The sequence below is a fragment of the Prionailurus bengalensis genome, chromosome D3 (genome assembly GCF_016509475.1).
Source record: "Prionailurus bengalensis isolate Pbe53 chromosome D3, Fcat_Pben_1.1_paternal_pri, whole genome shotgun sequence".
In the NCBI taxonomy this organism is placed as follows: domain Eukaryota; kingdom Metazoa; phylum Chordata; class Mammalia; order Carnivora; family Felidae; genus Prionailurus; species Prionailurus bengalensis.
Genome location: NC_057356.1, coordinates 53,582,506 through 53,645,649, shown reverse-complemented (window position 1 = coordinate 53,645,649; position 63,144 = coordinate 53,582,506). Strand labels below are relative to the sequence as shown.

Sequence of the window (63,144 nt, the reverse complement as noted above, 5' to 3'; positions counted from 1 at the left end):
CAGTTAAGAAGAAACTATAGTAGGCAAATGACAAAATGGGGAGGAGTTTTTGGCTAGAATTATGAGGAAATATCTGGTGAGAAACGACATTTGAGCAGAGAGTTTGAATGATTTAGAGGCAGACACACCAAACTCCAGAGAAAGAGCCTTCAAACAACAGGAATAGAAAGTACCATGGCACAGGGACCACCTTAACCTTGGTGTGTTTAGTGAACCTAGAGACCAGTGTGGCTGGGGTGTCAGGATCAAGGAGAAGAAGAGTGTAGTAAAGTGAAATTGGAGAGGTAGGTAGGGGCCAGATCATGAAAGTCTTTTGAAGAGAATGGGAAGGCATTTGGGTTTTATTCTAGAAGATGATTTCGATTACAATTGTAATCCCAGAGATGGTGAGAAATGGATGGATTTAAATACATTTTGATAAGTTGCTGATGAATTGATCAGAATTTCAGACATTCTAATTCTGTACCCCTGGGAAGGGCCCAGAAAAATGCAGTTAACAAGTAACACAAGTGGCTCTGATGAAGTATACTGAGAAAATATATTTGTAAGGAACTGAGAACACACCTGACATTTCTTTTAATGAAAAGGAAAAAGTGATTTAAAAAATGAAATTATTTTTTTATGTTTGAGAAACTATAAGAGCTTTCATTTGGTAAAATGATCCCAAACTTTGAGTAAAATTAAGCAAAAATTACCATAGCAAAATGAGTATCAGTTCATGTTTCTAAAAAGCTGGTCTCGTTTTAACTTTTTGCCTCTCTTTTCCATATGTATTTTTTTTTTAAGTAAACTCTGCCCCCAAGGTGGGTCTCAAACTCATGACCCTGAGATCAAGAGTGGCATACTCTACTGACTGAACCAACAAGGTGCCCCTCCACATGTTGTTTTGTTTGTTTGTTTGTTTTATTAGTTTATTTTGAAAGAGTGAGAGAGGGAGAACACAGGAAGGGCAGAGAGAGAGTGATGGAGAGAGAATCCGAAGCAGGCTCTGCACTGTCAGCACAGAGCCTGATGTGGGACATGAACCTCTGAGATCATGACCTGAGCTGAAATGGAGAGTCAGAGGCTTCACCAGCTGAGCCACCCAGTGCCCTTTTCCACAAGTATTTTTAATACCTTTTCCCTGTGGACCTCCCGATGTCTGCCTCCCGGCTTGTGCTTCTGTGGTTAGCATTCCAATATCCAGTTCTCTTCTACCTAAGGCAATTGCATTTCCCCAATGCCTTGATATCACATATGGCCATGACTTGCTTTGGCAAATGCAATGTGAGTGCAAATGACCTGTGTAATCAACTCTTGAGCCCACTGTGATGAGGGATGACTGGGGAAGCCCATGGTAATACACAAATGCCATGAGACCAAAACAGCCTGGGATTCTGAGACTGGAGAACAGCTAAGAGAATAGGCAGGATCCACAGTTGACTGAGTGAGCACTGGGCTCTGGGGTTGTTTGTAATTGCAGCATGACCTTATCTACCTTGATCAATCTCTTCCTGGGGGAGTTCCTGGGGGTTCACCTTCATTGGGCTCTCACACGGCTGCTCTGTGGCAATGATTAGCTTTAATCAAGACCCACCTGTGGCCTTCTCTGGAACCTCCAAGATTAAAATACCAGATGATTTTCCAGTAATAAGCTAGAAACTTAAATATATCTTAGCCTCAAAGATCTCAGACATAGGTGTCCCTCTGCCATATATTGTCATCTTCAGTAAAGACAATCTAGATGATAAAGGTAAGTCTTCTCAACCCATTCTGGACTGCTTCTATCTTTTAGGATGCACTCAGTAAACAGTCATCAGAGGTCACGTCAATAGCACCTGTGTTCTGTCCTGTACCTCTTGTGGAAAACCCAAAAAACTTTCGTCTGTTTGAATATATTCACATCTGAAGTACACATGATTGTTACATAGTATGTATTTAGCATAAATACATAGTATGTATTCAGCAAGGAGTAGGATTTATAGAGTTCATTTACATCTTACCTTTTAAATTTCAATGAGGCCCTTTGGAAACAGAACCAGTAATAACTCCATGATGCTCAGCATTACCTTGGCCTAAATCTGGGTTTCTAAACCTCAGCACTATGACCTTTTGGACAGGGTAATTCTTTGCTGTGGAGAGTTGACCTATACATTGTAGACGTTGAACAGCATCCCTGGTCTCTCTCTAGGTAGCCACATCCCTGGCCAACAGCACACCTGAGCTATGACAACCAAAAATGTCCCTAGGCATTGCTAAATGTCTCCCGGGAGGTAAAATGACCTAACTACTGGCCTAAAGGAAGGTATATGTTTGCGATAGATATTCCTGAACAATGACAATTTAAAAAGCTAATCAAGTTTGTGTAAAAATTTATCAATATCCGTATTTAAGAACAGACACAGTAGGGGTGCCTGGGTGGCTCAGTCAGTTGACTGCCTTGATGTTGGCTCAGGTCACGATCTCGCAGTTCGTGAGATCGAGCCCCACATCGAGCCCTGCATCAGCCTCCTCGTTGCAGGTACTGGGCCTTTTGGGATTCTCTCTCTCTGCCCCTTCCCTGCTCTCTCTCCCTCTCTCTCTCTCTCTCTCTCTCTCAAAATAAATAAACATTAAAAAAAAAAAAAGCAGACACAGTAGATATTCTAGTGAAAGCAATGGTCCTGCCATTCTTTATTTCTAACAATAATACATATTTACAGAAGGAAAAGAATTGTACATTTTAAATTCTGATCACTATACAGATTTGTTGTTGCAGTTGAGTAATAAAGGAATGCATTTCTCAGTGACTTTTTAAAAATCCCTAAAATCAATGTTTAAAGGTACAAATGATACTATAAACATTGAATAACTGGAGTACACTCACTTCGAAATGAAAGACACCTAACACCAGGTAAAGAAACAAAGCAGATCTCTCTTAGGAGATCTGATCTGAAACTCTCTTTATCCTAGATTCACAATCCAATTTTTCAAGCTACAATTTAGAAACTTGGGTTAAAAAGCCCACAAAGGAAAATCTCCGTAGGTTTGTGTTGGGTTAGAAGAATTTGATCTTTAAAGAGTAACACGTGAACCAGTTTTTCCTTTATAAGGCCTTGAAAAAATTGCATCTTGAAGCACTATAGAGAAAGTAAAATATTTTGTTAATAGTCAACAGCTTCAAATACTGGTTCTCATCCCACCCCCCCACCCCCAACCCCCTGGTTTGATTGAGAAATAATGGACATACATCACTGTATACTTATGTTTAAGATGTACAGTATGACAGTTTGATTTACGGTTTTCATTTTTTTGAAACAATGAATTGTCAATTCCTTTTTATAAACGGTTAAAGGCACAGTGAAACAATGAGTATTTGCACTTCACCATGTTAGACCTCAAGATAATTAACTCAGAAGGCAAAGTAATTCAGGCGGCCAGGACCTCGTTTGTCCTGTAGGTGGCAAAATTATCCTAAGAGGAATCCAGGGACAGGATGCAGAATTGCTGTGCTGAAGTTAATAGTGGTAAAGGATTTAAAGCTTGCCTTAAAATATGGTTTTCAACGTTTTGAAGTTTTTTTGTTTTACAGATTTAAAGATGCCTTTTGTGTTGCTCTGAATTAATAAAGCTTTATTTTTCTGGATAATCAGTACTAATGCTCAGAAATAAATTATTACTATTATTATTATTATTTTTTTTTTTTAGGGACTAGATTTTCAGTCTGGTTATCTTTGAAAACTGCCTCTCTTTTTGTACTTGTCGTCTAGCAGGTTTTGCTTTATTGGATGGTCCATCCAAATTGCAGGACAAGAGCTTGTGAAACTAAAAACCTCTTCCTACTTGTTTGCAGCTGTAAAAAGCAAGCTTGAAGCCAGTATCTAAAAGAGAGGAAATAAGGCCCTCTAGATTTCATCCGGTTTTATGTTTTTCTAATTACCTCACAGAGGATGGCAGAGTAGTAAGCAAGACTTTAAAGAGGGAATGGATAATTATAAAACATTTGGGGCAGCGTGATTATGACTACATTTATGTGTAAGAAACAAAGTTTATAATGATTACAATTAAAAAGCTAAGTATAGCCAAATATTTTATCCTCGGTTGTTATCACTAGTCTTCATAGCTTCCTTTTCTTCCTTTCAATACAGAAACATCATTCTATGTCCTGGATTCATCATTAAAGATCCAGATATGAAAAAACAGAGTCATCAGGTAACCACCAGTGACAAGCACTATATATATAGTTATTTGAAGAAGTAAGACTAAATGGGGGATAGAAGGGAGACAGTATAGTATGTTATACCAATATGTTCTGGAAATGCTGACATAGTATGACTTTTAAAAATAGAGAATGGGTAGAGCAAATGAAAAAATTTTAATTGTTTCAGTTACCATATTGGTGATGGTGGTTTTAGCATTGTTATTCTGAGGCTGCTGCATGTGTAAGGTAAATAAAGGAAGTGAATAATTGTGGGATAGTCTAACTCTATCATGCCCTGTGTTCTTGAAAACCAAGATTCTCGGTGTAGAAAATGGAGATATAGTAGTAACAGGAAGGATTAAGTAAAATCCCTGTAGTACTCAACTTGACTTGGAAATTTTACAATAAACTCAGAAAGTGTCTTATCTTGTGAAAAAAAATAGGTATTTCCTAGCTCTCTCCTACAAAGCATGGCTAAGCTACTAGCAATGAGCATGCATAGAGTCCTGATTATGATTTTGAAATGCCATTTCTCACTGAAAGTAACCAAGCTTTTTAGAGAGATGGCTGATTCCAGGTCTGGGGCAAATAACACACAAGTTGAGCCTGGATCTTCTGAGATAGCAAGGAAACTATTAAAGATGGCTAGTGTAGTGTCAAAATGACTCAGCACCAACTTGGGGTGGCTCCCAATAGCCAGATATGGGACAATTTGAACTTCAATAAGGTAATATTTGAAATGGGTTGAGGCCTATCAAACATGTTTGAATTCATGAGTTCATAACACTGAAAAAAAAAAAAAAGAAAGAAAAAGTGATCTCTGGAAGAAATAGGAAACAAGTTTATTATCTTGAAAATTAGTAAATAAAGGGAAAATACAAACATTTACTTTCCCTTTCCTATACAAATCTGACCATTGGTCAACCAAATAGTAGATGTGGGGAAACATCTCTTTATAAAAATGTTCCAACTAATAAATGAAAGAGAAATGATAGGGTTAGAATATCCTCCAACTCACAATAAATCAATGGATCAAGGCATTGGGTATCAATTTCAGCTGACATCACGAAAAGAGAGAACCAGACATTGTGTGCCCTCTGATGAAAGAACACACCATGACCTATAATCTTGCCAAAAAGGATTAAACCTGAGTCTATTATATTTGGATCCATGTGTCAATATTCAGAGGAAAGAGGAACATGCTGAATTGCACCATGAGTATGCAAACAGCAAAATACAGGCTGTGGATAACTCTATCCAGACCAAGTTCTTAACTAATAATACATTTTAAGGAAAAGAAAAAACCTACAGATTAAAAATACACACTTAGGTATTGATATCACCGTAGTGGTTACTCCCGTGGAAGACAGCTAATAACTGTGAGTGGATACACAGAGGACATCCAGAGTGGCTGGCAGAGTTCTAAAACTGTTTCCTACATTTTCTGTTTGGTTTTCAGTATTTATATTTTATTTTATTTTTTCTAAAAGATAAAAGTAAAAAAAAAAAAATCAAAGCCCATAGGATTTTCCACTAAAAATTATGAATATGAACACTTCTATAAATATCAGCTAAAGGTCCTTAAGAAATTACCTATATTATAGAAATATTTCTAAATAATAAGCTACAAATATTTGAAAAATATAATACTAAATTCTTATTGTGCATAGTTATAAAAAGTCAAAGGATTAAGTATACATTGTTAACACATTTACTTTGTTTACAGTATTATGTTTTATAATTTGGTTAAGCGGACTTTGTTGACTTCCAAGATTTTCCTTTCCTACTTTGATACAAGGCTACCCATATTATTCTGTTAGAGATTAGATAAGCACTAGAGAAGATTTCAGGTTTCCTTGAATGTCCATACTTGGTTTCATTCTCCATCTTTTTACATAGAACAAATATAAGTTATCTTGCCCAACTATGATGATAGTTATTAATCTATAGCATTACACATAGTATCATCCAATTTGCAAATAAAGATCGTTCACCCACATATCCTGCCTCATGTTCTCTTCTATACCTTGGTGGCTGATGGAGACTATTTTTTGTTAAGTGTCTAAGAAAGTCAAGAATGTAAAACAGATTTAAACCATCCCAATGAAAGCAGTTTTAAAATGCAATATAACAATAAACATAGACAAACATATAACTGTGTTGTACATTTTTGCCCATCGAACATTGACAATTTCCCTCCAATTGTTCGAGCAGCATCTTAACAAATGGTGCAATTGAATGGTCTCCTCTCCTTTCCTTTGAATAAAATTATGTGGTGTTTGAGTGATTCACATATTCCAGAAGTGACCGGTCTAAAACCCTTCGGATAAGAGCTTCCTCAATTATATTAAAATCCTACAATAAAGAAAAATAATTAGAAACATAGAATCAGAGATGATAGTTTTCAGCAACTGGAGGATAAAGGTCAAGGCAATGCCTCATTTTGCAGGAAAGTAGAGCTCTGAATTTAGTGACCTGTCCCACGTTTCCACAGGAACTCTCATAAACTTATCCCAGAACTTTTGCTTTGGGGCTAGTACATTTTTCTAGTTCTTCTTAATGCATAACAATTAACTTGTTATTGTCATAGTAGAATAGCCTTGATTTGGAGTTTACACTAGTAATCTTTAGTCAACATTATAAATCATGGTCAGGGTGCTATGTTCCAAGTAAACTTCTAATATGGAGTAAAGTCAAGACATTCCCCTAGAATTAACCAATCCCACGACTTCTACTGAATATCTATCTCTGAAAAATATATTGAACACAAAACTCTTTCTCCTTGCCTCCCGATGGTCAAAATGGCTTTCGAACCTTTAAGTTATTATGTGCTGTAAATAAAACAAAAACTATTAAGAGCCCTATCCTGTGCAACTCATCTCCTCTTCTATAATAATAATAATAATAATAATAATAATAATAAGGTAAAGTCTCTATTGGAAATCTATTCTAAAACATAAAAGCATAAATGCAAATCAACAAAATCCAAAGGAAAGCCACAAGGCCTAGGTGAGAACAAGATCTGGACAAATCCTGGTTTTTTCTTAGGCAATTTATTAACTTTTGAGCTTCAGATGTTTCATAGCTAGTGACGACAGTAACACAATACTCACTTCATAGAAGCTGCTGCAAGGAATAAAATGAGATAATATGCCTAAAGTGCTTAGTATAGTACTTGGTAGCTTGGGAAACCAAAAAGTCAAAACAAACAATACTGCTTCTACCTTATTTCCACATCCAAGAATATGGTTTTGAGGGGGTTGAAAGTACTCTCATCAAAGTCGCTTCCTCCTGACCAGCCCTGAATCATACATTGAAAATTTTCGAGAAGAATGGAGTGACTATGAATAGCCAGAACAGATATGAAATCAACCTAGTTTTTAAAACACCTAGCAGAGCTAAGGGAAAGAGGAAGCCCTATGTGTTGTAAAACACGAGAACATATAGACCGGAACCAGCCTCTGTTGAGGCCCTGTGAGCTTCAGCAGCCAGAAAAGACATTATTTGAGCGCTGGAGCTGAGAACATGAAGCCTCTGTTGTGTAGCCTGTTCAATTCTTCAAGTGGTCCTAGTACCCCCATTTATCCTCTCCCCATCTCCAACTTGCCTAACGCCCTTGCCCAAACTGTGCATATCACTTTACATGCACTATCAAATTTAAGCCTCTCAAGAGCTTATGGGACAAAGTGGTTTTACTCTCCTCACTTATCAAATGAACAGACAGGCTCAGTGGTTAAATACCTTGCCCAAGGTCACAGAGCTGTGACCGAGTTGTTACGTAAACCCAGGTCAGAACCCAAGCTCCTTGTGTTGTAACCGCAGTGGGCAGATCAGAAAGCAGGGAAAAAATTTTCAAGTGACAGTCTTCAACAATTATTGAATTCTATCTTGAAATTGCATTTAAAAAATTGCATAAAAAGAAAGCAGTAAAAAAAAAAAAATCATCTGAAAATTGTATGCAAAGTTAAATTTAGCCCTTAATATTTCATGTATTTAGATAGAGGAAACAATAAAATATACTATTTCAGAACATGGCTATGAGGGATTTCCTCCCATAATAGGCAATACCCCCTTTGCTGAAAGGGACTCAGGGGATAACACATTACCCTCACATGGCAACACATGGAGCAAAGTAGAACAAAGGCTACATTAACTTTTGGCTTGTTGTTCTCATTCCTGATCATGGGAAATACGGTCATAAGTTAGAACTATTCATACTACATCTAACTTTTCTTCCATCTTAAAAAAAAAAAAAAATCTTGGGTGGGGGAGAGGGAATTGGATGAAGGTGGTTGAAAGGTACAAACTTTCACTTATAAGATAAATAAATACTGGGGATGTAATGCACAACATGAAGGCTATAGTTACCACCAATATATGGTATATTTGGAAGCTAAAAGTTCTCATCACAAAGAAAAATTTTTTATTTTGCATCTATATGAGATGATGGATGTTAAGTAAAATTATTGGTGGTAATCATTTCACAATACATAAACAAGTCATTATACTGTATACCTTAAACTTACACAGTGCTGTAAGTCAATTACTAATAATACTGAAAGAAAAAAATTCTTTTTTAATTTTTTAAATTTTTATTTTTTTTGAGAGTATGCATGAGCGCATGTGAGCAGGGAGGGGCAAAGGAAGAGTGACAGTGACAATGTTAACAGGCCCTACACCCACCACAGACCCCGATATGGGACTTGATCCCACGACCATGAGATCATGACCTGAGACAAAATCAAGAGTCAGATGCTCAACTGACTGAGCCACCCAGGTGCCCCCCGAAAAATTCTTAATACAATGAGATTAGCCATGAGTTGGTAATTACTGATGGGTAGTTATTGATGACATGTGGGAGTTCATGGTGCTGTTCTGGCTACCTTTGTACATGTTTATAATTTTTCCTAATAAAAACTTTTCAGTTTTGTAAAAGTCCAATAAACATGACTTTTGTGTTTTATGGAATTTAAATAAAACATGACCTGTGTGTCTTACTACACTGATAACACCATATCTGTTATTAGCCATTCAATGTAGTATCAACTGCATGCAGAATAAACTCTGAGCCATTTCATTACTCATGTGATTTAATTTCATCTCAGGTACATAAGTTTTCAACTTCATAAATATTAAAACTAGACACACAGAGGGACTAGAGTAAAAATTAAAATAATTTGAAAGTGAACTCTAGTACCTTATACAAGGAGCAATTATCTCAATCACAAAGAAAATAATTTTGTCTAAGGCAGATAACTTATATTAATAGTCAAGTTTATAAAACACTGTATTTTATAATTTCCTACTTAATGCTATTACTTAACTTCAGGTCTATACACATTTTTTCCACCATAATTTTCTTTGCTTGAATTTAAAAAGGTAAGGTTAACACACACCACATAGAAACAATGTAAAAGTAAGAAAATATACTTACTATGAAATCATCATAAAACAAAGTGTGATTGACTTGCAAATGTCTTATTAAACTGCCACTGAAGCTGCCTGGATTTTCATTAGGTAGTAATCGGCAGAGTGGACAGAACTGGAAATGAAGGAAACCAACAGTTCAAGAAAGAATTAAAAATAATCATTAGTGTCAGAATTTTTACAAAATTAAAAAAAAACTATTCAGCAAAGTGAATTTTAACTTTATGAATCTATTGACCATTCCTCACCATCATATTTTATTTTTTATCTATCTATCATCTATCTATCTATCTATCTATCTATATTTTGAGAGACAGTGAGCATGTGCATGTGCACTCAAGCAGGGGAGAGGCAAAGGGAGAGGGAGAGAGAGAATTTTAAGCAGGCTTCACTCCCAGTGCAGAGCCTGCCACAGGGCTCGATTCCACGATCATGAGTTCATTACCTAAGCTGAAATCACGGGTCAGACGCTTAACCCACTTAACCAACCGACTGAGCCACCCAGGCACCCCCTCAGCATAATATTTTAAAACTGCATAAATATTAATAATACTAAGTAAAATTGCATTTATTTCTTCATATGCACTTCTGTACATATTTATCAACTTATTATTTAAACAATACTGCAGTTAGCAGATCAATTAATTGCCTAGCTCTTGAAATATATAAGATTTTTTTGGTATGCAGATATTTTGTTATTACAAATGATGTAATCTATAGTGTTCACCTTTTGGGAATTATTCTCATAGAACAACATAGAACAATTCTCATAGAACAATGGAGATTAGCAGGTCAACAACTATGAACATTTGTAGTTCCTAATATCTATTGCCCTAAAGTTTTTTATTTCCACCAGCAATATAGATTACAACCCACTAGCATCAATTAGTATTTACACATATTTTCCTAATTTAATAGCAGTAATGGCTTTAAAAAATAACCTTCTTCATTTTCAAACATTTATAAACTCATGAGAAATTCCAAAGATAATTCCAGAGATCTTATGACCCCATCACTTAGCTTCCCCAATGGCAACATCTTTTTTTTTTTTAATGTTTGTTTATTTTTGAGAGCGACAGAGTGCGAGTGGGGGACGGGCAGAGAGAGTGGGGGGACACAGAATCCCAAGCAGGCTCCAGGCTCTGAGCTGTCAGCACAGAGGCCAATGCAGGGCGCAAACTCCTAAGTGGTGAGATCATGACCTGAGCCAAAGTTGGACACTTAACTGACTGAGCCACCCAGATACCCCCAAATCTTTTTTTTTTTTTTAATGCTTACTTATTTTTGAGAGAGAGCAAGCACGAGCAGGGTGGGGGCAGAGAGAGAGAGAGACAGAGGATCCGAAGCAGGCTCCATGCCAACAGCAGAGAGCCTGATGTGGGGCTCAAACCCACAAGCCATCAGATCATGACCTAAGCCAAAGTCGGTCACTTAACTGCTTAACTGATTTAGCCACCAAGCTCCCCGTCCCAATGGCAACATCTTACGTAACTGTAGTACATTATCAAAACCAGTAAACTGGCAATTAACAACAAACCTTACTTAGAGTCCACCTATTTTTGCATGAACTCAGTTTTTTCGGTGTGCCTGTGTAGTTGTATGAAATTTTATCACATGTATAGATTTATATAACCACAAACACAATCAAGATACAGAACTGCCATGTCATTACAAAGGAACGTCCTTGGGCTTCCTCTTTACTTTGTCTTTTCTCCCTAAACCCTGGTATCCACTGATCTGTTCTCTACATCTAGAACTTCATCATTTTGAGAATGTTATATAAATAGGGTTAATCTTTTGAGATTGGCTTTTTTCACTGAGCATAATGGCCCTGAGATTCACCCAGGTTGCTGAATGCATCAAAAGTTCCTTCTTTTTTATTGCCGAGTTGATCTCCATAATGTGGATGTGCCAATGTATCCATTTACTTTCTGAAGGACATTTGTTGTTTTCAGTTCTTGGCTGTTATAAATGAAGCTGCGGTGAATATTGGCATACAGATGTTTGCATAAACATGTTTTCATTTCTCTAGAATAAGTTTCCAGGAGTGTGATAGCTGGGTCATATGGTGAGTTTTACGGTTAACTTTGTAAAACACTGCCAAACTATTTTCCAGAGTGCTTGTACCATTCGACATTCCTACTAGCAATGTGTGAGTTATCACCAGCATTTGGTACTGTCTATATTTTTAAAATTTAATTGTATTGTGTCGTAGTTTATTTATTTTGAGGGAGAAAGTGGAGGAGGGGAAGAGAGAGGGAGAGACAGAATCCCAAGCAGGCTCCTCATTGCCAGCGCAGAGCCTAGTACAAGGCTCGAACTCACAAACGGTGAGATTATGACCTGAGCCGAAGTCGGATGCTTAACCTTACCCCGTGTGTGTGTGTGTGTGTGTGTGTGTGTGTGTGTGTATGTGTGTGTGTATTTTTAAATTTTAATCATTTTTATAGGTGTGCAGTGGTATTTCATCATGATTTTAATTTGTATATCCCTAATAGCTAATTTAAATGACTTTCTTTAACAGACACTACTTTCTTATGTTTTAACTTAGGTTTCTTTTTAAAAATTCCATTTCCTCATGCATTCATTTTAAAATACGAGATGCAGTGGTGCCTGGGTGGCTCAGTTGGTTAAGCATCCAACTCTTGATTTTGGCTCAGGTCATGATCTTGTTGTTCATGAGTTTGAGCCCTGAGTTGGGCTCTGCATTGATGGTGTGGAGTCTGCTTGGGATTTTCTCTCTCTCTCCCTCTCTCTCTGCCCTTCTCCTGCTCTCACTCTCTAAATAAATAAATAAATAAATAAATAAATAAATAAATAACTTTAAAAAAATATGAGATGCAGAATCATTACTGAATGCAAGGTATGTGTTAGGCATTAAATTAGGTACTATTCTTATTTGATTCTCACAACCTAATTTTTTAAAAATTTTTTTCTATGTTTATTTATATTTTTGAGGGAGAGAGAGACAGATTGTGAGCGGGGCAGGGACAGAAAGAGAGGGAGACACAGAATTGAAGCAGTCTCCAGTCTCTGAGCCATCAGCACAGAGCTGTCAGCACAGAGCCTGATGTGGGGCTCGAGCTCGTGAACCTCGAGATCATGACCTGAGTCCAACCGACTGAGCCACCCAGGCGCCCCGATTAATTTATTATCCTATTCCCTTCAGGAACCCAATTTCAGAAAGGAAAAAAATTAACTTAAATTTATACCACCTTAAGGATCAGAATGGGAATCTAGGCCTCCTAATAGGCAATTCGATGCTCTTTTCATATTGTAACAGTGTTTAATCTATCTGCTTGGATGATAACATTTCCCTTTACATTTCAATGAGGGCTTTAGGTAATTTTTTCTTACTGTTTTATGGAGGTCTTGGTTTCAGTATCTAAACATATACTTCTGAATTTTGCGCTACTCCATTAATACTTGTCTTATTTTTATTTATTTATTATTTTTTTAATGTTTATTTTTGAGAGCGAGAGACAGTGTGAGTGGGAGAAGGGCAGAGAGAGACAGAGACAGAATCTCAAGCAGGCTCCAGGTTCTGAGCTGTCAGCACAGAGTCCCGTACGGAGCTCGAGCTCACAGAGTGGGAGATCATGACCTGAGCCAAAGTCGGATGCTTAACCAACTGAGCGACCCAGGCGCCCCAATATTTGCCTTATTTTTAATAAAATTACATCGTTTAAGTTACTATTGCTTTATAATCATTTCCGATCTTCTAATCACAAAATGCTATCCCAAGATAGCACTTAATCTACCCTGAGACCCCTATGTAGTAATGAGAACACAGCTGAGACCAAGAAATATTTTAAGGAAAAGCAACATTAATTTTTTGTGGTGTGAAGGAAGGGAGACTAGTTATAGAAGTATGTTCACTCAATACTCTTTCTTGTGCCTCTACTATGTGCTAGGCACCTGGAATACGGGAACCAGTAAAGATAGGGTTGTGTTGCATGGCCTGTGAAATCAGAGAGCCTTGGGTTCAAATCCCTGCAGATTCTTGCTCGTTATGTGACCTTCAGCACATGAGTTTCCCTCTTCTGTGAAGTGGAGATCCTACCACCTACCTTGTAGAGCAGTTATGATGTTTAGAGATAATGTCCTTAATGTGCCAGGTACACACTAGGCACTCAGTAAACACCATATATTTACTACTATTTGATCCTTGTTCTTGAAGAGTTGGAGCTCCATGACGGAAGCAACTACATGTGTCCTGTTCACTCCTGCATTCCCAGTACCTGGAAAATTGTTTTCCATTTCATCTCTACCTCTCACTGACTTAACCTTGGCAAGTAACTAATCTTATCCTGCAAAATGAGAACTATCTCTGCTTTGCAGGGCTGTTTATGTATTTAAAACACATCATTTAACATTCTGAAGCTCAGTCATTATATGAACTCAGTCTTTGGCACAAATACTAAATGGCTGCTATTGTTATCACTGAAGCAAATACTTTTACTACTGCATAGCAAGTGCTACACCTGAGACGTTATGCTATACGTTCAAATGTTATACTCAAAACAACAGTTCGAGACCTAAAAAAGGGAATCATTAATTTTGCCCAGGAAATCAGCAAAAGCTTCAGCCAAGCTGCTGGTAACTGAAATGAGTCTGGAAGAACGAGCCAGCAATGCCACAGTGAGGAACATCAACAGGCAGAAAAATCAATGTGGGAAACGGCTGGAGATCTAAAAGGACAGGCCTGCTTAGGCAATGGGAAAAGCTGTAGGAGGCTGAAGACAGGGCATGTGGCAGGAAGTAGTAGGACATGAGTCTGGAAGGATACACTGGGACCAGTTCTGCTCAATAGATGGCTCATTTGAGCACCTATTCTGGTTTCTGGAGGCCCCATGTCAAGAGTCAGAGGTACAGAGATGCTAACCCCTGGCCCAATGATTAAGGAGCTTTGAGATCTAGCGAAGGAGAAAGATACAGAAAGCCTGGAACTTTAAGTAGCTTTTGTTTTTCGTCTGATTTTAATAGGAACTAGTGGAGATGAGACTTCAGTCTTCTGCTGTACATCTACCAGAAGGACATTGTAAAACAGGCCAACAGCTATAGTACTCTAAAGATTTTTGGTGAGTCTTACATTGAAGGATCTGACCTGAAGGAGGAGAGGGTAAGAATAGGAAGGGGAAAGAAATGGTACGAGAGTTACTAATCATTACCAAGTACCTAAGTGTTCACCTATACTCTCCCTACCGCTGCCAATGGCTAATATCGGCTCATCCTTTATTATTTGCCTCTACTCAGTGCTCCTGGGCCACGCTACTCAGATTAGGAATCAACCATTGTGCAGTGTGCATTCAACAGATGTTGGCCTCATCCCAGTATGGACTTTATCTGATGGTGAACAGCACAGGTGAAAAACAGCCTCCAGATTAGAAGCTACCACCAACTTCAATCCTTCGGAACATCTATTACAATGGACACCCAGCTCTATCTGTGGTTTAGGTTAACTTTTCCACAGCAACCATCTGATGCCAAGCGCCATTTGGGGAAGAAATTTAAAATTCCTGAGTCGAAAAAAAAAAAAAAAAAAGAGACATGCACCAAAAATAATTACAGACAAATATGTAACCAAAATTAAGGTACCAGACTGCACATCTAATTTAGTAAGAGTTTGAAAGCAAATTTAATACAGATTTTTCTTCCTTCCAAAACATATTCTCCCACTACCCAGTCGAGTCACAGATATTCTAAATATCCACAGAAATAAACCTCTGTGGGCAGGTGGCTCAGGCTCTAGTCACCACAATTTATGTTCCAAACCAATAAAAGTCCTGTCCCTTCCCTTAAGGAATGAATCTCAGGAACAAGGCAGAAATTAAGAGACTACTGCATCCTTTGAATGAAATGATGTTTTCTTTAATATCTTATTTTTCGTAATCACTATATCCTCCTATGTGCTAGGTTGTCTTCCAACAGCTGGCCAAGCAGTGTTGAACCAAGAGGTTCCATGACTTCGTGAACTGAATAACTTACAGGGAAAGACAGACATGAAATGAATACACAATTACAAATTGTGATGAATAAGAAAAAAAGAGGAGAGAAAAGCAAGAGCTACAAGTAATTTGGGGGTCAAGGAGGGCTTCCCTGAGGAAGTGAGATTTAAGAGGAGTTCTAAAGGATAAGTAAGAGCCAACCACTGAAAGAAAAAGAATAGCCAGAAAGTGTGGCTCTTGTTGAAACATCTTCCCTTTAGAGGACAAAATACCAAATTTCTCTCAAAAGCGGTCTCACAATTCAATCTGAAGCAAGCTGTTTATGTCATTGGCCTCCTTTGAGTTTAATATTCCAGAAATTTTTTAAAATAAAACATTGCAGACGGGGCACCTGGTGGCTCAGTCATGTAAGCATCTAACTTCGGCTCAGGTCATGATCTCACAGCTTGTGAGTTCGAGCCCCACGTCGGGCTCTGTGCTGACAGCTCAGAGCCTGGAGCTTGCTTCGGATTCTGTGTCTCCCTCTCTCTCTGCCCCTACCCTGCTTGTGCCGTCTCTCATAAATGAATAAATGTTAAAAAAAATTTTAATAAAACATTGCACAATATTACTACTGTGTGGCAAAAAGGAGCTGTTGGTTGTTGTTGTTGTTTCTAAGTTTATTTATTTTGAGAGACAGAGAACAAGCATGGGAGGGGCAGAGAGGGAGAGAGCGAAAATCCCAAGCAGACTCCATGCTGTCAGTGCAGGGCCCAACCCGAGCTGAAACTAAGAGTCAGACGCTTGCCTGACTGAGCCATCCGGGCACCCCAAGGAGCTGTTGGTTCTTAAAGCTGCATGTGAGAAAATTCAAAATTCCCTGATGTTCTTAACCCACTACCCCAGTCTTAAGAAAAGAAAGAAAAGATTAGTTGCTTGGGGTTCGATCTCTGAATTATCTAATTTTATCTAGAAGGCAGAATCATTTGCTCAAATCTCTAACTGCCATGAAACTTCTTATGCCAGATAGGTCAGATGATGTCACTGATCTTATCTGCAAGCAAACCCAGCAACCCTGCCCCTGAAAGCAATGATTCCTTGCTAACTTCCAAACCAGTCCAGAATCAGCCTTGGACATAGGACTTCTCCGGGAGGTGTTTCCCCGACTGGGGATCCCTAAGCATGTGAACCTCAACTATGCCACAGTACCTGCTTCCAACCTTTTCATAATCAAAGCATATCTCCTGAATTCTAGTGGCTCTAGATCCTTCAGAGTGACACCTGTCTTGATTTCCTATTCAAGCATGGAACATTAACATAGGAAGCTGAAGGTCTTCTGTGCTAGAAGCCACCTAGACGGCCCTCGTGTTATTACTGAACCATGGATTTTGTGAACAATCTGCTCCTGCCTCAAGGCCACAGTTGCATCCTGGTCTTGTGAAATTCATTACTTCACACCCCTTCCAGCTTGGGTTCCCCAACAGTGAGGGTACACGGCTTCCTTGAAATCTCCACTGGCCTTGGTTTTATGTAGTTGCAAAAGTGGTAGTAGCCCACCATTATCACCTGACTCACTTACTACCACCCGGTGAAAAGGGCATCATTATCATCATTATCCCCATTTTATGAATGATGACACAGAGGTGAAGACATTAATGGGATTTGTACCAAAGATGATCTCCTCTAAAGCTAGGTTTCAGCTATTAATTCTATGGGCAATCTGATCCCACCATTTCTGGTTTATTTCTGCCCTTGGGTCGGCTTTCTTCAATGATGTCTGCGACCTCTAAATCAAGGAAGACCTAGCTTCCATGGGCACCTTTAATCTGATAGGCAAACTGAGCAGCACGAGGACTGGGCTTCTGTTGGAGCCACGTACACAGTACCAATGGACAGACCAGCACACGGCCTGCCCCAGATTACTCCTGTGATGCAGCCTAAGACCATGGCCCAAGGCACCAGGTGTTCCTCCAGTCAGAGCAGCACTTGGGTACTAGTGGTTAGGACTCAGGCTATGTGATAATACCTCCACAGGGTAGTCAGCAGACAAGGAAGCACTTAGAACTCAGTACATGGTAGCTATTATTATGCCATCCTAACGCTTTCTTCTAACTTCTTCTAGCTCCCCAGGGACCTATCATAACATAGCTCCTTAGCCCAGTACCTCCCACAGAGCAACTTACAAGCCATAAAAGCCCGTGACAGTCTCCCCTGCTCTCCCAACACATATCAAGCCATTCCAAGAACCAAAATGCCTAAGCCATTAGGATCAATAACAAATATCTTTGATCGTATTGTGTGGCTTTTCTTGTGAACCTGTTAGTAGATCATAGGGGTCGACCATGCTCTGGAAATTAGACTACTGTGTTCAAGTTGTGGCTCTGCTACTTAACAGCTGTGTGACCTTGTAAGACTTAGTTAACCTCTCTGAGCCTCAACTTATCATTTGTAAAATGGAGGTAATCACACCTATCTTCTAGGATTGTTGTAAGAACTATCCTTGTATCTATCTATCTATCTATCTATCTATCTATCTATCTATCACCTATCTATCTAATATACCTATGTTTCAATCTCATCACTTTCCAAAAGGATTTTATGGAGGAAAACAACCTTAAAATTCAAATTAAAAAACAAAACAAAACTCATATCTATATAAATGATACACATACATATATGTCTGTGTGTGTATACACACACACACGTATATATATAACATAAAACTAAAATAAAACTCAAAATAATCTTCGAGGTATCACTTTATATCTGCTAAACCTTTAATTTTCTTTCTTTCTTTCTTTCTTTCTTTCTTTCTTTCTTTCTTTCTTTCTTTCCTTCTTTCTTTCTAAAAGTTTATTTATTTAGGGGTGTCTGGGTGGCTCAGTCAGTTGAGCGTCCCACTGTTGGTTTCTGCTCAGGTCACCATCCCACAGCTTTGTGCGTTAGAGCTCCCCCTGTGTCGGGCTGTGCACTGGCAGTGTGGAGCCTGCTTAGGATTTTCTCTCTCTCTTCTCTCTGCCTCTCCCCCACTCGTGCTGTCTCTGTCACTCTCAAGATAAATAAATAAACTTAAAAAAAATAAAGTCTATTTACTTATTTTGATAGAGAGAGAGAGAGAGAGAGAGAGAGAGAGAGAGAGAGGAGGGGCAGAGAGAGAGGGAGAGAATCCCAAGCAGGCTCCACTCTGTCAGCTCAGAGCCCAACACGGGGCTGGATCTCACAACTGCGAGATCATGACCTGAGCCCAAATCAAGAGTCAGATGCTTACCCAACTGAGCCACCCAGGCGACCCTTTTATTTTAATTTTAAAATAAATGTACCCACTGTTGGCCAGGTTAAGATGAAGGTGGTTTACTTATCAATCGCTTACACAAATATAAATTGACTCAACCTTTCTGGAATGCATTTTAGAAGTATATTTCAAGAACTATTATAAAGTTTGCTCTCTTGGTCCCAGAAAGATAAATCTAAGGATTTCCTCTCAGGAAAAAAAATCCAATAGAAGGAAGAGTTCAAATGTACAATATGAATTCACATCCTAAAATTGGTAACAAGGGTACAAAAATAGTAAAATGGCTAAGTAATGTACCCATCACCACCCTGCTTTCCCTCACAACTATACCAAAATGAAAATCATAAAAGTTACACTGCAAAGTAGAACTAAAATGCCAGGCTGAAAAGAAAAAAGGAAGCATCGCAATGAACCTAGGAGATGGTAAGCAATATGTATATTTATTGTGCATGCATATGGATAAATACTCAGATTGTGAAATAAAACAACAGATTGATTGAAGATGAGTAACTTCCTACTGCTCATTTCTAGTGAATTATTGTGATAACCTTATTTGCATTATTAAAAAATGTTTTTAACTTAGGACGTGACCACAGTTCGTATACTCAAGTTCGATTTTAGCTGTGTAGTTTTGATCATCTTAGTTGATTATGCCCATAATTATCTGTAAGAGATAATGTCTAAGTTCATAAATGACCGAGTGATTGCACATTAGTAATTCTTACCACTCACATATTGTGAACAGTCACAGAATTACCACAACCTTGACATAAACTATCTTTCATAATATATCTACAAGCAGAAGCCTATTGAATGGGTTTCTAGTGTATACCGAACTTAGACTTTGCAGAAGTATATGGTAACAAAATTCCTTACCACAGATCTCCTTTCTGATCTGTGATGAGTGATACAGTGATCCAGCAAGCTGTCTTCATCCAGTTCCCTCTGACAAAATGGACACACACACCTGGAAATTGCACAGAATACAAAAATGACTAAAATTGCTAGCATTTAACTAGAGCTAAGCAACAGAACGTAGGCGGATCTCGTTTCCAGCCCTTGTTCTGGAAACTTCCAGATTTGACATTATTTTTCCATCCTGATAATGGTCAGATGCCTACGCTTTTTCTCATGGAGAAAAGTTAAGTATCCTCCCAGGGCCACCGCAGAGAAACGGCTAGAGCAGCACACGAAGCACTTTATTCTCTTTGGAAGAGAAGTGCAGCCTGAGCACCCATTAACTGACAAACCGGGACCACGTCACCCAGCTGTCCCTGGGTTACTTTTTCTCTTTCTCTTCCTCCCTCTCCTAATTCAGGAAACATAACTGGGTGTTGTTTGTTCTTCAGCCCCACCAGCATATTACTACAGGTGACTATAAGGAGTATTTGACCTTTACGTCCGTGCTGTCCAGTACAGTAGCTATTAGCCATATACGTCTGTTGTCACTTAAAATGTGGCTACTGAAATTGAGTGATGCTGGAAGTACAAAATGCACTGTGAGTTTCAAACGCTTAATATAAAAAAAAGCAAAATATCTCAAAAATGTTTATATTGATTACATGTTCAAATGGTAACACTTAAGCTATCTTTGGTTAAATAAAATACACTAAAAATTAATTTCGCTGTTTCTTATTGCCTTTTTAGTGTGGCTATTAGAAAACATAAACTCACATATATGTTCTATTGGACAGTGCTGCCTTAAACGCATAGGTACAATATGGAGGCTTGAAATTTTTTGCTCGCTTTCTATCATAGATATAACTTCCTGTTCCCTAAGACTTATACCCTTAAGAATTTTAAAAATTTGAAACATGCAGCAGTTAAGTTCTTCTATGAAGCAAAGATTTCTATCTTAAATGCAAATCTTACTCCATCCTAGAAGACTGATTAATCAACAACCCTCCTCATTTTCTATTATTTTGTTTATTACTTAATTCTAACTAGCAGAAGAAATTAGGATTTAAATTAGCCTGGATATATTTTTATATTTTTATAAAAGCTAACAACCTTGCAATCAAACGCATACATTTTCTTAACCCATTTATTGTCCTTCCTTCCTACTGGTCCTTGCAACCAAGCTAATAGAATTCATACTCTCCTTTGAGCTAAAATACTCATTTAAAATTTATAACATCATGGTATAAAACTAACCCTACAATAAATGGATACATTTGCAAAGCAATCTCTAGTAAAACAAAGGAAGGGGGCAATCATCTAGACTTTCAGGTTAGGAAATTTGAGCTTTCAGTGCATTTTCTTAAAATAAGTAAGACTACATTTTCCTTCAGGAGAGGGAAAAAAACTCACGCTCCTACTGAATATCACTATTCATAACTGAGCTCATACTTAGATTAATGGTTTCAAAGCCATCAGCCCATGCAGGAAAACACAAATCATTTCCATATTTTTTTGGTAGGGAGAGACTCCAACCTTTGTAATTACTCTGGCCATCAAGAGAGTAATGGCTCAGATTCATTTCTCTTTTTTTAAAGGAAAAAATAATAATGATCACTATTCTTCATTGCCCCTACTAACCATTTCCATCCTTCCTCCAGCCCCATAAGATTACCCACAAAAAAGATGCCTGCCCCAGACCTGTTCTTCCTTGTTAGACTATATACTGAGGTGTCACTTCCTCCCTTCTAAAGACAAACCAGCAACACAAGAGGAAACGAGCTGGGGCACTGAGCAATGGCAGTGGAAGAGTGAAAAAGAATCCAGGATCTACGTCAATCTATTAGTCAGAAAATAGAGCCGTGAGGAACTTAAAACAGTTCCATGTTTTAGTTTTGGATCTTCCTTAATACAAACTTGTCTGAGGAAGTTCTTCCAATCTCTCCAGTGCTTGGTTGGTACCCCCATGCAAAGTTTTTCAAGTACAGAAAGCAAAATTCTTTTGTAAAATGATTACCAATAGGAGGTGTTATGGTTCAGAGCCTAAACACACTCCATACATATTTTCACAATAAAACAGTTAACTGTTCCAGTCTATTAACTTCTCTCCCAAGCATATCAAATTTAGCATTCAACTATGTTGTGCTGAAACAAACCTTGTTGCTGTCTCCCCAAGTTCTTGCAGTGGTCCGTACTTATCTATATACTTCTGACAAGATCTTATGTGTGCCCTCATTTCGCTGAGGCAAACCTATATAAAAGCAAATTCAAAATAAATTGCCTGTTGCAAAGGGGCTCAATGAAGTCTTATGATCCAGCTTTATTACTTTCATTATTTCAAATAAGATCATATATAGTGTGGGGTCAGTTGATTAAAAGGATGCATTCATGACAACAGCACAACAAAGTTAAGGCATTATCACAAATAACACTTTAGAAATTTCTCTAATACTTCAAAGACCCAAATGTTGAGTTCTTGAATTTGGTTCTTCCAGAAAGCATATGTTTTTTAAAGTGGAAAGACATTTATTAACTCAAATTTACTTTTCTTGGATGCCATTACCTAATCTGGTGACGGTTAAGAAGTAAGAAAGAAAAAGGGGAGAGGAAAAAGAGAGCAAGGTGGAGGAAAGAAAAAAGAAAACAGTAAAAAGAGACAGAGGGAAAGGAAAACAATGACAGATAAAAAGAGCCAAAAGATGGATTTTAATTTTAAAGACGGTCATAGTAAGTAAAGGAAATCCTGTCCCTCAGGGAAAGATATAAATACCACGGTTTTATAATATATCCAATGGTATTACATGAATTCACAATACACAGTATACTTAATGGCCCCATTAAGAGCAAACATAAAAGACAGTTCTTACAGTCCATTTTTACCAAGGCAGAATAAAGAGCCCTTGTTCCTCCAGATATACATTCAGAGATCCTAACCATGAGGCTGTCTGTGGCTAAATAACACATATTCTACTAAATGTTTCATTAGAAACTGATAAGATCTTGTGCTAAAAGAAGCTTTGTACTGCTGTGGTAAGGTGGTCGACCCACCCTGCTTCGTTTCACTCAAACTACGGAAGTTAAACCTCAAACATGAAATCTAACGTGTAAGGAAACTGTTATAATTGCTTAACAAAAGGCAAAAACAAAAGCAAGTGGAAAAGTGAAAACATATCCTTGTTTTACACATATCCACCTAAAAGATGTACAAAGTAGGACCGATTGAGGTAGCTGTCAAAACACTGTTTTCCAACTTTTAACAACCAACTTTATACGTCAATTCTCTCACATCTCGTTATTACTTTGGTTAAAAGTTCTTCCTTTGTATTTCTTGAACAACAAAGATAAACATTCTTCATACCAATTAGAAATTTGGGGACTGTATACTGACAAAGGAATTGATAAATTCATGGAGTGTCTACTCTAGACACAAAATTGTAGAAGACATTGTAAGAGATGGCAAGCCACTGCGCTTGCTCTATAGGTGCTTATAATCTAATAGAAGGGGGCAAAACCACATGTAGACAAGTAGATAGGAAACTGTTTGATACTGGGGACTCCAATACTAAGGCCAGGCCTCTGAAATGGAAATCTGGCCGTGACTCTGAAGAATAGGTAGAGTCTAAAATGGCTCTAGAAGGTGGGGCGCCTGGGTGGCTCAGTCAGTTAAGTGTCTGACTTTGGCTCAGGTCAATCTTGTAGCTCGTGAGTTCAAGCTCAGCATTGAGATCTCTGCTTTGAATCCTCTGTCCCCCACCTCTTTCTGCCCCTCCCCAGCTGGTTTTCTCTCTCTCTCTCTCTCTCTCTGTCTCTCTCTCTCTTTCAAAGTAAAGAATAAACTTTAAAGAAGGAATGGCAATATTGCTGGCAAGAGGAATAACATAAAAAGGAAGAGACAGAGGGACACTTGGGTGTCTCAGTTGGTTGAGTGTCTGACTTTGGCTCAAGTCATAATCTCATGGTTCATAGGTTCGAGTCCCGCATTGGGCTCTGTGCTGTCAGCATGGAGCCTGCTTCAGATTCTGTGTTTCCCACTCTCTCTGCCCCTCCCCTGCTTGTGCTCTGTCTCTCAAAAAAATGAAAACACATTAAAAAAAAATAAAGAAAAAAAAAGAAGTGACAGTTGTAAGAAATACCTCAAAGGAAAAATCGAAATACTTGTGAATAATCAGGTATAAGGGGTGAAAAAAGGAAGGGGATTTCTATCCAGGATAATTGAGAGAATATTCTTGTTTCTGATAGACACCAAAGGTGGGATAAAAACTAGATGACAGAATACTACAGTGAGTTGGATTTGTGCATGTTGAATTTTATATGATGACAAAACATATCAAAGTAAAAATAAGCAATAATGTATTATTATAAATATTAAAAGCTATTGATTTTGAGCATTTACCATGTTCCAGACAGTGTTAAAAGCCATACATGTTTTATCATTTTCCCTTACAACCATCCCATGGCATGAACACTATCTTTTTTTTTTTTTTTAAAGTAGGATTCATACCCAGCACAGAGCCCAATGAGGGGCTCAAACTCATGACCCTGAGGTCAAGAAGACCTAAGCTGAGATCAAGAGTAGGACCCTTAACTGACTGAGCCACCTAGGCACCTCATGAACACTATCTTTTCCCTCATTTTACAAAAAGATGAACTAATACTTAGATGATAACGTCCCCAAATCACAAACAATGAATGACAGAATTCATGTTTGATCCCAGGATGTCTGACTCCAAAGACCATGCATACATTCTGTAGTCAGACAGCCATGAACAGATTATGGAGTCTTACATAAATATTCAAAAAAATATATTAAGCACTGTGCACCAGTCACTCTTCAAAGTGCTGGGTACGCAGTTGCCAATAAAATAGACAGTCCTTTACCCTCATGGAAATCAAATCTGGTGGGGATACCTGGCATTATATTAAAAAATCCCAAAAGCATAATTCCAAATGGTGATGAATAGTACAAAGAGAAAGCATAGGGTACTAAGAAAACATAACACAGATTAACAATCAAGAAACGTTCTCTAAAAAATTCAGATCCTCAGCACATAATCTCTCTTTTGATCTCTAGACTTCATATAATAATTATCCCCCCCCCTTAGCAGTTCAAATGTAACATATTTAAAACTCTGTGGATTCTTCTCCAAATTTGCTCCCTATATCAGCACCTTCACCTACGCATGTCAGAAACCTGGGAGGATTCTTCTGACACTTTATATTCTCACTCACCCCCACATCCAGTCAGTTACCGATTTCCTTCCACTGTCTCTCCTAAACACCCCTCGAAACAATCCTTTACCCTTGTCTAACGCTCTCGCCCTAACCCACCTTTCTTACCTTAGCCATCCTTAGCCACTGAACTGGCTTCACCAATCCTGATGTGCCCCCTCCAAATCATTCTGCACTCACATGCCAGAGCAATATCTTAAAAATATAAACCTGATCGAAAGCTTACACTCAGTGACTCACTACTGCATTTAGGATAAAATCTAGAATCCTCCCATGGTCTTTGACACCTCACATGATCTAACCAGGCTAGTAGGAAACCCGCAGAAAGATGTGATCAACGGAGAGAAACACTGCAAAGTCCAGAATACAGGAATTATGCCAGTAGGCAACATGATGGGGGCGGAGGAGGTCGGTCACAGGACCGACGGGAAGGGAGGAAATGGAAGCGGTGGGTGAAAGCATTTGTCTGAAAAATTAGGTGATGGTAGGATTGCACCACAGCCTATACATATGAGAACAGAGAGAAGGAAGGGGAGAGGCAGAGACAACAAACTTTAGAAAGTCAGGGTAGGATGAAGACAAAGGCATGGGTGAAATGATCAGCTGCATAACAATTTCCTCAGCAGTCCAAGCCGGGAACCGTGAGCACAGGCAGAGGGCCACTTACCAGGCTGTCACACTCAGCGCAGTTCTGGTACTCTGATTTCATTCTTCTGGCTACATCAGTTGCGGGAACTCCTTCTGAAGGAAGATATGCCCGGCAATAAGGGCAGGTCCATTTATTGTTCTTTAGACTGGTAGCGATACAGGAACGGCAGAATCTACCCAGAAGAAACCAAGAATACATCACTCTCCTGAAAAGGTATAAAGGAGCCACCACTCTGTGTTTGTGCACGCTGTATTTTCACGGCACCTTGCACGCTAGGAGCTGTACTACCAAATGCAATGTGCATTTGCATCCCCTGCTTGGCAGACAGTCTCTTGCTTTCACATGAGACTTCTTTGGAGTCACAACTCACTTCATGCACTGCATGCACTGAAACAAAAGAACACAAAGTAGTGGAATAGAATTCCCATAAACAGAATGAAAACCATAACCCAAAGGATACTTAATGTGTTCTTTCTTTTCTTTAATTCTGGGGGGGGAATTCGGGGAGAAAATAGGTCTTTGCTCTGTGGGATTTTGTATGTTAGAGAAGAAAGTAGCAAGAAGTCAAGGAGGCAAAATACCATACATGTTATTATTCTGATAAACTAATCATAATGTCTGGGCATCTGGGTGGCTCAGTCGGTTGAGTGTCCAACTTTGGCTCAGGTCATGATATTGCAGGTTGTGAGTTTGAGCCCCGTGTCCAGCTCTCTGTTGACAACTCAGAGCCTGGAGCCTGCTTCGGACTCTGTGTCTCCCTCGCTCTCTGACCCTCTCTCTGCCGCTCGCTTTCTCTCTCTCTCTCTCAAAAATAAATAAACATTTAAAAACATTTTTTTAATTGTTATATGCGCACAAAGGATGCTGACATTTGCATTGTTCTTGAGGCATTTGCTTGATGTTTATGCCTGTCGAACATCCATTTCCTCTTTCTTGCAATAGCATCCTGATTTTGCTCTGCAGGAACTATACCTCTTATATGAGACACAATCTGGTTGGACCTCAGTCAAGGTGTCCACAATCCCCTGCTGAAGACAAGAGCACCTGGAATGGGCCAGACTCAGTAAACCCTCTCTCTAGAAGATGAACACTAAACAGACTGACATAAAGACTGATTCAGCAACAACTTGATGGGATTGTCCTGCTCTTTATTTGGAATCCCAGATCTGTCTAGATCCCTACCCTTTCTTTTTTCCTAGATGGTTTGCTTTTATTGTTGTTTAGTAACTTTTTATTCGAAGTAACTCTAAACTTCGTACACTGGTGGGTTTTTTTTAATTTTTTAATGTTTTATTTATTTTTCAGACAGAGAGAGACAGAGCACGAGCGGGGAAGGGGCACAGAGAGACGGAGACACAAAATCTGAAGCAGGTTGCAGGCTCTGAGCGGTCAGCACAGAGCCCGACACAGGGCTCGGACCTACGAACAGTGAGATCACGATCTGAGCCGAAGTCAAACACTTAACCAACTGAGCCACCCAGGCGCCCCTTTTGTTTTTTATTTTTAACAAACTTTAAAACACTTCCAAGTGCCTTAATTCATTTGACCTTAACAAACCCCGAGGAAAGATCACTATTGCCACTTCTAGAAGAGGAAATTGAGGCACATCAGGGTTAAGTTACTTCTGCAAGGTCACAACTGGAGAAAGTACCTGAACTTGGTTGGTCTTAAGCTGGGTTTTCCGACTCAATATTCAGTAACTGTTCTTTCAAGAGAAATTCCTACCAGAATCAAGAGATCGAAGTCCTCTGCTGTATTTTCCTTCTCTGTGCTTCAGGTGATTAACAGGTGATTAACTGCAAGTTGTAAGGCACATTCTGCCCTTGCACTTCTTTGAGTTCCTAACAAGTGCTTCTCAGAGTGTACTTTTGAAGGGTATTTATTTCACGTGGTCCATATGCTCAAGTTATACTTCTGACACAATACCTTCGGTTCGTTTAATTTAGGAACAAGTGGATGATACTTTGTTTTTGTTTTTAGTCAACTAAAAACCTTCCCCTTTCCTCACAACTTACTTGAGTTTTATACCAAGACAAACAGAAGACTAATATTGGTGCCCTGCCCTGTGGTGGACCCTAATAGACATGATCTCACCTAGCTCCCAGAGTAACCCTAAAATGCTGCTTTGCCTTTTCCTCACTTGACTGGAGGCAAACTGAGGTTGTTCACAGAGGTATAAGAACTTGCCAAGTTTACACACCCTGAACCCCAGGTAGTTTTGGTCGGGGCTCAAAAGTCTGTGTAGAAGGTCTTCAACTTACAGTGGTTCCACTTACGGTTGTTTGACTGTAGTGATGCAAAGGCGATACTCATTCAGTAGAAACTATACTTCAGATTTCGAATTTTGATCTTTTTCTGGGCTAGGAATATGCAGTATGGTGCTCTGTTACAATGCCGGGCCCTCCCAGTCAGTCACTCAGGGAAACAACCAATACACTTAAAACCATCCTACACCCATATGACCATTCTGTTTTGCACTTTTAGTACAGCAGTCAATAATCACAGGAAATATTCAACACTTATGAAACAGGCTTTGTATTAGACGATTTTGCCCAACTGTGGGCTAATGTAAGCGTTCTGATCATATTTGGGTAGGCTACAGGCTAGGCTAAGCTATGAGGTTTAGTACGTCAGGTGTAGTAAATGCATTTTCGACTTACTTTAATTTAGGATGGCTTTACCAGAACAAACCCCATGTGAGTCAATAAAGAGCTGTAGTCCTTTTTAAGTCATCTCAGTTCCTCCCAGTGACCAGCAGAAGCAGCAACACTTTGAGACTGTGGGTGTACTCGTATAAACCAGTGGGCTTTACAGAGTACATTTCTATGGTCATTTTGTGGGTCTTGCAAGTGTTTTTGTAACTACAACTGATAACTACAATGGAAATGCCTAGGAGATATTCATGAAAAGTAGCACACTTCAGGCATTAAAAGAAACCAAGTCCCTCAACTATAATTCCCCTACATTATTTACACAATGATAGACGTGGCAGGAAACTCTCAAATGAGCATACATGGACGTTATTGCATTATATGAGAGAATATTCGTTGCGAATCTGGTAGGTCAGTCAATTAGTTGTCCTCATCTTAACAAAAGTGATTATTAAATGGAGAACACACATCAAGGCTAAAGTGTTTTGGAACAAACTGACCTTGCTGGTTTTGAGTACATAAAAACCACGAGTTTTTAAAGTGTTACCAATAAGGAAATAAACTTGATCCCACTGCAACTTAAGTCTCATGTTTAGAGTGCAGAAATAAGATTGCAGAACTACTTAGTTCAAAAAAGTCTGAGGTTAGCGGTTAGTTAGCCATTGGGCTCTGCGCTGACAGCTTGGAGCCCGCTTTGGATTCTTTCTCTCCCTCTTTCTCTGCCCCTCCCCAGTCCATCCCCAGCTCCCCAGAAGCATTCTCATTCTCTCTCTAAGATAAATAAAAACTTAAAAAAAAATTTTTTTTAAATCTGAGGTTAAAATTCTCCCCTTAAAGGTACAGTTATCAAATTCAAATCTTGTGAACTGGAGACTTTAATATCCTTACTCTAGTGCACTAGCATAAGAAGTATACAAGTGATCAAGCATTATATGAGTTATCTAATTAGAATCCATATGGGGATATTCAGGTTTAGGTAATGTGTGTATATATATAAGCTATGTAACAAGGTACAAAAGCAAGATAACTCCAAAATACAACCTCTTGGAAAGCAAAGTGTAGAACTATGTATATAGTATAAGCTATTTATAATTTGTAGATGTATAAAAGCATCTAGAAGGATTAAAAAAAAAAAAAAAGAACATTTACCTACCCATTGGAGAAATGGGAACTGGAAAGAAGAGGTGGGTATGTGGTAGAAGGAGATTTTCATCGTCGAATTTCAAGTTTAACCCTATAACCATATTACCTACACAATAAATGATTCTTTAAAAAAGTTAATCAATTATAATCATTCAGGATAAATGGTCTGGTAGTTTTTTGTAAAAAAAAAATATATAGGCACCCTTTGGTCCTGCAATACCAAGCCCATGTTTTCACTCAAGAGAAGTGAAAACATATGTCTATTTGTACAAGAATATTAATAAGGAATGTTTTCATAACAGCCCCAAACTTGAAATAACCCAGGTGTCAGCAACAAGAAAATGAATAAACAAACTGAGGCATATTCCCCCAATGGAGTACTACACAACAACAAATTACAATACACACAGCAATATGGATGAATCTCAAAGACATACCAAGTGAGGAGTGCCCGGGTGGCTCAGTGGGTTAAGCGTCTGACTCTTGATTTCAGGTCCAGTGATGATCTCACAGTTTGTGGGATCCAGTCCCGAGGTGGGCTCTGTGCCGACAGTATGGAGCTTACTTGGGATTCTCTGTCTCCCTCTCTCTGTGGCCCTCCCCGTGCGCATACTCACTCTCTCTCAAAATAAATAAACATTAAAAAAAAAAAAAGATATACTGAGCGAAAGAAGCCTGACACAACAGAGCACATCCTGTATAAACTCTACTTATATGAAGTCCTAAAACTGGCAAAACTGATCTATGGGATAGGAAAAAACTCACAACAATGGTTGCCCATGGGGGATACATGGACAGGGATCGGCTGGCGATATGTGGACATGAGGGAACTATCTGGAGGTAACGAACATTTCTGTACCTCAATAGGGGTTATATCTAGGAGGTATTCATTTCACTACAGGTGTAATTTACCCCGAAAAAACATAAACAAACACTGAAGTCTGGTTAGTACTATGTATGTTGAGAGAAGAAGGAATTGAGTGTGCTGATTATTGTAATCTACTCTGAAATGTATCCAAAAGTAAGGTGGATCAATGATGGATAGGTATGTGATAAAATGAGATAAAAGCAATATAGCAAAATTAACAATTGTAGAATCTAGTTGGTGGATATCTAGTTGTTCACTGCACAATTTCTTCCAATTTAGCTGTAGGTGTGAAGTTCTTCATAATAAAACGTTAGGGGAAAAAACGTTAGGGAAAATTAACCATCTTACTATGACTTAAAGTTTGTTCACTCCTGAGAAAAAGTTAGCTGTAAATTTAGGAAGGGAAATTTTTGGAGCATGAGAAACCTGAAATGTTTAATGGAACATGAAGAGAAAAACGTTAAAAAAAAATTTTTTTTTAACGTTTATTCTTTTTTTTTTTTTTTTTGACAGAGAGAGACAGAGCACGAGTGGGGAGGGGCAGAGAGAGAGGGAGACACAGAATCTGAAGCAGGCTCCAGGATCCAAACTGACAGCACAGAGCCTGATGCAGGGCTCAAATTCACAGACCGTGAGATCACGACCTGAGCCGAAGTCAGATGCCCAACCGACTGAGCCACCCAGGCACCCCGAAAAAATATTTTTAAAAATATTTTTTAAGGACATCCAAATTCCATCTGAAGAAAAGATTATGCTGCATTTATGCTTACTTAAATACATTTCTTTAAGTTTATTTATTTATTTTGAGAGTACGTGTGTGCGTGCACAAATGCACATGAGCAGGGGAGGAGGAGCAGAGAGAGAGGGAGAGTGAATCCCAAGCAGGCTCACAGGCTCCTTGCTACTAGCTTAGAGCCTGGTATGGGGCTCAGTCTCACGTACCGTGAGATCATGACCTGAGCCAAAATCAAGAGTTGGACGCTTAACCAACTGAGCCACCCAGGCGTCCTACTTAAATAAATTTAAAGAGGGCAAAACAATTTGGAATACAATAAAAGGTTGAAGAGAGAAAATTCCATAAGGAATTTTTATAACCATCGCTTTTAGCAAGAAAAGTTAATCCATGGTTATAGAGAAGACTTTATGAGAGAATGCATAAATCTGCACAAACCTCCCTAGACCCACCCATACAAACATTCATGCACTGGTGACATTTTTGGTAATTGCTTACTATTGTCAGTTAGTGTTCGAGATGAAATCGTGGCAGTGCCGAAGGTCCCTGCTCTCAGAGTTCTGGAAATGGGAGAGAGGCAATAAGCAGGTAAACAAATAGACCGGCAAATGATAAATGCTTCGAGAAGAAAACAGTTGACAATAAAAATTGAGTGGGGCAGAGAGAGCATTTAGATGGGTGGTCCCTGAGATGATACTTGAAGGCACCACTCTGAGGAAGATCTGGGAACGGTTTTCCAAGCTGAAAACAAAGAGTACAAAAGACAGGGACGACGTTGCTGAGGTATAGAAAGCCAGCATGCTTGAAAGGCAGGAGGTCCCAGGGAGAATACGTGGAGATATGGGAAAGGGGAGTAAAGGGTCAGGAGACAGACCATAAAGCCATAACTAAGGGTCATCGGAAGGCACTGGAGGGTTTTAAGAAGGAGGGTGATGCAATTTGACTTACATTATATAGATCACTTGGGGTCCCTGAAGAACAGATTACAGAGGTACAAGAGCCTCCTAAGAGTGAGGAACTTAGGTTTAAGTCATTGGAAGAGTAAGTTCAAGAGAAGGGGATGGCTTAGGCCAGCAAAGAGGCAATAGACAGTGTAAGCGGACAGATTTAGCATTTATTTTGGAAGTGAGGCAAAGGGACTTATGACATACCAAATGACAACAAATATATGCCCTATTATAATAAGTAAAATGAGTCAAACACAAAAGACTACTTATTGTAGGATCCCAAAACGTAGTTACAGAAAGCAGATGGGGTGGTTGGAGCCAGGGGTTTGGGAAGGGAGTTGTCTACAAACAAGGTGAAGGAGGGGGACGTGGGTGACTCAGTCAGCTAAGTATCCGACTTCAGCTCAAGTCATGATCTTACAGTTCATGAGTTCGAGCCCCATTGGGCTCTCTGCTACCATCTTGGAGTCCTTCAGATCCTCTGTCTTCTTCTCTCTGCCCCTCCCCTGCTTGCACTCTCTCTCTCTCTCAAAAATAAATAAAAATTTTAACAAAAATGTTTAAAAAAAAAGAATTTGAAGGAACTTTTTAGGGTAATGTAATTAACTGTACTAGGTCTTGTTTGTGGAGGTAGTTATAGGATTATAGATAACTACCAAAATCCATCAACTTGTACACTGTGTGAATTGTACTGTATCACCTCAATAAAACTGAAAAACAACACAACAAAACAAAAATGCCCCAGTGATGGCACGCCTGGGTGGCTCAGTCGGTTGGGCTTCTGACTTTGGCTTGGGTCATGATCTTGTGTTTCATGGGTTTGGGCCCCGCGTCGGACTCTCTGTTGACAGCTGGGAGCCTGGAGCCTGCTTCTGTGTCTCCCTCTCTCTGTCCCTCCCCTGTTCATGCTCTCTCTCTTTCTCAAAGAATAAATAAACATTAAAAAAAATTTTTTTAAATGCCCCAGGGACAATAGACTGGAAACAACATTGCATGAAGAAGACCAACGAAATACATACAGCTCAGAACCATTCAGAATCCTTTTTTAAAAAAAAATTTTTTTTTACATTGATTTATTTTTGAGAAACAGAGTGAGACAAAGCGTGAGCGGGGGAGGGGCAGAGAGAGAAGGAGACACAGAATCCGAAGCAGGTTCCAGGCTCTGAGCAAGCGGTCAGCACAGAGCCTGATGCAGGGCTAGAATTCACAAACTGTGAGATCATGACCTGAGCCGAAGTTGGACGCTCAACCGACTGAGCCACCCAGGCGCCCCAGAACCATTCAGAATCTTGCAGGCCTCCTTCCTACCCCACCCCAGGCACATAGTAGCTACTCAGTAAACTGAAATAACTAAATCACTTATGAGGAATGGATCAAAGGAGAATTTTCTGGGCAGGGCCCAACATTCCCATCAATAACACTGTTGTATCCTTCTGAAAGAACCCAAGGGATAGAAATGAACACAATAAGCGATTCCTATTTGTCTGCCCCCTCCCCACCTTCATAAGGTGGTTGAGAATGATCAATCATAAAAGACATAATCAGAATGAAGAGAAATTGGATGAAAGACAGAAGCTAAGGATAGAAGGCATTGTATTTTTTTTTAAAACTACTTCAATGTTTTCAAAAATTCTGAGTGAGGGGCGCCTGGGTGGCTCAGCCAGTTGAGCGTCCGACTTGGGCTCAGGTCATGATCTCGCAGTTCGTGAGTTCAAGCCCCACACAGGGCTCGCTGCTGTCAGCCTGTCAGTGCAGAGCCTGCTTGGGATCCTCTGTCCCCTTCTCTCTGACCCTCCCCATTTGCGCTCTCCTAAAAATAAATAAATATTTTTTAAAAATTCTGAGGGAGTTGCCATGGCTTTAAAATCAGATCTTACAGCTAAACCCAAATTTCTGACTTTTCGTGAAAAGCTAGTCTCCTCCAAGTCTGGACTCAATTCCCCTGTGGTCATGTGGGCTAATGCCCCCATCCTGTGGAGTACTCACCCTCCACATTCATTTACATCACTTGTTGTTTGCAGCTCCTGAAGAAATGAATTATGGATTCATTCATATGGAAATGACTCTAAGATCTCTGAAACCAGATGGAAACTTAAACACCCTGCTCCCAAGAGTTATTTTATTAACTCCTTGCTGTTTCCTGAAATTACGTGATTATCAATAAGACCCTTATAATGAAGAGGTCAGCAAAGCATTGTAGAAAAGTAAGGAAAGGCTTGCTGAGGACACCGGGTACAATTATGTACCCAATCTCAAGAGGTAAAACTGAACCCTATGTATAGTAAGGAGGGAAGAGATGCATTAAGGACTCCATGGGGTCTAAGGCTAAATAGGCAAAAGAAGTATCCAGACATCGTCCCAAATGGGACTCTGGAAGAGCCACTGGCAACATGAGGTAGATCTAACATTTTATTTCTGTTCTCAAGAAGCTGCCTCACTGTGGGCATGCCGATGGGAAGCTGAATGAAAATCTTGAGCGGGCTTGGTAAACTTGAAAATGTGAATAGAATAAGGGGAATTGCTATTGTTATTCAAGGTGATAAGAATCTTAGGCTAAAACATTCCAGTGTAGGGCAATAAACACGTACACACACCCACACACACCCCACTCCCTCTTCACCTACAAGCATCAGCCTGGACAGGCCTGAGTACAGCTATTCTTAGAGCATAAACCCTCCAGCCACCCACTGCCCCTAAGATTTCCTTTGATGTAATTTATGTATTCAATTAGGTTCCACTCAAAGTCCATCCCGGGAATGGTTCAGCTTCCAAAACCTGACTCTGCATATCTCTATACCACATTATGTGTTGATTTAAAATTTAATCCCCTAGGGGAGCCTGGGTGGCTTAGACGGTGAAGCAACTGACTTCTGATCAGGTTGTGATCTCACAGTTTGTGGGTTCAAGCCCCGCGTCGGGCTCTGTGCTTACTGCCTGGAGCCTGCTTTGGATTCTGCGTCTCCCTCTCTCTCGGCCCCTTCCCAACTTGTGCTCTGTCTCTCTCTCTCAAAAATAAATAAACATTAAAATATAAATAAATAAAATTTAACCCCCTAAAGAAAAATTCTATTTTTTTTAACTTAAAATCTTAGAGGGGTGCCTCTCTTTAACCTTCAAATGCTGTCCTCAACTTGCTGTATTTGACTGTCAATTAAATAGGGTTGGCTAAAGCCATGCTTCAAACTTTAACATGGCTATCAATCACCTAAACATCCTATTAAAACTGTTCCCAATTCAGTAGATGTGAGATGGGACCCAAGATTCTGCAATGCTCCTGGTCCACGGGCCCGCAGCCAAGTTCTGAGGAAAATCTTGGCATAAAACTCAATCTGCTACATTATTCAGGTTTTGTTTGTTAGAGAATACATAATTTAACAGATCACTAATATTTAATTTGCCTATGACAATACTAATGTTGCTAAGTAAACACAGAGCAGTCCAACCACCAGAGGAGGCATATTTCAGGCCAGCTTAATCACATCTTTCTGAAATTCTCAGTAATACAGGGACAGATGAGTAACCTCATAAAAATAATGGAGTTCAAAAACTATGATGGAACTGCTATCTGTTACTCAACTACATAGCATCCGTTGGCTGTCACTATAGAGTGGTTGTTCCTGCCTGAGGGACATTCACCAAAGTATTCAATCTGCATTTTATTTTAGACTCATTCATTAATTCAACTAATATTAAACATCTACTAAGTGCCAGACTTTTAAGGAACAGCAATGTAGGAAGTAGCATTCTTTTATTAGAGCAATGGCTCTCCAGAGTGTTTGGACCTTGATGGTACAAGAGATTCTAATCACCTGAATTTACGTGATGCTTAACCCAAGCACACGGGGAAGAGCAATCATTCTGTATACACTTGCTTTAACATCAGGGGTCTGGATGCTCATATTTAAACTTCCAAGTTTCATCTTGAAGTCAAATCACAGGTCAAATATGTCAATGATAATTGGCAATGAGTTAGGAACTTCCACAATATTCCACTTCTTCAATTCACCTGCATCTGCGCCCATTTAATGCTCTACATCCTGTGAAATGAATAAACTGTCCATTCTCCTAGCTAAGGCCAATCCTCCCTCCACTCCCCAATCCGGGCTTGTAAATTCCAGCACCTTCCTCCCACTCCAGGGCATTGCTTCTGAAATTCTCTCCTCTCCCATGAATGAGTTTCCCCCTCACTATTGATTCATTTCCATAACCATGTGGCATACACCATTTTTCTTCTCTTATAAGAAAACTCTCTTGATCCCACTTCTCCTTCCTGTTATTGTCCCAATTTCTCTCTTTCGCTTTGCCTCCCAACTACATCAAAGGAATTCCTATGCTTCTTTCCTCTAGCGCCTATGATCGATCACCAAACCACTCTAATTAGGCTTTGGCACCTACCATTCCACTGAAACTGCTCTTCTCAAGGTCACCAATAGCCTCCACATTACTAAATCCAGTGATCAATTCTCAATCTTCATCCACCAGACCTTCAAGCATCACTAGATTCAATGGATCCCTCTTCCCTCCAAAGTACTTCTTGCACTCACTTGGCCTCCAGGACACCAGATGGTTTCCTTCCTACCCCTATGGCTACTTCTTTTATAAGTTCTCTCTCTCTTTCTCTCTCTCTCTCTTTTAATGTTTATGTATTTATTTTGAGAGAGAGAGAGAGAGAGAGAGAGAGAGAGAGAGCACATGCACAAGCAAGGAAGGGGCAGAGAGGGAAGGAGAAAGAGAATCCCAAGCAGGCTCCTCCCTGCCAGTGCAGAGCTCAACGTGGGGCTCAATCCCATGAACCATGCGCTCGTGACCTGAGCTGAGACCAACAGTTGGATGCTTAACCGACTGAGCCACCTATGTGCCCCTGATTTTCAGGTTTTCATGTCTCAGCTTCCAAATGTTGGTACGTACCACTGCTCAGTCCTTGGACCTCTATTCTTTTCTGACTACACTTACTCCTCAATAAATTCATCCAGTCCCATGGATTTATATCAAGGATATGTTTATGATTCCCAGTTTCATTTATCTACAGCTCAGATCTTCCTCTGAACTCTAGACTCACATATCCAATCGCCTATGCAACATCCCTTGGTTGTCCCAAACTTGGCCTGTCAGTTATGGAACGCCTGACCTGACTTTGTTCCTCATTCCACCTTCCCAGTCTTTCCTATCTCAATTAGGGCAACCCCAACCTTGGCTCAAGCCAAGCACTTTACACTCAGCCTTGACTCCTCACTTCCTCCCACACTCCACATTGAATCCATCTTGTTAGCTATACCTTCATACTGATCTAAAATTCTACCATTCACCACCTCCACTGTTCCCTTGCTGGTTGGTCCTGGTCTCTTTGCTGGATTATTACAGTGGCCTCCTAACTCACTCTCCTGGTCCTGCTCTTCCCACTGCAGTCCATTCTCAACACAGCAGCCAGAGTCATCCTTTTAAATCAGCTCATGGGGGCGCCTGGGTGGCGCAGTCGGTTAAGCGTCCGACTTCAGCCAGGTCACGATCTCGCGGTCCGTGAGTTCGAGCCCCGCGTCAGGCTCTGGGCTGATGGCTCAGAGCCTGGAGCCTGTTTCCGATTCTGTGTCTCCCTCTCTCTCTGCCCCTCCCCCGTTCATGCTCTGTCTCTCTCTGTCCCAAAAATAAATAAACGTTGAAAAAAAAAAATTTAAATCAGCTCATGCCATGACTCTGTTCAAAATCCTCATTTAGGGGCGCTTGGGTGGCTCAATCGGTTGAGCATCAAACTTTAGCTCAGGTCTTGATCTCATGGTTCAGGAGTTCAAGCCCGGCATTGGGCTGTCTGCTGTTGGCGCGGAGCCTGCTTTGGATCCTCTGTCCCCCCTTTTCTCTCTGCACCTCCCCTGTTTGCACTCTCTCTTTCTCAAAAATAAGTAAACATTTAAGAAATAAAATAAAATAAATGTCCCACACCCCATGCAACTGCCCCTTACATTTTTCTCGAGCTGAACTACCTTCCTCACCTTCTAACTTCCTCCAAAAAAAGGTTGTTGAGACCCTGTTTATTAATAGTTCATGCTGAATTAAGTATAGAAATTGAGAGAAGTATTTTCAGAAGCTTGTATAGAAATCTGACAGAGTAATTTTATGTCTGTTGAGTATATTTAATAACTTTTAAAATGAGGGCTTGTGTTTTCTGTATCTTTGGTATTTTTAAATTTCAGTTTCCCATAATATGTTTTTTATTTTATAAAAGTATTGGTCAGTGATGGGCTGAAAAACACAACAAAACAAACAAAACCTCAGTGGTTCTTTACAGCAGATAATTTGAGAAGCACTGCTCTAAATATCTTTAAAATTACATCTCTCCCACATACTTCCCATCCCATTCCCTCGTCTATTTTTTTTTATCCTTAACACCTATCTCTATATGACAAGGGATATACTTAAAAAAAATTTTTTTTAATGCTTTTATTTATTTTTGAGAGAGACAGAGACAGAGCACAAGTAAGGGTAGCGGGCAGAGAGAGAGAGGGAGACCACAGAATCCGAAGCAGGCTCCAGGCTCTGAGCTGTCAGCACAGAGCCTGATGTGGGGCTCGAACCCACGAGCTGAGCTGTGAGATCATGACCTGAGCGGAAGAAGTCGGACACTTAACCAACTGAGCCACCCAGGCACCCCTCAACCTCTTGATTCTTTTAGATAACTCCCTTAGAGCTCCGGCTCTGACCCTTCCCCAAACCCATTGTCCCAGTGCCTTTGGGATATTTCTATTTGGAAATTTCCCTCTCAGACCACTGTACGCTCAACAAGCCCCATCACCTGTTCATTAACAACCTCCTGAGCTGAACTCTGTCCCCTTTTATCTGTTACTTGCTAAGGAGTTGCCTTCCACCCCTTTCTCCCCCCTTTATCATATCCAACTGGTCAACAAATTTCCTTGAATACTTACTTTAAATATAAATCAGACTCCCTTTCAGTTTCCTTTATACAGCTTCAACTTATCTGCCCCCCCCCCTACCCCCTCCCCCTCACCCACTGATAGTAGAAGATAAAGTAGAGGTAGGAAACCTTTCCCCCAACATATGTTTTAACAACTGATACAGAGATATGAATAGAGTCAATTTGAAATGACAGAGCATTAAAATAGAACTTCTTAAATTCAAGGCCACCAAAGGAAAAAGAACTAAGCTAAAAGAAAGGCTATCTGGGACATCTTGAAAATGTCATAGATCAATCTTTTATGGCCCGGTTTTATTCTAAAAGAAATATAAAGATAAGAAATAATACTGTTCGTGGGTTCTTGCTTTGTGGAATGACTTTAAAGGAAATAGAAATCCTGTATTGAGGCCTTATGATGAGCTACTTTTACATTTCTTAAAAATTCATAAAAATTCCATTATTCACCCTATTTTACAAATGAAGAAACAGTCTAAGAGATTCAGCAACGTGGTGGTCAGACTGCTGGTCAGTGGCAGGGCTGAATTTCAAATCAAGCCCACTGTTTCTACTGCATCACAATACGATTTATAAAGTGCTATGTACATATTCATTCAATGTATTTTTGCCATTATTAATATCTTGCTTGACTTGAAATAGGTTTATTTTATTTTACTCATTATTATTATTTTTTTTTAAGTAGGCTTCCACACCCAGCACGGAGCCCCATGTGGGGCTTGAACTCACACCCTGAGATCAAGACCTGAGCTGAAATCAAGAGTGGCACCCTTAAAGGACTGAGCCATCCAGGAGCCTTCTATGAAATCAGTTTATAAACAGAAATCAGCATACACAAACAAGTTCAAAAAGTTTGGAAATTAGCTTCCATATGGGATAATACAGACAGGTTTCATCTGCATTTCTTCATTTTCCAATCAAAGGTCAATGGAAGAGAGTAATTCATTTCAGAAATACAAATGGTGTTAACAGCACTCACAGTCTCCAGTGCAGAAGGAATTGGAGTTAACATTTAGAAAGTGGAAGGGGCCCAAGTAAATTTGCCAAAGGGAGGAATATGGAAATTCTGCCCACAGCCAGAACAATGGACATAGATTTGTCAAAACAAAGAACAGTAAAAGTGAGGGAAGGCCATTCCTCCAGCCCTTGTGCTACTTCATGACTATTTTTCCAGTTGCTGGTTTCCTATTCAAACTCTAACAAAGAAAAAGATTAAACAAAAGATTTAACTTTTTACACCTATGTATTATCCTTTAGCAGAACCAAAACCCTGCGAACAGTAAGTTATAGTATTCAAACTCCAAAAGGAGCAGGGCGGGGGGGGGGGGGGGGTGGATAGAAAACTATCCCCAATCAGATAACAATCTCCAATACCAAAGTCACCCAATTCAATTCAGTTCTACAAAAGACACCTTCAAGACTTGACACCCACTGTGTATCTTTGGGGCAACTTTAAAGTTTTAATGCTCATTCAGGCTAAATTTAAATGTAGTTACCACAAGGTTATTACTGCCCTGAGCTAATCAATATATTATACCGTCACACAACAATATCTTGGCTTCCATCTTGGCCTTGGGGTTTATGTCAATGAACTATATCTGGACAGCTGAGAAACAACATCAGTAATCAGACAGGAGGTCAATTAGACTTGAGTTTAAAGTACAAAGCTGAAACAACAGGCCCTGAAAATGCAGCCACAAAATAATGCCCAGGGCACTCTTTATTTAAAACACTGTGTGGGCTGCATTTTTCTTCCTTGGCTCACTACTGGGCTTTTCAGTGGTGAAAACTGCTTCTCAGTTACTGGTCTATAGGTGTCAAGGACCACCTCAGTCCTTTTAAAAACATTTTGTGCACGTGCATTTATAATATGGTAACTTTTTTCCTGGTAAGCCAAAAACACTTAACTAGCCATTGCGGTATTATTGCCTTGGAGCTTCATCAAACTTTAAACGGCCGGCCAAAGACATTAAGCGGGCTTCCGCTCTCTCTGCAACCACCCCCCATCCCCGCACCCCGACCCCAACAGGCACACACTCGGCCACACACCCAGGCAGCCACGGAAAGCAAGCTTCTATGTAAACAGAGTGAACGAATCCACAGATCCAACTCCTATTACTACTCAAGCACACGTTTTACATAGGGATTTTGTTTTTAAACTCTTCTTAGAAACTAACAGCAAGTTTTAGTTCCATGGTACCTGGTTTTTAAGACAGTTATTTTTATCTATACTTTCCGGCCATTTAGGGAAGCGCTGCGTAAGGGAGGGTAGTCTGCAAGCTCCCGTCACTTTGTGGCTGGGTTTTTAAACGGCTACACTCCAGGGCTCCGTGCTAACGTTCAAATCCCAGCCCCGCCCTGACAGGTACTTAAACTGTTAGGACTACAGAGTCACTTGGGCGTTCCAGTTTGGGTTGATCTTTCAGGGGCCTGAATGTCCGTGTTAGGAAAGGGAGGTGGGGGTGGAAGGACAGTTTGCTCAGATCTTTGTTTGCTCAAGAGGCTAGCCTCAGTGGGCGTTCTAGAACACGTGCACAAGCCAGCAAAACAAAACCGACCTGGGTTCTGCGGGGAGGGCGAGGGGGAAGCACGGCCCGATTAACTGAGTTCAGCGGGAGAAATGCTCTGCAGGAGCCCACTGCCTTGTGCCGAAGCGGGTGCTGGCTCTCCAGCCAACAGCACTTTCCCCACTCGGCAAGCCCCGGCTCCCGGCGGGTCCCGCTCCTGGGATCCCCATCCCTGGGGCTCTGCACCTGGGCTCCGGGAACAAGCAGCTGGGGTGATGGGGGAAGGCGCTGCAGAGGACGCTTGTTAATGTTTTCGCCTCCTGAAATCCTGTGTCACCTTCCGACTGGTCATTTTTCCCGCGGCCCGCACTCGATGGGTCCAGGTGTCTCCCTGCGGTAGCTTCATTCGAGCGCTGGCTCCTGAAATCCCCCATGCCTTACCCCAACCTCTCCCTCCCCAGGGTGGGCGCGCGAGCCGAGCTCCCCCGGCACTTACACGTGGCCACAGCGGGTCCGGACGGGCTGGTGCAACACCTCGAGGCACACGGAGCAGTCGAAGGACGTGACGGGCAGCTCCGGGTCCCCCCTGCGCTCCAGGGCCCGCGGGGCGGCCGAGGCGGCGGCGGATTTGCCGCTATCGCTGCTAAGCACGGAGCCCATGGCTGCGTCTCTCGCCCAGGCAGCTGCCAAGAGTTCAGTGCCTGCTGCCGGGTTGTTTTGTTGTCCTGCGGTAGAGGAAGGAAGTCCCGGCCCAGCTGTGCTCGCCGCCTCCCAGCGCGCCCAGCTACGGCAGCTTAGCAGCAGCCTCAGCCACGGCGCCCAACCTTCGTCTAGGGCAGAAGAGTGTGCGCGGCCGCGCCTGTAACTGGCTTTCGAGCGCAGCCTTAGCGGAGACGGGGAGGCGGAGGCGGCAGCCGCACCGTGCACGCTGCGACATCTCGTGCTCCTGGGAGAACTGAAACCTGAAACCTCAACTGCAGAGCTGAGGACCTGCGCTTCAGTGAGCCTTCCAGGCTATTGCACACAGCCTCCTTACCCAGTCTTGCAAGTTACAGAGAGTGCGGGCCTGGTCATGCTTTATGGGAACCAGACCCCACACGTAAGGTGCTGGTCCTATCTGCCCTGCACTGTGGGAATCACCATAGGCTACAAAGACGAAATTTGATCGAGTGTCGCCAGGACTTCAGTCATCTAATCAATACTCCACTAATGGAGAGGTAGTATGGGGCGGTGAAAGGGTTCTGGAAACCCGGATTCGAATTTCAACTGTAAGACAAGGATTCTAGTGCTAAATTCTACGACCCGGGTTTCCTTGGCTCAGGGTCTCCTGCTATTGTTGGTACTCTTCGCCCCATCCTCTTTTAGACATGACCAAATATATCATTTATTAAGTCACACATTTAATAAGACTTCTTTAGTGCCCACTGTAGCCAGACTTCGTTCTGGTGATGGTGACACAGTTCCCGACAAGGAGACAAAATGCCAGTTTTCACAGAACTTACTTAAAAAAAACAAAACCGAAAACATTTATTTTGAGATAATCAGATTCACATGCTTATCATCTATACATAACACATGGTAATATATAATACACACATATATCATGCAGTAATACATGTAATACATATTAATCCTATAAACCTTACCCAGTTTCCCCCAGACTTTAATTTTAATGAGAAGATATAATCAACAAATGAATGAACAAGATCATTTCAGATGATAAGAGCCATGAATAGGGTAAAACAGGACTGAGGATGGGGATGGGGAGGATAAGAAGGTCAGAGAAGACTATTTGAATGAGGCAAAAAAGTCATTTGAGCAATCATGAATAATGAAAGGGGGTCAGCCATTCAAAGATGTAGGAAGAAGCTTGCTAAGCACTGAGACCAGTGAGTGAGAAAGCAACAAAGAGCAGAAAGAAGCCCGTGGAGCCAGAACACAGGGGGACATTGGGGTAGATGGGATGTAAGATAGGAGAAGAGTCTGATCATACATACTCAATCTCATAAGCCAAGACCAAGAGTCTGGATTATATTTCAAAACTGTGATTTCATTTACCATGACTGCCTTATGATTTCAAAAAGACAAGAACAAAATAAAAATGGAAGCAGAGAAACCAGTTGGAGACTACTGAATTAATCCAGGTGAGGATGATGGTGGCTGAAACCAATGAGTTATCTGGGTTGAAGGTGAGAGATGGACAGACTTGGGATACATTTAAGAGAAAGACCTAAAGTGGCTTGCTAATGAATTGGATATAGAGGTAAAGGAAAGATAGCCATCCTTATCTTTAAAAGAAAAACAAAACCCTCCCTTGATTCCACTTGTCCCTCAGCTCCTGCCCTATATCCTCTTAAAGGCCAAATTTCTTGACCTGCTTCTTCACCATCTGTGTCTCCATTTCTGAATTTTCCTCTCTTTATCCAGTCCAAACTGGGTTCTGAACTGAACCACTCCACTTTGATCTGTCTAAAAGTTGCTTCTTCACCAGTCACCTGTGGCCTTCATGTGGCTAAATCCAACAGAATCTTTTCAGTCTTTTTCTTCCTTGACTTCTCAACTGCATTTGTAGGTGTTGAGCATGCCTTCTTTCTCGAGCACGCCTTCTTTGTAGAAACTCTTTGACTTTCCCTTTTTCTTTCTGACTGTTCTTCTCAGTCTCCTTCACTGGCTTCTTCTTTTCCCTGGAAAAACTAAGTGCTGGAGGCCCTAGGATTCTGTTGTAGGGCCTTTTCTCATTCCTCACCCTCTCCCTAAGAATCTCAAAGATCACATAGATTCTGTTACCATCTGGGTTCCAAAGACTCGTAAGTCTTTATCTCTATTCTGAGCCACTCAGATGTCCAACTGCTTACTTGACGTAACCACCTTGTGGCTTCAGGCACCTTCAGCTCAACATGTCCAATAATGAACTCATTATAGTAATCTCCCACCTGTTCTACTTCCAGTTGTTTATCCCTGTCTTAGTAAATGGCACTACAATCTAGCTGGTTGCTCAATCCAGATGCCTGGGAGCCATCTTGATTTCTTCCTCTTCCTCATTCACATCGAATCAATCACAATCCCAATTCACAATTCTGCCTCCAATGTATCTCTCAGTATCTCTTGAACAGGTTCATTTTTCTCTATTCCCATGGCAACCACATGTTTTAAATCATTGCATTCTCTTGTGTTACCTGTTGCAATAGTTTGTATCTCCTACACTTGCCTCCACTATTACCACTGTTCAATCTATTATCCACATTGCAACAAAAGTGATCTCTTGAAAAGCAAAATTCACCACATGCTTAAAAGCATTTAATGGCTCTCCATAACCCTTAGAATTAAATTCCAGATCTTTAATATGATCTACAAAGCCCTGTGTGATCTTCCTCTTTCATTAAATATAATCAGTTAAGATGCCTTCAGTGGTCGGGATATTCAACTAAAATTGCATTAATCAATAAGGATATTTATTATCTAATAAGATAAATTAGTCCAGAGGTGAGCACTTCCAGAGTTGGCTCAGTAGTTCAGTGATGTCTTCAAGTGTCCAGCCTCTTGCCATCCCAGTGTCTTTCTCAGGGCAGAAAGATGGCGAGAACAGCTCCAACAATCACGTCTACACAAAACACTCTCCAAAACCAGAAAGGAAAGATGGGAATTCAAAATAATTATTTTTGGCCCCATCTGCTATCACTCTCTCCCTTATTTTCCATGGTCCTAAATTTCTCTATTTCTTTCAATTCCTTGAGTAACTAAGTTTTCTCTAACCTCAGGACCTCTACACATGCTTTTTTGGCTCTGCCTAAACGCTTCCTGCCACCACTCTCAACTTCTTCCAACTCAAAGTTCAGGTCTTAGTTTGGTGATTTTCTACACCGCGTCCATCTCCTACTATCTCCTTGATTTTCTCATAGTCTGCTGCATTTGCCTTCCTATTAATCTTGCTTGTGACTACTTCAAGAGTTAGAGATAGTGCATGTAAAGTACCTGACATGTAGGGAGTGGCACATATATTTATATTTATATATGTAACTCAATACTAATCTCATAGGTAGACATTATTGTTCCCATTTTATAGGCTCAGAGAATTTAACTTAGCAAAGGCTACATAATGCAAATAAGTGGCAAAACAGTGTTTTTATTCTAGATCTTTTGTTTTAAAAATCTATGTGCTCTTTACTAAGGGACTTGTGTAAAAATAAGAAGCACTTAGAATCTTAGAAAAAGAATAAGACAAAATTAAGGAATGTAAAGCAGAAAAATGGAATAGGGAAGGCTAGGTAAAATGAAGTATCTAATATCATTTATAAGGTTCCTAATAAATTTATAAAGGTGACAATGACGACAACGACGATGGTGATGATGATGGTGTCAGCCAGAGAATAAATTTACCATTCAGATTCTAGGTCCTGGCTAGCATCAGAAGTATAAATTAGTATAAAGGAAACTTAAAAGCCTTATAATCATCATCTCTGATATCACATGGACTGGGAAGAAAGACTTTTACTATATGACCTTTTGCACATTTTGACATTTGTACTGTGGATATCCATTGCAATAGATAAAAATTAGAACTTTTACATACAAATGTCCTTTAACTCAGCAGTTCTACTCCTTGAACCAATATGTGGACAAACATGTGCACAAGGAGGCACAACAGGAATGTTCTTTGTAGCATTGTCTATAATACCAAAACCTTGCGACCAACAAAATTTCTATTCGCACAGGAATGATTACATATATTATAGTCCATACATACTGTGGAGGGCAATGCAATAGTTAAAAAAGAACAAGTAATGGTCTTTTGTTATAGCACTTAACTACCTATCAGATATTAGTCTAAGTACTTTATACGTGTTCACTAGTTTAATCCTCATATTAACCCTAGGACATAGGTAACTAATATCATCCTTGCTTCCAAGAAAGAGAGGTACAGATGGCTTAAAAACTTACCTTAGATCACATTTATGGTAAAAAACAGAGTTCAGAGTCCAACCCAGGAAATCTGGTTCCTATTTATTTATTTATTTATTTATGAGAGTAAGAGAGAGAGAGCACAAGTCGGGGAGGAGCAGAGAGAGAGAGAGGAAGGCACAGAATCTGAAGCAGGCTCCAGGCTCTGAGATGTCAGCACAGAGCCTGAAGCAGGGCTCAAACCCATGAACTGTGAGATCATGACCTGAGCCGAAGTCGGACACTCAACCAATTGGGCCATCCAGGTACCCCTCAAGAAATCTGGTTCTTAATGTCTATGAACTTCATCCAATACTGGTCGTTCTCTACTGTGGATAACATGGAGGTATCTCTAAGACACTGTTGCCTAAAAAAGCATGCTATGGAAGAAAGGGATGTTATTAAATAAAACAAAACTCAACATAAGGTACGCTTCTCATGGAGAATAGCATTATGTTTCTCACTGAAGGATAGCAGTACAGTCCATTTTCAAGATCCTAGCTGTTTCTCTTGCTCACTGAGTAACCTTGGCAAGTTACTTCTTTGGTCTTAGTTTCCTCATTTGAAAAACACAGATAACATGTACTTGTAGAATTGCGAGAGACTGACTGCAATAACATTGAAACGCTTGCTCACTGTCTGGCAGGTAGTGTTAGTTCTCTCTCTGACATCATTCATTTCCCATTCAGGAAGAGCCTACTATGTGTCCAGGTCTGCACCAGACACGGGGGTGGGGGTGGGGGTGGGGGTGGGCGCAACTGGGAGCAAGACCCAGTGAAGTGGACAGCTGTTGTTTTTGTTCCGCCAAGCATCTCCACTTCTTCCCTAATGACACCAGACACTCTTCATTTAGAGGAATTTTCTTTTCATCATCCCACAAGACTTCATGGGGCTGCCTATCATAGGCTCTGCCTTTTACCTGTCATGGGCCTCCCTTGGCATGGGTAGAAGTTCCTGTTGCTGTGGTCTGCAGCTTCTCTGGTGTCTGTCCTTCCTAAGCTGATGCACTTCCTTTTTTATCTTCTAACTATGTAGCATCTTACCAGTACTTCCTTTTTCTTCTTGATTAATTTCCTCAAAGTTGAGTTTTGTTGCTTGCAACCAAACTGACTGATGTTTTTGTCCTGTGTCCTCAAGGACTTTCATGACCTAGTAGGTAAGATGGACAAGAAAAGTGGCATTGCATTTATCACTTGATATAAGACCCATGTGTAGACAGAGAAACAGCAATGGTGCTAACTTATCCCAGGGGGATATAATGAAGAGGAGAGGAAACAAAGAACATTCCAGATAGAAGGAAACTGGAGTGAAGGAAAGAAAGGCAGAGCATACTAAAAAGAAGGGACCTGGTGAGTATAGAAAAGAAGAAAGTTTGGAGTATCTACAAACAGTTCCTTGGTGGTTGGAGTTTTCAGCACAGGGTGGGTGATGGGGAGAGAAAAAACTGGAGACTTGGGCAGAGACTGTATGTATGAAAGATGTATTGGCAGGTTAAAGATCTTCAGCTTGCTTTGTGACATTGTGGAGCCAATTAAGAGTTTAGGTAGAAGAATGACATGGCGAAATCTGCAATTTTGACAAGTCACTCTATGTCAAGAGTCGTCTAACTTTATCTAGCATCAGAATCACCTGAATAGCTTGTTAAAATGGTCCCATTCCAAGATATTTGAATTTATGGCCCAGGGTGAGCTACAGAAGTTACATTTTTTTTTTTAAAGTAGTCTCCACGCCCAATGTGGGGCTGGAACTCACAACTCCCAGATCAAGAATTGCATGCTCTACCATCTGAGCCAGCCAGGCACCCCAGAAGCTGCATTTTTAACATTTGCCCAGCTGGTTCTGATGCAAGGTTCAATGGGCCATTCTTTGAGAAATAGGATTGTATACGATGGGCAAGCAGCAGACCCTTCCAGTTACTTTGACAACAGCAGGGATGTCAGGTGGGAAGAGACTTACATTCATTCCTAATGTAATCCGTCCATGACCATGAGCCTGCCTCCTCAACAATGGCAACACTACACTGGTTAATATCCTGGCACTGAAACATACATGCTTCTGAATTTATAAAGAGAATTAAAAAACTTCCTATCCATTAACCAGTGGAACATAATAAAGATCCCTAGTGTTCTACAGAAATCTAAATATCCCAGAAATGATCTTGAATAGTGTTCAGCACACCTCCACCATCTGAAGTGTTGTTTGATAATAAAATGAAGGACTATTCTCTTCTTAAAGGGAGAAGGACATCATCACAAATGAAGCTCTATTGAATGAAAGACCCAGGAGATTGACCAGTCAAGGACCTGGATCTTTGGCCTTGGTTTCAGCAGAACTGGTTTTTACAATCTGAATATTGTCCTCAGTTTCCCTGGTAGCCAATCTCGCTCCCAGATGTTGCTAGGTTTCCCAGGTAGCATGTTGGGGGCAGCTATTCCCATGCCACCCTGACAGTTGCACTTTACTGCAGTTGTGAACAGTCGCACTACGGCATATACTCAAAGCATGTGTTTACTCCAGGAATAGCTCAGTAAATACTTCTGTATTCTGTAACTTTTAGCCGGTAGCACAACTCCGTAATGATTGAACCAAATCCACATTCGGGTGTTTTACTTCAATGACGGTGAAGTCATGGCATGTTTAGAAGGGGAAAGGGTCACAGGAAGCATCTGACCTAATCCTCTCATTTTGCAGATAAGGAAGCATTCCCAACAAGGTGAAAGCGTTTGCATTTCACCCTTCACCATTTCAAATGGATACATTCGAATGAAAAATTAAGTCCCTATAGTACTTGGGAAGAACTGGCATATGTATAAGAGATGTAATCTATTTGGGGAAATACGATCACAAATGGTGAAAAGGTAAGTAATGATAAATGATGTAAATAATAGTTTATTTTTTATTACAGTTTTTTAAATCTCTACACCCAGTGTATTTGTTTACAAATATACAATCTTTTTGTGATTTTGCCCGACACCAACAATGATATAAATAGTTTGCCATTGGACATACATATCGGTATATACTGAGTATATGTAAATATGTTCCCATTATGGAAGGCCTCTTTAACCTAGCAGATAATAATTAAAGGAACAACAGATACTGTTTTGATTCATTACTATGGATCATGCACAATGTTTATTGCTGTATACACACACACACAAACACATATATATGTATATAGACATATATGTATGTGTCAGTGTTGTAACAATTAGACCATTTATATATACATATGTATACATGCACATTTCTATATATATGTGTGTATATAGTTTAATGTTTATGACAACACTTCTTTCTCATCCCCTTTGCAAAATTTAAGCTCAGAGAGAAACTGGCCCAAAGCCAAACAATCTCTGTATAGTAGAGCCAGAGTTTGAAACCGTATTGTTTCAGCCTCCTAAAGGTCTATACTTCTGACACTATACAAACATTGGTCTACAGCACCAATTTTTTCCATCCTACCATCAGATATAGAGGTAGGACTGAGTCTGTTCTGTTTTTGCTGCTTGTTCTTTTTAATGTGTTAGAAGTTTAACTTCTAAATCCAGAAAATAACATAGGAATTGGTGAAAACAGGCAGACTTGATTTTTTTAAGGCACAATATAGGTAACGTAAAGTATCTTAAAATATTAAAGATGTCCCTGGAATAAAGCAGATGTACATTTTACTGTACTGATTTTACAAATGGAAAAGTCAAGCATATAAAGAGGGCTAACACACTGTTTACTTCTAGCTGATGCCCTCAGAATTGGAAACATAGGTCAGTTGAGAAATAAACACACAGAAATTATGGTAGAGGTTAAATTCCAATGATCTGGCGTGGCAACAACAACTAGAGTATAGATTTTATGCAGAAATTCCTGGGAAGCTTTAGTGGTAAGAGCTATTCCTCTGTGCCTCAAGCTAAAAGATCAATTTCTTCTCTTAAAAAATAGCATAGCAGTGGTGTGGGGCTTGGGGGGCGCCTTGGTGGCTCAGTTGATTAATTATCTGACTTCTGTTCAGGTCATGACCTCAAGGTTCATGAGTTCCAGCTCCACATTGGGTGAGCTCAAGCCTCGCTTCTCCCCCCGCCCCACTCTCTCTCTCTCTTTGCCCCTCGCTCACTTGTGCCTTCTCTCAAAAACAAACAAACAAAAAAAACAAAAAAAACAAAAAAACAAAAAAACAACTAGCATATCGGTAAGAGTTGTGGGTGTCATTTTTTGACATTATATCAAAACTGGTATCAGTTGCACCATGTGAAAGAGCCACAGTGTCCTCAGATGTTGAAGTAAACAGCAAATTGCCTATAAGAAAGCGTTAGAACAAATACATTTTGTGTGTTGTTTGTGCTCCTCTTCCTCCCTCCCTCTTTATATTTGGTCTTTTATTTAAACAGTTGGAGGGGTGCCTGTGTGGCTTAGGCAGCTAAGCCTCTGACTTTGGCTCAGGTCATGATCTTAGTTTGTGGGTTCAAGCCCCGTATCGGACTCTATGCTGACAGCTCAGAACCTGGAGCTTGCTTTGGGTTCAGTGTCTCCCTCTCTCTCTGCCCTTCCCCCGCTCATGCTCTGTCTCTGTCTCTGTCTCTCTCTCAAAAATAAATAAACATTAAAAAAAAATTAAGAGGGAGGCGCCTGGGGGGCGCCTGAGTGTCTCAGTCTATTAAGTTGGCACAGGTCATGATCTCACAGTTGGTGAGTTCAAGCCCCATGTCGCGCTCTGGGCTGACAGCTCAGGGCCTGGAGCCTGCTTTGGGTTCTGTGTCTCCCTCTCTCTGCCCCTGTCTCACGCATGCTCTGTCTCTCTGTCTCTCAAAGATAAACATTAAACAATTTTTTAAATAAAAAAATTTTAAGAAAAAATAAACAATTGGAAAAGTGGGACAGGGTGGAGACACATGGTCCATGTAGGTATTAGGTGCACACCCATGGACCAGGTGGGATGATGATATGTGGTGAGGCAATTCTCCAGATGCCATGCTAGGTGCACAAAGCTTTCTCACAGCTGGTGCCCCGCCAGGTCAGGTGGGGTGATGGCTGGATGGGGTCACTCTCTGTCCCTGTACAATTAGCAAAATTGCTGAAGGAACAGATGTTATGAATCAGTGGATGCTGGATTAACCTTATTAATTTCACACTTCAACTGGATTGCTAAAAGTGTAGGATTTCTCCAACTTCAGTGCAATATACCAAAACAACATATCATCGCTGGTAATCAGAGTTTATTATAAGCACAATATCCAAGATTATAGAAAAGATCATTCAAAGGGAATTAACTTAAATCCATAAGTCCTTCTTCAAGGCACTGGGCAATTGGATACAGTGTGTTAGGAATTTGCCACAATTGTTTTTTAGCGTATGTATGTTTATATTGGCCATTTCCTTCTTTTATTGATTCTAATATAAAACTGGCTACTCTTCCAACACATGAAACCAGCTGCTATTAAAATGCTACCATGCATAGGGGCGTCTGGGTGGCTCAGGCAGTTAAGTGTCTGACTCTTGGTTTTGGTTCAGGTCATGATCCCATGGTTTGTGGGTCCAAGCCCCACATCAGGCTCTGAGCTGACGGTGCAGAGCCTGTTTCGGATTCTCTCTCTCCTCTCTCTCTCTGCTCCTCTGGCTCTCTCTCAAAATAAATTGATAAGTTTTTAAATGCCAATATGCATATAGTGAGCAATTTTGTGATCAAAAACACATCAATACAGTCTGTCAGATTTGAAGCTATTAATTTTTTAGTTTACATATGAGTCTAATCAAAGATCATTCCACTTAAAGAAAAATAAGCAGCTCTAAGTTTACCCTCTAGTTAACCTTTATGTGCAATTGCTAACCATGATACATAAACTAACAAACTCAGTAGACTTAATGACAGTATTGTTGTATTAGGTTTGCTTTAGAGAATTATCTGGAACTCCATTGCCAAATGAGAATGGAGAGACAAAAGACTGGTCAAAAACTGAAGTTATTAATGGTGATCTGTAGAGTAGCAATAATATAAAAGACAAGAAGACTTTACATGGAATGAAGTTCATGTTAGAGTAATATAAAATTGACATTAATCAAAGATTAATTCTGCCATAAACAAGAACTGTAGGAGTAAAACCTAAACAAAAAATCTAAACTGAACCCCCATGCCCCTGGCACATATAAGGCCTGACTCAGAAATAATGGCCTTTTCCATGGCATAGCAGGACCCTCCATCTAGCTTGTCTCCGTAGTATTAAAGTGAATACAGAAAACTCAGGTGATTCTAGGTCAGCAGTTGCAGAGGTAAGGGAAAAATCATTGTTTTCTTCACTGTAAGGCTCTGGAGAATCCTCTTTCAGGAGACAGTGGAAAAATCGATGCTAGATGGCTCTCAAGGAGATGCTACTAATGGTTCTGCTATTGTCAACTCATCTGTGAAAAAAAAATTCCTTTGCAGTTAATCGATAGAGCAATGCAGCTCTGGAAACCTCATATCCTGTGAACTGCTGATCTCCCCAGGAAAGGAAGGCACCCTGCTCAGTCTCATTCCTGCAGGCCCTAGCGAAGACCATTGCTCACAGTGCCAATGATTTATGACTTGGTTCAGACAAAGCAGCAGAAAATTTCCCCTTTTCACTTTTTATTTGTTGTTGAAATGGTATTTTAAGCAATTAAAGAAACTTTGTAAACGATACTAGATACTACTTATAAGGCACTAATATTGCCAGTGCAAGTGCATTACTTTTTCTATTGAAGCATAATCAACATACAACAATTTATTAGTTTCATATGTATAATATAATGATTCAACATTTGTATACATTATGGAACAATCACCCCAGTAAGTTGATTTTCTGTCACTACACAAAGTTACAAAAAATGTTTTTCTTGAGATGAGAACTTTTAGGATTTGCTTTCCTAGCAACTTTTTTTTTTTTTAAATGTAAGCTCTCTGCCCAATGTGGGGTTTGAATTCACGACCCCAACAAGAACTGTATGCTCTAGGACTGGGTCAGCCAGGCTCCTCTTTTAGCAACTTCCAAATTTGCAATACAATATTATTGACTATAGTCCCCATGCTGTACATTACTTATTTATTTTATAACTGGAAGTTTATACCTCTTGACTTCCTTCACCCATTTCCCATCTATTCCCATCTATTCTCTGTATCTATGGGCTTCGTTTTGTCTGTTCATTTGGTTTGTTTATTTTAGATTCCACATATTAGTGAAATCATACAGGCGTTGTCTTGCTCTGACTTATGCCACTTAGCATAATACCCTCCAAGTCCATCCATGTTGTTGCAAATGGCAAGATTGCTTTCCTTTTTATGGCTGACTAGTACTCCATTGTGTATGTATACACCATGTTTTCTTTATCCATTCATCCCTCAGTGGACGCTTAGGTTGTTTCCATATCTTGGCTATCGTGAATAATGCTGCGATGAGCACAGGGGTGCATGTATCTTTTCAAATTAGTGTTTTCATTTTCTTCGGATAAATACCCAGAAGTGGAGTTGCTGGCTTTTATAGTAGTTCTATTTTAAATTTTTTTCAGGAACTTCCACCCCATTTTCCAAATGCACCAGTTTACATTCCCACCCACAGGGAACAAAGGTTCCTTTTTCTCCACATCCTCAGCAACACTTGTAATGTCTTTGTCTCTTTGATAATAGCCATTCCGACAGGTGTGAGGTGATCTCTCCCTGTGGTTTTGATTTGCATTTCCCTGATGGTGAGTGATGTTGAGCATCTTCTCATGTGTCCATTGGCCGTCTGCACAGCTTCTTTGGGAAAATGTCTATTCAGATCCTCTGCCCATTTTAAAAATTGGATTGTTTTCTTGTTATTGTAACTCATTCATCCTTCACTCTTGGATGGCATTTTCACCATTTTAAGTGGAAGAAGTGGCATGAGGCCAGGCAGCCTGTAAGTGGTAGAGCTGGAGTGTAGACACAGTTTGTGTGGCTGAAGTTTCTGAACTGAAACTCAAGTCTCTGTTGTTTTTTTTTAAATTTTTAAAAGATATTTATTTTTGAGAGAGACAGAGGGAGAGACAGAGTGTGAGCAGGGGAGGGGCAAAGAGAGAGGGATACACAGAATCCAAAGCAGGCTCCAGACTCTGAGCTGTCAGCAAAGAGCCTGACATGGGGCTCAAACTCCCAAACTGTGAGATCATGACCTGAGCTGAAGTTGGAGGCTGAACCAACTGAGCCGCTGGTAAAACTGCTTTCATTTCCTTGTATTGTTGCTCATATGAATATTGCCGCAAACTTCTTTTCGGTTTATTGTTTATCTTTTCGGTTTATTGTTGCCCCACTGTCTCTCTCCTTTTGGGTCAGCAGGAGTAACTGTTTTCCTAGAAATGACCTTGCACCCAACACGCCTCCCCCAGCCACCAGTCACTGTTTATTAGTTCAAAGATGGCTGCCTGACCCAAGCTGGGTTGAGAAGTTTGTTCTGTAGGAATTTTGAAATTTGGTCAGAGAGACTTCAAAAGCTAGGGAAGGAGAGAGTAATAGAGGGAGGAGGGAAAATGAATCCATTTCTCTCTGCTTTAGCTAGAACATGTAACATTCGGAAGCTACACGTAGTCATATTCCACTTTTTGGACTGCAGGATAGAGAAGAAAGCCTTTGGGGAGTGACAAAAAGGCAGAAGCACCAGAGAGAGACAGAGAATGAGGACTCTTGGGTTCTCTACAGCGTTTCAGGCTTTCTCTCTTCCTGAGGCCCAGCTGTGACTCTGTCCTTGGATTCTGTGAAATGTGTCAGTTTTCCAAAAAGTTCTCTTTTGCTTAAGATAGCTACAGTTGGCTCTTGTCATTTGCCACAGAAGAGTCTGAATGAATATTTTACAAAAAAAAAAAAAAATTCTCTAGGCATTTCCCCAGTTGTCTGTCTCATAAACATATCGATAGGTCTGGAGGGAAGACAGTGTGAGTCAGGTCTGCAGATGTCCCTGCCATCAGCTGCGAGCAAAGACAATCTGAGTCACGCTGACTTAACCAGTCAGGAGACTCACTGGCTCATGTGGCTACAAGCCCAAAGCAAGTGCAGGCTGTGGGGTGACTTAATCCGGAGGTAGCAGCACCATTTCCTTTTGCCTTGCCTCCTCCTCCATGACCTCTCCCTCTCAGGTGGGTGGTGAGATAACTACCACGTACGACTTCAAGGAAACTCTCCTACTGTCCCCAGTGCGTTTTCACGGCCCTTAATTCTTGCTACCATTCCTGTGGCCAGGGCAGTGTCGTGTGCTGAGGTGGGGCCCGAGGTCCTGAGCCAGCATCTGGAATGTTGGATGCAGGACAAAGATTCATCCCTAAGATTATGGCTGCTCCTGTAGGGCAGGGGTGGGACAGATGATGGAGTTTCTTCCACAATCTGCTCAACGTCCCTTGGGCTCGCTGGCATCCTTAAATGCACTCCTTTCTCTTCCTTGTTGAGAAGCAAGAGTTATGAACAGCACTGGCTGTAAAGGCAGACTGCCTGAGATTTTTCAGATTTCTGGCTTTCCTCTGAGTCCTGTTCCTGTCTTCAGCAGCAGCTGCCCCTGTCATGATTCTTGCTTAAAGAAAACCCTGAGGTCTTTGGTCTGCACTGAGGAGCCTTTGCTCCCCACTGACCCTGATATGGCTGCTGACTGCCCCTTCTGAGATAGCCGGGGAGGCCAAGGATGAGCCAGGGAGCTCCCAGAGTCAGGGATCCTTTTGGCCGTGTGCAAGCTGAGCCCGCTGCCAAGCTTTATCTGGGCTGATCTGCTTCTTGTAGTAACTTGATGTTTTTCTTGGCCCTGAATTTCTCAGCAGTGATACTGGGTATGAAGGTAGTTGGCATGAAATGAGTACTACCCAAGTGGTTGAGAGGCAGAACAGAACTCTCAAAACGGAATGCCTAGGCTTGAATGCCTAGGCTTGGATCCCAGCTTGGAAGCTTACCAGCTGTATGACCTTGGACGGGCTACTTGATCTCTCTGCCCCCCATTCTCTTCATCTGTAGAACGGGGTTAATGATGGGTTGTGAGAATTAAGTGAGTTAATATATGTGAATCCTTTTGAAGAGTGTCTGGTACATAATAAGCCCTAAGTATTTCCTAACAATATTGTTATTGTCATTTATTATCTGAGGTTGAATTCCCAGGAAGTAGGTTCTGGGATAGGAATTTAGGTACAGTAAAGTTATCGGGCAGTACTTTGGGATCGACCACTGTGAGTGAGATTGGGATCGGGCAGAGGGAGGAATTTATCTGTGATGCAGTTGTAATGGAGCCCATAGGGAGAGGTGGGCAGGGAGTTGTCCTTCTTTGAAGCCTTTGTACCACCTCTCACTTCGCCTCCCTACCCCGCTATGAATAATGTTGGCTGCCGGCTTCCCCTGAGGACAGACGTAATAAGGAGGTGGGGCAATTTCTAGGGTGAGACCTGGCTGTGAACCCCTAACAGACATCACGCTTGGAATGAGTGCTTTGGTCATGGAGGAGCAATCTGGGTAGTGCACTGCAGCATCCACAACATACATCATCCTACATGACCCACTTCTGAGATGCATTCACCCAGGAGTCAACCCAAAGACGTGCAGTTGTGGGATCAGCAGCAGCTTCCACCATCTGGGCACTGTGTTGTCATCTTTATCAATCCCAGCTATAGCTCCTCAGGGGGCCTGTGTCTGAATGATAAATCACCCCCAGCTCCCCAGTATACAAAGAACAAGACAACTGATTAAAAAATGGTAAAACAGAAGGCTGGACAATAACACACCGTTCCAAAAACATATCCTATCCTGTTAGACAGGAATAACAAGAGCTCCCTGTCATGCAGAGAGGTGAGGTCCTTGGTTAACCACATTGCCAGCCTGAGGCTGTGCCCCCAAGAGGGTTGCCCTTTCTATTGCCTTTGTTGTGCTCTAGTTCTGTCCTCTGGGAAGATCTAGTCTGTCCAGTGTCCTCTTTGGCTATATCTGGGGTGAGCATCAACACAGAAGCCTCTTCTAAGGACTACATCTGTTAAGCAACCTATTTCCTAATGGTAGGCTTTCCAGGTCATGGAACTGCTTGGAGATTGAATGGGCATAAGATATTCAAAAACGCTTGCAAAAAAGCCCACAACAGACTTTTCTTATTGGCTTGAATTAAGTCATATCCATATTTAAAGTAAGAAAGGTCTAAATGACTTAGGCCTGGGATCCTGAATTAATAATTGGGGAAGGGGATGGGTTTATCAGGTTGGGCATACCTCTATGGAGGCCATCAGTTTCTCAACCCTTTGGCTGCTATCCAATGGGAAAGAGAAATAATAGATGTTGGTGAGCGATCCACATATTGCCCCATTAGCAATTTAACTGGACCAGCTGGTGGAAGAGGCAAGATATACAAAGCAGTAATGAATTCAAAAAAATTTGCAGGCTAATCTCCTTCAGTCACACTCAAGAATCCCCAACTGTACTTCTAGCCTAAAGAATTGCTTAAGGGAGACCATCTATTCCAGAATAAGGTTGAGGTAAAGGCTTAACAAGGGATTATGTCAGCAGCAGAGAGGAACAATTAGCATATCAATTATTTGACCTTACTTATATCACTGTATTGTTCATTTCAGGAATTCTGATTTCGACCTATGACCCAGGGCTCGTACTACCAGGTATTTATCCAAAGGATACAAAAATCCTGATTTGAAGGGGCACATGCACCCCAATGTTTATAGCAGCACTACCAAAACAATAGCCAAATTATGGAAAGATCCCAAATGTGCATCAACTGATGAATGGATAAGAATGATAAAGATAAAGAATGTATACACATACACACACACACACACACACACACACACACACACACACACAATAGAGTACTAATGGAGTACTACCCAGTGATCAAAAAGAATGAAATCTTGCCATTTGCAACAATGTGGATGGAACTAGAGTGTATTATGCTAAGTAAACTAAGTCAGTCAGAGAAAGACAAATATATGATTTCACTCATATGTGGAATTAAAGAAACACAACAGATGAACATAAGGGAAAGGAAGGTAAAATAATATAAAAGCAGAGAGGGAGACAAACCCTAAGGGACTCTTAAATACAGACAACAAACTGAGGGTTGCTGGAGGGGAGGGGGGGGATGGGCTAAATAGGTGATAGGCATTAAGGAGGGCAGTTGTTGGGATGACCACTGGGTGTTATATGTAAGTGATGAATCACTGGGTTCTATTCGTGAAACCGAAGAACACTGTATGTTAACTAACTTGAATCTAAATAAATAAAATTTTAAAATAAAGTAAAATAAAATAAAGAGTTTTGAAGATTTTTAAAAAATTCTAAAAAAAAAGAAGTTAAAAAAAAGAAATTCTGATTCTGACTAAAATGCAATTTGTGATCGACTTGTCTGTCTCCCAGTTAGGGACCCAATCTCATTCAACCTTATAGACCTAACATCTAGCAGAAGGTCTTAAACATGGTAAGAACATGATGAATGTTTGTTAAATGGCAAGTGGAAGTTCCTTGTAACTAGTCATGTACTCCACATTTACTGGCATTTTTATTTTTTAGAGAGAGAGAGCACGCACAAATGGGGAGGAAGGGCAGGGGCAAGAGAGACAATCTTAAGCAGACTCCATGCTCGGTGCTGAGTCTGACATGGGGCTGGATCCCATGATCCTGGGATCATGACCCGAGCTGAAATTAAGAGTTGGACGCTCAACTGATTGAGCCACCCAGGTGCCCATACTGTTACTTTTAAAATGAGCTCTACTTGGAATGGGACTTTTTCTTCTTTCACCTCTCTATATACTTAGCACAAAATGCAGGAATATAGTACATTTTTGAGAAACGGAATCATTATTATTAATGTCAATATACGTTTATAAGCAAATGAAGTCTTCTAAATTATTTGAAAGTGGTTGAAAACAATTTGCTTTTGTGAGCGTATAAATATGTCAGCTATGTCCTGCAGGGAAAACTGTTCCTTATGGGAAAAGTGGAAATGTGTCTGGTTTTCCAAAGCCACATCTGTTTATAGAACACATGGAAACATACTAACAATTTCACGGATTCTCAGTGATGCAGGAGCTCGTCCACCCCAGTCCTCCGTGAGCATCAGTACTTCTGGGATTTATCACGTTTCCCACATATGCAGCAGGGCCTGTTCCCATTGGGCACTCTCACTGCTTCACAGTACCTTCTTGGTCAGATCGCACCACCCCTGGCTGACTGCTGCTTTGTACCTTTGCAGGGCTGCCCCAATTCTCTGCCTAACACAGGTTTTTTTGCCTGGTATCCTTACCTATTTTTTTTTTTTTGAAGTTTATTTATTTTGAGAGAGAGAGAGAGAGACAGCAAGTATGAGCAGGGAGGGGCAGACGGAGAGAGAGAGAGAAAGAGAATCCCAAGCAGGCTTTGCGCTGTGAGTATACAGCCTAATGTGGGGCTCAAACTCATGAACCGTGAGAACGTGACCTGAGCCAAAATCAAGAGTTGGAGGGGCATCTGGGTGGCTCAGACCGTTGAGGGGCTGACTTCAGCTCAAGTTGACCTCACGGTTTGTGAGTTCAAGCCCTGCATTGGGCTCTGTGCTGACAGCTCAGAGCCTGGAGCCTGCTTCAGATTCTGAGTGTGTAGGTCTCTCTCTCTCTCTGCCCTTCCCCTGCTTACTCTCTCTCTCTGTCTATCAAAAAAATGAATAAATGTTAAAATAAAAATAAATAAGAAAAAGAGTTGGACGCTCAACCAACAGAGCCACCCAGGTGCCCCTTTACCTATGCTTTTTTTATTGTTTAATTTTTTTTAAATGTTTATTCATTTTTGAGAGAGAGAGTGTAAGCAGGGGAGGGAAAGAGAGATGGGGGGGACAGAGGATCCAAAGCAAGCTCTGTGCTGAAAGCAGAGAGCCCAGTGAGGGGCTCAAACCCATGAACCACAAGATCGTGACCTGAGCTAAAGTCAGACAATTAACCAACTAAGCCACCCAGGCGCCCCTACCTAGGTTTTTAATAGGCACCCCTGTCTCTGTTGGCTCCTATCACTGATTCTATATTAATATAGAATATATGAAATATATAAAATATTTTCATTTGCTTATATCGTCATTTATGGACACATGATAATTTATACAGTTTTACTGCATATTTTAGTGGCGTTTATCCGTGTACCCTAATTGATTGAACTAATCCCCTAGTATTGGACATTTGGTTATTTTCTTTTTTTGCTATTATAAATAATGCTGCAGTGACCGTCCTTGTAATCATACCTGTACATTTCCATAATTTTTGCTTTAGGATCACAATAGCGAATTTAATCTGTTTTACATGCTTCTTAAAAATGAGGAAATGATTTCGTAAGTAGTTCAAGGACCGAATAGTTTTCAGAATTTAGAGGAGCAACTGATAAAAATAGAAAACACTAACAAACGTACCGTGTCTACCAGCTTAATTACCAGCTACAACAATTCAAGGAAGAGCTGTCCAGTGGCCTAGAGCTACTATCTTCCTGGCTACTTTGGTTTTGTGTAAACGCTGCTTACCATCAAGTAAACAATGTGGTTTTGAAAGAATTTTCAGACGTTTTATTGCTTTTGCTTTAAACATGTAATGAAGGCATTTGAAGCTAAAGAAAAGTACAACAGAATAAGAACTAAATGAGCTCCTTTAACTTGACCGTTTTTTACCTGTTTGAGTCGTATAAACATTGAAACAGGAGAAGTAGAGTTTATAGAACAGTACATTCTGGAGAAGCTAATAAGGGGAACTCTAGTGAGGGCAAAGAAAGGGCTTCAGGAAATTTCTAAAGCAGACCTGGCTGTTTGATTTGCCAGGAAGCATAGGAAAAGTAGCTGAAAATGGAGATTAGGAAGGAGACAGCAGATCTCACCATTTATGTTAGTTCTGCTTTGTTCCTTCTGCTGGCTTCTTCGCTGTCAACCAGAATCTGAATCTGGTTTGCCAGGGGCAAATCCCAGGTCAATCATGTACCTCTTATTCCAGTCTTCTTCCTTTTTCCAGAGTGGTTCTGTTCACCATAACCTTTACTCACCGAGAGGAAATTTCTCTATATCCACATAGATCTCCCGGTTGTGACACTACATGGGGTGACTTACAAAGTAGTCGCTTGCCTAAAATAATAGTAGCTATTATTTATATGTACCATGCACTTCCCCATTATTTGATTTTACCCTCACAATAAACCTAGGTTGCTGTAGTCTAACAGATATCTGGCTCACGCTTGCTGAAACAGTAGGAAATTGTATGGGTTCATATTAAAAAAAAAAAGTGCAATATTGGCTTCAGGCAAAGTTTGATCAGGGTTCTGTTTCCATTTCCCTGCAATTCTGTTCAATTTTATATATCTGCTGTGTTCTGAAGCTAAACTCCCTGGTTAAATGGAATGGGTGCTGGTGGCAGTGGGCACTACGTTTTTGCTTTTTGAAACACTGTTGAGGTAGGGCTCCGACATATGAATTTTGTGGGGACACCATTCAGTCCACAGTCTTTCATAGCTCCTTAGCCATCCCAGGTTCAATCATTAGCAAGGAGAATGAGATTCTTGTGATTGTCTTAGGTGGATCAGCTGAAGTAAAAGGAATTTGGGGAAGTCAACTACAAAGTGTATGGAAAAGTAGGTACAAATGAGGAAACTGAATTTAAGAGATGTTAAATGACCAGCGAAGGTCGTGTATGTAACTAGTGGGAGAGTCAAGATTTAAACTCAGCTGACTGTGAAGCCCTTGTTCTTTGCACCCCATGACACTAGTGTCTCGTTTGCTCTTCTAGTTTGCAGTTTATCTGTTCCTTCTGGTTTTATTTTTTTTAATGTTTTTTAATGTTTATTTTTGAGACAGAGAGAGAGACAGAATGTTGGGGGGTGGGCGGCGCAGAGAGAAAGGGAGACAGAATCCAAAGCGGGCTGCAGGCTCTGAGCTGTCTGCACAGAGCCTGACGCGGGGCTGGAACCCACAAACCATGAGATTGTGACCTGAGCCGAAGTTGGATGCCTAACCAGCTGAGCCACCCAGGCGCCCCAGTTCTTTCTCACTTGAGGCTGTTTTCTCTTTCCCTAGCAGATACCTTGCCCTGGCCTTGCAACCGGAGTGGATAACCCAGGACCCTGAGCTCCATGTCCCCACCTCGGGCTGCAGGCACGGAGGGCCAGACCCAAATGGGAAGGTTCCTGATGCTCTTTGGACCGCTATTTAAAAACTTTTTACAGGGGCACCTGGGTGGCTCAGTCGGTTGAGCATCCGACTTCGGCTCAGGCCATGATCTCATGGTTTGTGGGTTCGAGCCCCGCGTCGGGCTCTGTGTTGACCACTTGCTCAGAGCCTGGAGCCTGCTTCCGATTCTGTGTCTCCTCTCTTTGCCCCTCCCCCGCTCATGCTTTGTCTCACTCTGTTTCTCAAAAATAAATAAATGTAAAAAAGAAAATTAAAAAAAAATTTTTTTTTTACAAAGTCCTTGCTTCCTAAGGGCCTTTTAAGTGCTCCTTCTTACCTTCTTTGGTGGGATGCCACCCCTGTACTTTCCTGAAATGCCCCCTCTTGTCCAACCCGCTGCTTGCAGAACTCCAAACAGGCCTTCCATTGTCTGATCTCCTCATACTTGTGCACACTGCTCAACCTGACTGGAGGCCCCTGATTACGCTGTGTGCCCCCCACCCCCGATGGAAAGAATAGAAATATTGAAGTAAGATACCATGATACTGTGATTTATAGTGGGAAATATAGATTTGGTCTTCATCCTTGTTTCTGTTTCACAGACCTCCAAAAACTCTTGGAATTTCTTGAGTGATAGGAGCACCGGCAGCCACTTTTGCTATAGCATTTGGTCTCTTATTCTTGGCTCCTGCAATAGCTTCAGAGCCGTAAAGCTGAAAGGATTGTCTTGTTATTGAGAACAAGCCCCTTTCAACTACACACGAGTT

The 63,144-nt window shown here is 40.7% G+C and overlaps 1 protein-coding gene across 1 annotated transcript; it reads right to left on the bottom strand.

Annotated features, from left to right (window-relative positions):
* Nucleotides 1–2,625: 2,625 nt before the first annotated feature.
* On the bottom strand, nucleotides 2,626–46,340 carry RNF125 (ring finger protein 125). Its single transcript, XM_043558544.1, has 6 exons — nucleotides 41,845–46,340; nucleotides 25,599–25,752; nucleotides 21,859–21,953; nucleotides 19,682–19,772; nucleotides 9,594–9,701; nucleotides 2,626–6,514 (listed from the first exon to the last, which is right to left on the bottom strand). The coding sequence occupies exons 1-6, from the start codon at nucleotides 42,006–42,008 to the stop codon at nucleotides 6,428–6,430; spliced, it is 699 nt and encodes a 232-aa protein (XP_043414479.1). The 5' UTR covers nucleotides 42,009–46,340; the 3' UTR covers nucleotides 2,626–6,427.
* Between the last annotated feature and the right edge of the window lie 16,804 nt (nucleotides 46,341–63,144).

What these genes read in the sequence shown, in the direction of transcription:
- RNF125 (XM_043558544.1), bottom strand. Translation starts at nt 42,008, where the DNA reads ATGGGCTCCGTGCTTAGCAGCGATAGCGGCAAATCCGCCGCCGCCTCG. An exon ending in CGGACCCGCTGTGGCCACGT is followed by an intron (nt 25,753 to 41,844) that starts GTAAGTGCCGGG and finishes TCTTCTGGGTAG; the next exon opens with ATTCTGCCGTTCCTGTATCG. An exon ending in GCGCTGAGTGTGACAGCCTG is followed by an intron (nt 21,954 to 25,598) that starts GTAAGTGGCCCT and finishes GCTTTTATATAG; the next exon opens with GTTTGCCTCAGCGAAATGAG.